This window comes from Poecilia mexicana, unplaced genomic scaffold (assembly GCF_051168715.1).
Source record: "Poecilia mexicana isolate PSO_F unplaced genomic scaffold, ASM5116871v1 scaffold_10, whole genome shotgun sequence".
In the NCBI taxonomy this organism is placed as follows: domain Eukaryota; kingdom Metazoa; phylum Chordata; class Actinopteri; order Cyprinodontiformes; family Poeciliidae; genus Poecilia; species Poecilia mexicana.
The window spans coordinates 16,521,671-16,593,759 of NW_028263379.1; the positions used below are offsets into that span (position 1 = coordinate 16,521,671).

General features: G+C 38.3%; 3 protein-coding genes across 3 annotated transcripts; 2 read left to right on the plus strand and 1 right to left on the minus strand.

The window, feature by feature from the left end:
* Window positions 1-3,819: 3,819 nt before the first annotated feature.
* On the minus strand, window positions 3,820-8,949 carry gm2a (ganglioside GM2 activator). Its single transcript, XM_014983635.2, has 4 exons — window positions 8,721-8,949; window positions 7,177-7,329; window positions 5,540-5,722; window positions 3,820-4,873 (listed from the first exon to the last, which is right to left on the minus strand). The coding sequence occupies exons 1-4, from the start codon at window positions 8,838-8,840 to the stop codon at window positions 4,718-4,720; spliced, it is 612 nt and encodes a 203-aa protein (XP_014839121.2). The 5' UTR covers window positions 8,841-8,949; the 3' UTR covers window positions 3,820-4,717.
* A 651-nt stretch (window positions 8,950-9,600) lies between these two features.
* Window positions 9,601-37,432, plus strand: shtn3 (shootin 3). The gene is made up of 16 exons (XM_014983639.2): window positions 9,601-9,841; window positions 14,995-15,055; window positions 24,951-25,045; window positions 25,305-25,476; window positions 25,958-26,055; window positions 26,162-26,243; window positions 26,559-26,653; window positions 27,047-27,193; window positions 27,779-27,932; window positions 28,507-28,675; window positions 28,869-28,933; window positions 29,189-29,292; window positions 30,492-30,551; window positions 30,746-30,893; window positions 31,708-31,984; window positions 32,792-37,432. The coding sequence occupies exons 1-16, from the start codon at window positions 9,767-9,769 to the stop codon at window positions 32,895-32,897; spliced, it is 1,908 nt and encodes a 635-aa protein (XP_014839125.2). The 5' UTR covers window positions 9,601-9,766; the 3' UTR covers window positions 32,898-37,432.
* A 980-nt stretch (window positions 37,433-38,412) lies between these two features.
* thoc3 (THO complex 3) lies at window positions 38,413-42,667 on the plus strand. The gene is made up of 6 exons (XM_014983643.2): window positions 38,413-38,631; window positions 39,396-39,552; window positions 39,642-39,846; window positions 40,596-40,757; window positions 40,852-40,952; window positions 41,692-42,667. Exons 1-6 carry the CDS (start codon window positions 38,428-38,430, stop codon window positions 41,853-41,855), a joined length of 993 nt encoding a protein of 330 aa, XP_014839129.1. The 5' UTR covers window positions 38,413-38,427; the 3' UTR covers window positions 41,856-42,667.
* The last annotated feature ends 29,422 nt before the right edge of the window (window positions 42,668-72,089 follow it).

A 72,089-nucleotide genomic window follows, 5' to 3' on the forward strand; every position in this document is an offset into this window, starting at 1 on the left:
CACACAAAGCAAATACCATAGACTAGGGTGAGGTCAAACTGAATGTCTGGATGAATATTTTAGTCTAATCTAATTTTCAGATGAAGACAGAAGCTATTTCTCTCCTCTGAAATCAATTAAGTAAAAAAAAAAAGTGGTTTTAAATATTTTCAGCATTTTCTTCTCTGTTGAGACAGATCCAAAGGCAGTCGAATGTAATTATTCTGTAAAACTCTAGTTCTTTTCTATCTTCCTTCTGTTTTTGGAGTTATCCTGCAACTTTTCTGAATTTCACAAGTCACCTTGAAAAACTGCAACCTGCTTTAAAAATAGGAAAATTGAGCATCTGTTCCATAGTACTTCACAAGTTTATTCAGATTTTTTTTTTAATTATGTGGGAAAAATCCAAAACATGCAGAGCTGTTTTGTGGCTTGAGGACCAAACACTGCTCTACTGCCCTTACATTTAAAACTTTTAATTCAGCTATTTGTTCGTTTTAGAGATGGTAGTTTTAATTTAATTTTCTCTTGTATGTTTTTTTTATGAAGGCCTCTCTCTGTTTTCACCCTTTGAAAAGCACTTTGTTCATTTATTTGCATGAAAAGTGGCCTGACAATAAAGTTTATTGCTTTCTTCAGATCTTGTCTTTCACTATGATTTGCATTACTGATTAACATCGCTGGACTTCTCATCAGAGTAACTTTTATTTAAAAAAAAATAGTTCTGTGCAGACGCTGAGAGGCTCTGGTGGTTTAGTGTGCACGCTGTCTGCAGAGATTAGTCTTTGAAGAGGTTGTCCCGAGTTTGATTCTGAGTCTTGGCCCGTTTGCCCAGACTGGGCAAATGGCCCAGTCCCTATTTAATCTCTATTTATTGTTCAATAAACGCAACTATACCTTTTGAATTTTAAAAGAAATCTGACCAGTGTAAATTTGATAGTGATGAAACTGTTTATAAAAATGATTCTTACATATTTCATACTGGAGTCAGTGGGACACCAGAAAGTCACTTACCAGAACTCGGTGCTCCTCTGGTGTGTAGAATCTTGTCTAGTGCACTTAGGACACTGACTGTTGATAACTACTCTTAAAACCCAGCAGCAACAATGGAAACAATCCCCATGGGCCCAAAATGTTGATGGCCTCCAAACATTTTTCATTGAAACATGAAGCAGACCACTTTTCTCCCTCCTTCATTTAGTTTTCATAGCCAATGGCCTTCTTCACTAAGCTACCTTTACCTTTTCCAAACAGTAAATATGTAAGTTTAACACAAAATTAACTAAATTAGTGTTACTTGTATTTAAAATAAATGATCATGCTTAGATAATTATCACTGGAAAACTAGTGATAACAAATGCAGCATGCCTTATCATCACTGCCCTATGGCATCAGGATGTCTGCAACCTTTTCATATATCATCTTCTGATTGGTTATTTCACACGTCAACAGATAATGCAACACGCTTGTTAACACTCAGAGACCAAGCCAAACCCATTCACCTCCACTTCTATTGTTCTGCTAATTTGTTTGTTGAACTTTAAACTCCTACCTCTCTTCTTTTTCTAATCCTCTACTGGTCCTTTTTTAATTTTTATGGAGACTTTCCTCCGCCTCTTCTTTACATTCACCCAGCGCAAGCTTCCTGTCTCAGGAAGAGGTTGATGATGGAGGTCAGAGACAGGAAGTCCAGCAAAGGAGATTAGACATCAGCAGGATAAGTTGTATACTTCATTGCCGCAACTCAGACATCAATATTTAGCACCAGAAACAGGAAGTTCTTTGGTTGTTTTGTCCATTTTTGTACCTGCCAGTTGGAGTTTCGCCAAAACTGTTGGGTTGAACCCGGTTGGTGGTTTACTCCTTCACGTCCATCTGTTTATATGTGTCCAGTTGGTCTTGCCAAATACATTTTAAATGTATTTTTTTTTATTGGAAAAAAGCAACAAAATCCCAGTTCAGTGTGGAAGTAGTCCCAACAATACAGTCAAGCTGAAGGATGCTATTACAGCAACCTGGCTTTCTTTATACCTTAGCATGGCTACAGCATAAAATTATGCAAAAGGAGACTCAACCAAGTAATGTATGGATATATTTTTCAGTTGGACACTTCAGGGAGAATCTGTTTTCAGTTTTTCTAATGTTGCAGTTTTCAGAAAAACTAAATTTGTGTTTTTCATGAGCTTTAACCCACAATTATCACAATTAACAGAAATAAATCCTTGAAATATATCAATGAAGCTACATTTTACATTTTGAATTAAAGTTCTGACATGAAAATATTTTAATGGTGTAAATTTATTGAGATGGAAAAAAGTTGTAAATATTACTTTGTTACTTTTTTATTGTCACCACTGGTTATTATTAAGCAGAAATTGCACATAGAGCTTCAAATTTGGTCATTCTCTATTGATGTCTTCAACACATTCCTCTCATTTCTGCACATCTAGCCAGCTGGAAATGGGAACAGAACGAAGACTAATTTAATTTACATATAAGCTACTTGAATGTGTTAATTAAACGGGGAATTTCTCAGTTCAGAACCTTTTTGTTCTCTACTGAATGTGTTCTTTTGAGTTTTTTTCTTGCTAAATGATTTAAACAGGAATGGAAACAAAGTTATATCAGGAATGAAAGTAAATTTGATCGAATCTGATATACTTTTGTGCTAAATGCTTTGTGAATATTATCTCTTTCAATTTGTGACAGTTTCCATCAAAGATCAAGGAAAACAGCTTGCAAACAGTTTAGAGGAGGTATTTTTTGAAGGTCCCAACTGGCTGTGTTAAAGGCATCTGCAGACCACTTGTTTCTGAGACAGGAAGCAGGAAGCACACTGAATCGACTGCAGCCACAGCATTTTAACAAGGGAGATTGTGATAATGTGGCCTCACTTAGAGCCCAACCACAGCATGTGTACAGCAGATATACCGCCGACATATTAACAGTAACTGCATAGTGTTTTATTGAAGTTGAAAACTGTGTCAACGTAAATCTCAGCATTGAAAAGTGCAACAAATGTTTAATATTCTCTGGTTTTGCTGTTCTTACAACATGCGACTGCACTCCTCAGCTGCCGCAGATGGACTTAAGGCCAGGAAAATTGAGCAGTCATTCTATTCATCTGTGAACCAAAAGAAAATAACATCCTGTCAGTCCAGCAGACCTTATCTGCTACTACTGTGCACTTTGTCACTTTCCTCCTTTTGTTTTCTGCATTGTTTGTCGCTTCCCTATAATATCCAATCTTGCTGTAGTTTTAAAACTAATTTTTATGCTAAAATGTTATCAAAACAACAAACTTCCATGAAACTGAAGCCATGATGATCAAGTTGTGTTGTTTGGCCATCTTCTGAGGACATTACAACACAAAAATTTGGAGAAAAAATATTTATTTTGTGTAATTCTTTGTTGGGAGGCTGTGAAATACTCCCACCGTGTGGTGAAAAACGTAACTGCATCTTTTAAGACTCAAACGCCACAGGAGCTTTAGTGTTGGTTACTTTATATAAGAAAATGTTATTAAAAAACTATAGACTGTGCGCATGTGCAAAGATGACAGTATGTTCATTTATATAATGAAAAACAAACTTTATATTTTCTTAAATTATAAAAAGGCAGAATTGTCTTGGAGTTTGTTCTATAAAAAAAAAAAAAAAAAAAGAGGCACTTGGCTAAAACTACCAGCTGCAATTAAAATCTATTTACTATATGGTGGCCACTTATAGATTTGTTAAAATCATTTCCTCAAAGAAATTAGACATTCTCACCTAGGCAGGAAAACATAAAATCATTTTCATTTTGCCTTTTTGATGCTACAGAAATGAGAGTAAAACACAATTATACTGTGCAAAAAACACATTTATTGAAACATAGTATTTTAATGAACATGGCAATTTTTCAAGCTTTTGTTTAGTGTTGGAATGATTTTGCTTTAAAATTATAAGGCGAATATTTAAAACATTGTACAATGTTTATATGACCACAAAATAAGGTGTTTTGTTCTTTAAATTGAGTCTTGATTAAGAAAAAAATGACCTCATCGATTTCCTGAGATGATGCAAAGTAAACAAGAAATGTAATGTTGCCTCAAACACTGGGATTTTTGCCTGCAACAGTTTGACCAATGTTTAAGTTTATTATACTACTATTTTTACAGATTTAGTCAAATAGTCCACAGAATCCCACTTAAGTTTTCATTATTTTCATTCATCTAAAAACTTGAAGAAAGAAAAAAATCTTAACATTTTAGCAAACTGGCCAAATGTTCCACAGAATGAATTAAACTGCACAACTTGGTGTTTGTTAACTGCTAAAAATAATCACAGTTTTCTAAGCTTAAAGAAAACTTGTGCCACTGAATAGAAAATAAAGACAATGTTCAAATAAAAGTAGCTTGTAACAAAAGACAACATTAAAAATAGATTAAAAGGCTCATGTGCAGAATGTCAATGTTCTTCTCTGGTTACTGTAGCTTTTTACATATACAGTAAAAGCATAGAATGAAAAAAAAAAAAAGAAAAATCTAGCAAAACCTTGATCCTGTTTAAATCAAACGCCATCAGTAGTACCTAATCTGCTTATATGTGTTGGTTTTCCCCTGATGTGGAGAGACGACAGCTGCTGAAACACGAATCAAACATAAAATTAAAAGTTGACGCAACTTTCTAAAGCCTGGAGTTTACGTCATTTTTCTGTGCAGATAAACAGAAATGCGAAGCTGCTGTGAATCATCTCCTCAGCTGGAGTGAACGGACAGAGACAGCTTGAGGCAGCCCAGCTCTTTGCCTCCACCACCCAGGACTCCCTGAACCCTGTAGTTCCCATTGGTGAGCCAGTAAGGCAGGTCCATGTAGGGAAGGTAGAACTGAGTCTGAGGCAGCGAGTAAGAGCCCTGAGGAGACACAGAGAATATAAAAATCAGAGCAAACTTGGCAACACTGGAGTTCAGTGTTACCTGACCTTTAACTGGTGGATCAGATTTCAGTGTAAAGTGAGTATTTCCAGTGCTGAGTCTTCCTTTCTTTCTAACTTCAGTAAATCTCTCCATTATGCTGGATATCACCTTTGAGACAAAGTCCTGACTGTTGGTGATCCATTTTCGTTTTACTAGCGTTTGGAGTTTCTCACAGCGTTTGTTATCATTCCTCAACCTGCTCTTTCAGAACTGATCACATTGCTGTCACTACGGTTAAGACCAGAGGAGTTTCCTCTTTTCACAGTTGCAAACTGTTACTGTTCTCATTTTTGACTGGCGACATAATTTTTACTACGTGACAATCCTCTCCATCTAGGTGCAAAACAAGCAGACCTTCAACAGATTGTTCCTGTATTGCTGGGAGGAATTGTTGGCATCAGGATGCTTCCTCGTTACCGCTAAGTAGAACAAGTGGACCGTTTTCAACCATTTGTGAGACGCACTAATAATGTTTGCTGTCAGGAGCAATATTTGTTTTAAACCTCTTGGTCACTGAAACCTTTTTTTTTTTATTTGCGGCATTAAACAACGATGCCAAAACTTAACCCAGGTTCAGTTTCTGTCGGTGAAAAGAAAACTCACCGCTTTGAAGGGGCAGTGACAGGGTAGGCCGTAGGTGTGCAGCGGTTCGGGACAGTCCTGTCCCGGTGGGATCAGCTGGTTCAGAACCTCGCAAGCGTCATTATAGTGACAACTGCCAAGATCCTCGAGGCAGGGGACCTTCACCCAGAAACCCGCCACCTCCTTCTCCAGGGTCACGTTCAACTGCAAAAAAAAGAAAAAAAGGAGGTCAGAGTGAGATGCAAAAAGATTGACTTTAGTTTCAAACCTGCACCTGTTGTTTATGGTCCCAAGAATGGCACCATAAACAACACAATAACTGACTGGCATGAGTAATAAAGGTGTGGAGCTGAGCTGTTAAAGGAGCAATATTATGTATTTTCCAGGCACATAGCACTATCAAGTAACTATGTAACCTGCAGGTGTTATAAAAACTGAAGGTTACAGTTTCAGCTTTCAGGTTACACTGAAGGTGTTCTTCAGGTAAAAGAGCTGAAGAACACCTTCAGTTCTTTAAATTTGACTTCACAATTTGATGCCTTGTAATTGGGGCTGTCTTTTTTAAAAGCTCCCACTCTTTCTGACACGTCATCACAACAACACTCCTCTATTTTCTCGTATTTAGGAGAGTTGTACTGAGAAGTAGTTCACATGATCAGCTCAGCAGACATGCAGTTCCACCAGGTGTTTGCTAAGTGCTGCTGCCGCTAGTCTGGAGGAGCTGAGTGGGGAAAGTGTGGAGGAAAGGTGATCGGTGAGGCGGAAGCTCAACTGGTGAAAGCAGTAATAAATGCAGAATCTTAATAAGTAGACTAAAAGCCATTTAAAACAAGGGACAAAATACAATATCGGTTTTACCATACTTTCCATTCACAGCATGGGGAATAGATTTGTTTATTCTGTAAATAATAGGATAATCTTTTCTTGTCCCTTTGTACAAACAGGTTCTTTAATACTTTGACTTGTTTCATGTTTTTGTGTGCAACCCTACAAAATTAAGAGATTAACAGAAAAAAAATAATCCACAAATTGATAAAAGAAAAGAGAAGTTGTACGTAGAAACACTAGTTTATATATTTAAATGTTTTAAAATGTTTGAGTTGCTGTTTGCAGGTCAGGGCGCTCTAAAAAAAAGACGCCAAACCTCTAATCAGTAAGCTCACATGATGATTGGACAGCAAATCCAGAGGCATCTGCTGAGACAAACAAAAATTTTCAAGCTGCAGACAAACAGATCTGCTGCTGCTGAGTAACTCAGTGTCTGAGGCGTTCTCACACAAACATGTAGTTAATGCTAAAACTGATAAACGCTGTTTTGTGGTTTATTATCAGAGAAATGATGAAGTGCTAGTGGTGCAGGAGTTGACTGCTTCTCCCTTTAGTTTACTGCTGTTGCAAAACTGATAATGTGTTCTCTTATTTTATTAAAAAACAGTCTAACAGTCAGTGTCTAATCTGATCAGTGTGTAATCATTGCAAATCGAGAACCAAATACCTGCAGTGTTAGCATTGTCGGTGTGTTTTGCTGAGTCTCAGCTGGTTTTCCCATGATGTAACCAAACCAAACTGTGCTGAATGTCCCAATAACAAACATCTTGAAACATATGAACGATTTTCAGTTGATTGTTTCAGGTTTGTGTTGCAAGACGTCAACTCACAGACAGAGGGGAGGCGAGCTTGATCGACGTGGATCCGGACGCAGCGGCCGTCAGTGATCCCGGAATGTTGATGGGATCTGGAGACACAGTCAGGGTCTTTAGCACAGCCGGAGCGTCGGGCTGTCCGCAGTTTTTCCAGTCGAAACCCAAAACCTGCAGAGTGATCAAACATTCACTTCTCCGTTTGACTCTCTGCCAGAAAGATCCAGCTTTATGCTTTACACTAACGTAGTAAAACTGAAATGTGACAGAAATCAAATTTTTCTCCTTCTGAAGTTGCCTATAACAGTTTATTCATTTAGGTGTCATTAATCTTCTTTTCCAACAATGGCACCAGGATTCTTAAGCAGCTTTAAAAAAAAAGATATGAGCATCTCATTTCAGATGTCAAATACAACAATAAACTTTAATTTCTTAGTACGGGGCATAAAAGATTTGTAAAGAAAATATTGGTTATTTACATTAACTTCCATGCTAGACCAAAAAAAATGGCCAAACTGGAATATTATTTAGGGATCCTACACATTACTTAAGGTTTAAAATTTATTTTTTTCCAACTAAAAGCCATTTAAGTCTGGCTCTGGAAAAATATTTCCAGAGTTTTCAGTCTTTAACAGAATGTATTGCACATATTTCTACAAATACCTGAAAGTAAAAAAGGAAATCCAACCAGTTTCTATTGTTAGTGCATCACGTTAAATAACTATTTTTAATCCTTCAATGAACGATTTTACAATTTCTGGTCTCACTGGTGCATTTCTCAGAACAGAACAGACATTCTCAAAACTACTTGTTCAATCTTCAAATCAACATGTCACTTGTGCACATCAAAAAGCACTTTTGAGCAAGGTGCAAATGCTTTTGAACATCTTACAAGTGGTTATGTACAATTCTATGCTTCTTCTTACATTTTCAATTGCTCTTGTCACGTTGGTCAAAATGTATTAAACAAGTCTCTGTTGAGTTGTCTCGACTTCCCCAAAATGTAAGCACAATTTCATTGCATAAGTCTTAACATGGGAAATGCTTGAACAAGTTCTCATAATATAGCAATCATTTCTCAGCATGGAAATGGAAAGTAAAGGAAGACTCCAATGTAACCCCTAAGAACTGCATGTACAGTTTTCTTTAAGGAGATTATTCTGTTCCATTTTGTTGCTGCTTTTTGCTCTCTGCACTCCTGTCTGTTCTTTTCTGTATCACATTGGGACAGCCTCTCAACAGATGACAGCAAAAGTACAAATTTGACTGTTTTATTCAATCACAGTGAAACAAGACATAACATTCTGGAGCACTGATGTGTTCATTGACACATATTTCATTTTGAGAGACGAACTAAGTATTTTGAGGAAGAAACTGGATTTTGCAGGGAATCCATGCTGTTTCACTGTTTCTACTAAATGTTTTGGGAAATACATTAACTGTTTTTGAAAACGTCGAAAATGATTCGAGAAATGCACAAAAGCGACTGAGAAAAACTGTAAGAACGCGGGTGTAACCGAACAGAGATTTTTTTTTTTTTTTTGACAAAGCGGAAAACTTACCTTTGCGTTTCTAACTCTCTTCATTCCAAAGGACTCGCAGTTTGCCTGAAATACCACCGCAGCTAAAACCACCATCACGGCTGCAGTCACCTTCAGACAGCCGGCCATCCTGTTCATCATTACGGCGGTAAATCCCGATACTCTGCGCCTTTAAAGCAACCTTCTCCACGGGCATAGAAAGCCAGAATGCTTCCTGAGACCAGCACTTCCGTGTTTACAACCGCCGCCTGAACCAACTATCACGTGATCCACATCAGTCACGTGACGGACAACAGTCTTTCATTGAAATGCTGATACATTCAGTTGGGTATTTATTTGCACAACATAACATTACAAAGCATAACATTTCTGAAATGAAATAAAACTTTTTGTGTATTAAATTTTTTGGAGAAACGAATGTCTTTGGCTGTTATTCAAATAATCAAAATTAAACATCATTGACCTCTTGTAAATACCGTATATATTCAGTCTCTAAAATACATGATTTTGACTTTTTTAACATTAATTAATGGATTAACGAAATTACCTGAATACAAATTATATTCGAAGTTATTGAGTTGAGTATCATAGAACTAAAAAAGTTACTGTAATTCCGTTTCATAGCCTGTAGATGTCATTGCTGTGCAACTGTAATTGCATATGTTTTTTTGTTTGTTGTCGTCGTCGTCCCGACGAGTCGTTTTCCGACTCCTTCTTCAGCAGTTAAACGCAGTCCGAGTCATTTTTTTTAATAATAAAAAGTGGAGGCTAACACGTAGCATAAATAACTAGAATTATTGGGAATGATCTACACATGCGCACAATTGACTTGACTCCACCGCTGGATGGAAGGGGAGGGGCAGATGATGCTGTCAGTGAAAGGAGGAGGGAGAGGATTTGGACCATCAGGACCTAAGAGCTGCGCTCTATCCCATGTGTCTGGAAGAAAGAAAATCAGCCGTACACAACGGGATTATGAGCTCCTTCTAGAGTAATTCCTTTATTAGGGTCACTCTGAAGTTAAACGTGCGCCAGTGGGATTATTTTCAGTCTTTTTTCTGGAAATAATGCTTCCCTGCTCATCATCCGCGCAGGCGGAGGGATGCGAGGAGGAGAGGAGCGAAGCACACATGGAAACAGAGGTAAACCGATAAAACATACTAACAACCCCGCCTTCTTTTCATACAAATCGTTTCTACTGCAGATGAAGCGTACCAGAGTGTTGAAAAACAACACTTATTTTACTCTCCGTCTCCAATGGGACATTTTGCCGGCTGGTTGCATGCGCCGGCCGGCATCTCATGGAGGCAGGAGACATGAAAGAGCCAGACCCCTCCCTGGTTCAGTCGCCCCGCACTCGCCATTTTCACGAAAATGAGGAATTACAAGTTAGATTTACTACACCCTTCATTTATTGATCCTCTCTCTCAAAAAACAGGTGTTGAGTAGAGATCTGTCAGGCATTTTTCCGGGCTGTAATATCTGATTTGTAATTTTAAGGTGAGAAAATAAATGGCCTCTGGTTTGAATTGTTATTTGTGTATTTAAAAATAATAATAATTCATACAGGGTATGTGAGCAAACTAGGGAACTATGTATATAACCCCTTTTTTCATCATTATTATTATTATATAAATGAGACATATAAGGAGCAAAATTACATATTGACCCATCAAAAAAGATACAGTTCTGCGCAAAAGGTTCCTTACACTGAGCTATTAGACATTTTATGTGAAAATAACTAAGTGTATTTTATTTGTATTTTATGTGACAGACCAACCCAAAGCAGTGAATAATTGTGAAGTGGATGGGAGTTTTTATTTTTTATTTTTCCTGGAAACGGCTTGCATTTGTTTTCAGTCTTCCTAAGTTAACACTTTGCTGAACCACCTTTGACTGCAATACACCAAGACTTTTGGGATAAGTATCTGTTTACATTAATCAAACAAACTCACTCTCAGATTGTATGAAGTTTGTTTTTGAGCTTTGACTGGGCCGTTCCAGGGTAGCTCTGCCTGGATGTTTTAGGGTTGTTTTATTCCAATATTCCAAGTTTTATGTTTACTACTGCCCTGTGTTTAGCTCCGTTTATCCTCCTATCAGTTCTGACCAACATCGTTGTTCCTATACAAGAAAGGCATTCCCACACCATGACTCTTTAACCACCATATGACACCCTGGTGAGTTCAAGGTGATGTGCCGTGTTAGTAACATAAAAACTTCAATTTTAATCTCCCGTGACCAGAACTCCTTCTTCCACATGTTTGTTGTCCTCTACACAACATGACACATAGATCTTAAAACAGGTCCACTGATGGTTTTCATTCAACAATGGTTGTTTATTTGCGACTTCTCCCTAAAGACCAGATATGTGGAGTGCATGACTAATAGTTACCCTGTCTGCAGATTATCTATTGTGGAGCCTAAATATCTTGCATCTCTTCCAGTATTGCAAACAAAATTTAAAATAATATATCATTTGTCTTCCTTCTCACAGTTGTACACTTTTTGATGTACAGTATTTATTTATGTGTATACACCTGGCAACCATATCAGATTTTAAGATTGAGGTTGCTTATTCTATTATTATTATATTTAGTACCCTGATCTTTCAAGACAAAATTTAGATTTCAAGCTACAGTTAAAACTTGTAATTTATTCAATCTTGAACTTAAATTTCAACTTATGAGTACAAATGGACAACGTCAGAACAAAAAATTAAAATGATCAGAAATTCAAATATAAACGCTAATTTAGTTAACTTTTTTCTTTCTTCTAAATACAAAAACCTTTTATTGGTTTTAAATTTAAAACTACATAAATTTTTCTGTTGTGAATATTTTGTTGTAAAATGCCAAAGGGTCTAGTGATACTACATTTATTGCCAAATGTTGACCTCTCACATATAAATCTTCAGAGTCATACTGCGTTATAGCTTTGCTACAAAAATATGTGTTTATGGTTAATGTTACAAATGTAATGTAGAGGGTGTGTAATGGGTATTTCTTGCTAATTTAAAGTACCACCAATGTGTGTGGCCTTTATTACCTTTAGCAACATTTCATGTTTTTTCTGTCTGATAAATCAGCTCACATGTGCACATACTGGTCCCTCCATGATCGAGTTTCCCCTCTGTGATTTATTTAGGTCATATGATCACCCACCTGAGCCACCCTATGGAGGCTGAGGAGACACAATAAAATGAGTCTGAAGGGTCTAAAATGGCTTTGTTTTGGTTTGTAATGTCATTTATGTAGCAGGTAGAAACAACAATTTATATGTAATTGATTGTTTTCTTCCTGCATACAACACCAGTATTGTATCTTGATTAAATAAGTGATTATTTCAATCAAGAACTGGTAGTATTAGTTTTTACCCAATAATAAGATCTCAACCTTGTCTAAAATGTTGTTAAATGTCATTTTGGGTTGAGAGAAGATGAAAGCTTGAAGACTGAGTAGCTGATTAGAGTCACGAGCCTCCCTGATTTGGTCCATTGTATTAATGAATAAAGAGTAGTTTTCTTTGGGGTGCTTATATTCTGTTGGTTACCTTGACAGCATCAGTGTCTTTCTGTGTTTCAGTGAACCTGATGGGCTTCTTAGAGAAATCTAAGATGACAGTTTGCGAGAAAGCAGGTAGAACTGGGACAAATCTGGGCCAAGAGCTTCCTGCAGCTGGAGCAGAGAAAAGGAGCAGGATGAAGATTATTTTTGAAATTATTTAGGGAGATCAGCCTGGTTTTGTTGCAGTTTTGAACACAGACTGAAATGTGAACAATTTGTAAGCTATGTTTTTTCCCCAAATTAGCTTAAAAGCATTTTATTTGACAAATAATCTCAGTGGGGGTGTGTGGGCTTCTGTATCTTTTGTATGTTAGTTGTGTTAAAACTCACTTGCAAACAGTGATAATATTTAGTCAGATTAACACTCTAAAAACTATGTGCTGCATATTATTTAGTAGATGTTAATCATGGTTCCAAAACAGCATATGTTGGCCAGGAATAACTATTTTTTGTAAAATCATTGAATCATTGAAAAAGTTTGAAGACAACAAAAGTCTTTCATTTTCTATATGTTGACTCCTTTTGACTGTTTTGTCCTGTATAATGTTCATTTTATTCACTTGTCTCCAACAGTGGATGCCCAGATTAACAGTTTATAGATTTATTTATTTATTTATTTATTTTAAGCTTATGATCTAAACTTGAACACTGGTTAGGATTTTAGATGGTGAGGTTGACCCCTGTGTAGCCTGATTTCTGGAAACCATCTTGCTTTTTTTTCTCTTCTCCTCTTTGGTTCCTTTTAAAAGATTGTAGATATTCAGTGATGTCTGGAGGTCTTTTGAACCCACAGGGACAGTTTTCTTTGTCTGCACTGTTGTTGTTTTTGCTGCACGAGAGGTCACTGAATTCTTTACGAGTTCCAATTACCATTTCAAATGAAGCGTGTGGATGTCAGCGCAGCACTGCGGAAACTCCTCCTTCGACTGTGGTCAGTAAAAGTTCTGCTGCATCTGTCCGACAGAGAAAAAGAGACATTTATATGAACTCTGGGGAAGCACAAGAAGATGACACTCAGTTTTTTTTAGATGAGATTGGTGTGAGCAATGGCAGCCATGATTTTTAGTACTGATGGCTGCCTTACTTAAGACATGTAGTAAATGAAAACTCATTTATTTAGAAGAATTTAAAACAGATTTTTTTACAGACTGGATTTATCCAACGCCGTCCGTGAATGAATAACAACATCACTTCCACCATCTGACACGAGGGTAATATAAATATAAGCTGAACTTTAAGAAGGAAAAAAATGCAAAATATTTTTAGTTGAGAGTTTAAAGTATAATTCATATATATTCTACACTCCTGAAAATGCACCATTTTGTCCACTCAAATTTCATATTCCTGACCTCCAGACATCTCCACAGCCGTCCACTCTAAATATGGAACAGGAAACAATGCAAACCTCAGATACTCGAGGATGTGAGAACAAGCAGCTAATGCCTCTCTTTGATGTGTCTTTGGAGGGCAGCTGTTCACATTATTTTCTGTCACTTTCTTGCTGCTTGTTCAGCATCACTAGAAATACTTTGCAGTTAACCAAAGTACTGTTTACTGTATAATTACTTGACCTCCATGTGGCACTGCAGGCTCAGCAGATAGAGAACAACATCAGAACAATTAAGCTTGTGCACAAAAACAGGTCTCACTTTAACACAATCTGTGCACGCTTGAGTGAAGTTGCACAAATGTAGCACAGTTACACTTTGACGCAATATTAAAAATGTTTTTTTTAGATGTACCAGCACGGAGGGGTTTATGATAGATTCAGTAACTGGAAGGCAGCAATTCAAGCCCGTATCATTAGGCTGCCACTGCCGTGCTTTACAGTTGATATGGAATGAGTTTATACGACCGTCTCTCACCTTGTTGTGGAAGGAACTATTGTTTGCAATGCTGCTTCAGATTATTGAAGTTTGCTGATATTTGCTTCTACTTATCTCTTTTAAGGCCTACGCATAGTTTCTACTACAGCCCTTCTGATAGTTGTTGAGTCTCCTGCTGACCATTTTGTCATTAGCTTCAACATTAACCATGCTAGTTATCCTGAACAAGTTAAAATGCAGTTCTTTTTTGTGAGAGTTTCAAATCTGATGTTTGCTTAGATGTCCGCACTTTGGAAGGTTAGAATCTGTGTGACACATTTTTCACAATTAAACTGGTTTATGTTTGACTCAATGCTTGTAAGGGGCTCAAATTCTGTAGCTGGAAAAAGCCCAAATTGTGGGTTTTCTGCCGTCAGGCTGTACATTTGATAGGAGGTGTTTGTGCTGATATGCTGCATTCCCTCCAAACATAGTGCTGTACATTATGGTCAAACATCTCCCCTTTGTTTTTGTGTTCTTTTTAAAGGCATTAGAAGAAGTCCTCATTGATTGTGCTTCAGGTATTTATTTTTAGAGATGAAAAATGAATACCCGAAGCACCTTGCAAGCTATCTGTTGAAATCTGCTGTATGTTTTTTTTTTTTCCCTGCTTCTTCTTCTCAGTTTTTTCAGAAAAAAAATTTGTGCCGTTGTTGAGCTGAATATAATTTGATAACCCGGCGATTGCTGAAAAATATTCAGAATATTGCATATTGAGGTTTTTTCCATGATGACCATTATGTGTGAAGAGCTTAAATTGCTTAGTGTGTCTGTGTAACTCTATCTGGCAGTAGTGGTGACCTGTGTGCTCTGTGCTTTTGTGAAACGCAATCTAACGGTCTGACCTGCTGTCTGCTCCCGCAGTGCAACAGGCTGACTGAGGAGAGGGACGAGGCGCAGAGGCAGCTCAAACATATCAAACGAGGTGAGTCTTACTTCCTTCCACCTCCTCCAACAGCTCCATCATCACAGAGACACAACCAAAGCAAGCTGAGATTTGAAATAAGTAGTTCATGAAAAAAAGAGTTGGCTCATTTCAACTTATTAGAATTTTTATCTCTCTCTTTTATTAGATACTGGTAGATTTGATTTATTTTACCACATTCTGTGATGCTTAAATATTTCTCTGTGAAGTCAAAGGTTGCATGTTAGGAGAAGAAACAAGCTGGATTCATCACAAGGGTTCTGAATGTAATTGCTTTTTGGTTGTGTTGATAGAGACTTATAATTAGAGCTAAAATGGGGAACTACTGCGGATTATGTTTTGTCTTTTTGTGAATGTGAATGGTTTTGCATGGTGCCACTGGAGATAACCACCAAAGAATACCTTTTATATTCCAGGAGTATAAAATGTAATTTCTAGGATATAAAACTTGTAGTTCTTTTAAGGATTCAAAAACAACTTGAGGTTCTATAAAGAATCCAGAAAATTCCCTTTTAAGTTCTGGCATCTCATAGATGTAAGTTTCAGTAAAGCTGTAAAATCTGAAAGCTTTTCTAAATTGTACACTGAAAGGTCAGTGAATGTACCATAGCAGGTCCAGAAATCATCCTGGATGTTCCAGTAAAGTAACTTATAGGTTCAGGGAAAATAACTTTCAATTTCCAGAAACATAGCGAGCACGTTCTTGGAAAGCAACTCTCAACCTATGGGGAAATAACTTGGAAATTCTGGAACCTCACTTTTCAGATACTAAAGAGAATCTAAACTCCTATAATTCTTTTAAATGTTGAAGGCTGCTAACCTTTTAATGCATCCATTTAAAAAAAAAAAAAAAAACATGCAGATTCACCATCCTACTCATCTTTCTCCTCTCTACCATACCCTTCACACATTTCCGCCTCTGTTGACATGACATCACTGACACCTTGTTCTCTTAATGGGTGTGTTTAAGGGGGGAAGAAAGGGCAGGACTTCTCCGTTTCTATGGTAACTGAGAGGTAACTTAGCCAACAGCAGCGGCGCATTGAAGTTCGCAGGAGTTTAACCTTTAAATCCAGACAGTCAAGAGCTGAAACACGGTGCTGCGCTCCATCAGATATGACTATTTACAGAGGTAAGAGAGATTTTGATATTATCTCCTCTTAGCAAACTAAAAAAAAAAATCTTAATTGGGCTGCATTCATTGCAGAAGATAAAACAAGCTGATAGCTGGTGATAAAGATGTGAACAGAATATTAAATTATGGAGACCAAAATTCAGGTTTTTAAAATTGGCTACAAAAATGCAAAGAGAAATCTTTAAATTTCTGCTAATTTGCATTTTCATGGCTCAATTCTCTCATATTAAAATGATAGGGGTCAGTAGTCCATTCACCCGGCTGCGACTGAGTGAGACGTTACCTTTGAAAAGGTAACTGGAGAACCCAGCGGTCTCCATCTGGAGGTGCAGCTCAGTGTTTGGTTTCATCTGCTTTTATGAAACATCTCCTCTTAAACCGATCAGACGATTGGGTTACCCACTAAACCTGCCATATTTTCCTTCTATCATAAGAGCATTTTTGTTCTATAATGACTTTAATGCAATTTGGAGAAGCTGCTCGATAATCAGACTGAGAGAAGCATGCATAGAAATGTATTGTCTGTCTATTAGATCTCACTTTAGTGGATTTATATTTCTTAATTAAAGCAAATTTAAAACAAAAATAAACACTGTCAAAGTTATGTTCCACCACCGTAGAAGTGCTTTAGAGATTCCTTTGCTTAACTCTAATGCGTTTTCACAGTTAAATTATTTTAAATAAGAAATTAACTGAATAATAAATGTTTTTTTGTATATTAACAAGAAAAATGTCCTTTAAGGTTGAGGTAATTTCTGCAGCTAACCAAATAGCCAGATACTTTGGCTGAACAGAAACATTTTCAGGTGCAGGTTACATGAATTTTCCTGATTGTCTAGTACTGTCTTACATTGCTGGTAGGAGGTCAACTCTGCTTATTTTCTGTCTTGTTGGAAGCCTTAATTTGTAGGATAACAAATACATGTATGAATTCAAAAGAAATATAGGCAGTGCATGCAAATATGACCAGATGACACTATTCTTCAGGAAAGAATTTGATGAAAAGGTTCTGTGAAATTTAGTTTCTTAACTTCTTGCTGTGAGAGTAAAATGATTATTGAGTATTTAAAGTCACTATAGGACATGTAAAAGGGACCAGAGTAGCTTTGTTCACTGGGGATGGTGTAGAGTTACAAACATACTAAGGATGCATCACTTATTACTCTTTTTGACTGAATGCATGTGACCGTGAAAACCTGGAGAGGAGGGAAAAGTCTTGAAGTGTGACTGAAACTCTCATTCCTCAATGTCAAAACTTCGTCAGCAGCTGCAGAACTGGGTCTAATATTCTCAGTGTAGTCAGCAGAATCGCTGATCCCCGTCTTCATTGCGAGTCTCGTCACTCTATGCGCTCAGTCTCTCATTCATTCACTCATTTATTCATTCACTGCCCTGCCCCCAGAGGGAACAGCGCTTGCTCTTGTCATGTTATTCTCATGAATTATTGAAACCTTCTGACATGAATTATTGAGCAGCAGGAGATGTAGAAGGATTAGTGCTAGTTTGGGAGGGTGTTGCCACTCCTCCCCGACCTCTCTACCTGATACTTTAACTCTGATGGCCTTTTTAAATAGTTTTAATAAGAATTGGCCACCAGTCAGCTACTTCAGCTCAGGCTTGTTTGAAACTTAAATGTGAGACTGGATGAGTTTAACACTGATTATGTAGCTAATAAACTAAAAAAACATGTCATGCTGAACAGGAAGCTTCTTGTCAGCAGTGACCATCTTCCCTGTCTCTGCTGGCGAAAAGCATCCCACAGCATGATTCTGCATGGTTCAGCTTGGATCCTTCCACGTACATTCACTCCAAAAGTTGCACTATCTCACTTTAAAAAAAAAATTTAAAAAAAAATTGAAGCATTTTTTTATATAAACCTTGTTTAGAATATCCAAGTTTGTAAATTGGATGTATTGTAAAGGGAAACCATCTCTTTTGTTCATCAAACTTTAAAATATTTCTTAATGAAGCTTAATATCAGAATCAGCTTTATTAGCCAAATTTGTGTGGATAAACAAAGAAATTGACTTCGGTTTTACATTACAGTGTGCAAACAAAAGTCTAAACAGATAAACTTCATGGGAAATAAAATAAAAGGATGAAAGGAATAACATGTTTGCATATGTACAGACAGTTTTATACAGAGAAGGAAAAAAGACAGGCAGTTTGTGGTAGTGCTGCTTTATTATCTAGTTTTCACAGCAGAGTAGCCGTCTACTCATGCGGTAATGTGCTTCTTGTGTTCATTAGAGAGACATCCTGGGGGAAGAAACATGTCTCTGTGGTGGCTGTTTCTTGCAAACGGTGCTCTGTAAAGGTAAAAGTTTAAATAGTGTCCAGGATGTGCGGGGTTAACAGAGACGTTAGCTGCCCCTTTCTTAATCTTATAACTATGCAAGTCCCGGGTGGAGGGAAGGTCAGCCTTAATAATAATATTTTCCTGTTGTTAAGTCAAAATGAAATGGTGTAGTTTTAAGTTGAGGAGGATTTTTTGTTTGTTTTTCTGGGCTGACTCCTTAGATAAGCTTTTGAATCAACATGTGCTTAAATTTTCACATTATGCTTAAAATGCATTTCATTTTAGGCTTGATCAAATACCCCTCCGAATTATTTATTTTAGTTTTGACTGAGGCTTATGGCCAAACATAAACAGGTAATTTTGTGACTCTTTCAACAATGCTTTATATTTTCTTGCGACTTTCCAGTAAAGGTCAGATTTGAATGTTGCTCTTTTGCATCTGAGCTGAAGAGCAGCTGTGGACGATGAACAAGGCAATAAAAGTTTCTTCACACTTGTAGGAACTTGTCTATCATTACAAACAAATAAATTGTTTTTTATTCTAAAAAGAAATGTGAAAAGTTAATTTAATTGTTGTTTTAACCTTCATATTGTTTCCTATTAAGCAGAGGTGAGAACAAAAATTGCACTCAAACAAGAGTAGCACTACTTCACAATATTTTCTCAATTAAAACTAAAATGTAGCTATCCAAGAAATAAGTTAATAGTAAAACAAACAAAAAAAAAAAAAAAAAAAAAATATATATATATATATATATATATTGATTAAAGCATACCTTAGTACTGAGTTATAACTACTGATGTAATATTTAAAAATAATGTAATCTGACAAAAATATGAAGTTATGAGGAAAATTCAGGTACTTTAAAGGCTAATCTAATACAAATAAATAACATAATGACCAAAAACTGGTTCAAGCAGGAGAATCATGTTTTCAAACATGTTATCAATAAAAAAAAACTTGTGAAATTCTTGTGCAAACTTATAGCAGGCAATGTTTAAACAGGGTAAAGTGCAGTAAAGTAAAGTAAATGTAACTACTACCCACCTCTTCTTACAGCCTACTGTACGTTTTGTGGAAATTGACTGTTGTCCTAAGTGGAAGATTCTCTCCATCTCTGCCTTTCTGTGACGTGTTCAACCCACACGCCTAAAGCAGAGTGGTATTACAGTGCGTCTGAACGAATATGAACAAATATGCCGAGGGTTTAAATAAGTCCAGCCCCAGCTAGATCCACCCTGAAGCATTAAACTTTGAATGAAGCATTAAAGACTGACCCAATAGCCTTGCCTGATCTCATTCCCTCCCTTGCTGTCCTTAGAAGAACTCTGGCTCAGACATTTCCTTTAATATTATTAAAACTTAATGTGTGTGGCTTATAATCTCTTTCCTTGTTGTTTTTTTTGGTTGGGGGAGGGGAGGCTCGGTTCTAATTGTTCTGATTCTTTTACTTGTCCAGTGAATTCTACAAATAGAGAAGTTAAACTTTAATCCATCTTCTAAAGCAACATTATGTCTCTGAGATCCGAGCAACCAATGTTTTAAAATAAAAGGGGCTGATGTGAGCCCTACCTAATTTCTGTGCAGCTTGAAATGAAAGCATCTGTCTGTGCTTTGGATATCGGATCAATATAAAGCCGGCCGCCGCTGCTGTGCGTCCGCAGCTGCAGAGTGGTATCCTACAGAGAGCCTGCTCCATAAAATCATCTCACTGCTTGCAATCACATTAAAACCAGCGGTCCCTCTCCTGTATGTTCATCTTGCTCCCAGGCTACATCATCTGGTGGAAAAGCATTAGTCATGTTCACCTGAGTAGCATGTGCAATCCAGTCAGAGGGAAGCATAATGGACTCGTGCCTCGGGCCTTCACTGACACAGATCCAGGTTTATTGTGGCTTTAGTCCCATTGGCTTTTTTTATTACTGCTCAGCATGAGAGCAAACCAGGAGGTCCAAGCAGTGAAATCCCATAACTGGCATGTCCTGATGCTGAGGCTGATGCTGCTGCGTCTTTATTCTCTGAAACGAAATAAATCCTGGGTTTTTAAATATGACAGACTGATGTTGCTCTTCGTGAGCTCTAGCTCTGGATTTTTCCAAACGCATTACAGAGGGACTTTATTTAAGAATAGAAACATTTCTGACATTTCTTCAAGACTTTTTTGCCTTTTATACCCTCAAGCACTGAAAAGGCAACATCACCTTTCATGTAAACAAAGTGAGTTTGTGGTTGAAAAGTTAAAGGTTAAAAGAAGTCCACAAAATGGCATCTACTGTGCTGTAAATGTGATTAAAAGTGTTGGATTTTCTTTTTCTTTGCTCAGGCTATATTTGAACCTTTGGTCAAAAGCGTCACATTTTCTTTGGGTGAATAAAGACAAAGACTGGTCTAGTCTTTCACCCACTGAGATTCCTAAAAACCTCCAAATTGAGACATTCAGCTGAATTATTGATCAGATACCTGAATAATCACAAATGACTTGCTGTGGCGAAGCAAAAGCTAAGAATTCAGATCTTGTTCTCTCAGTCGTTATTCATATCTCATGGTCATAGGTAAACCCTGAAATGTAGATGGATGAGTAAATCTCCTGCTTCACCACAACAGAGAAGAGCAACACCCTCATTACTGAAAAGTGTTAAATATATCCACCTCCAGCTCTATCCAGACGTCACACAGGAACAAGACACCAAAATGCTTTATCTCCTTTGTCTGAGGCAGAGATTTATCCCCGACCCGAAGGAAACATACAACCTTTTTGCAGTGAACAAAAGGAGCTGGCTCTCAAACCTGAGCAGAAGTGGTCGCCAACGCTCATTGTTTAATAGAAGCCAGGATTCTTGGTAAAAAAACAAAACTTTTCACCAAAAGACCCCCGCCTCCGACACTACCCTTTAATTTCTGCCTTGATGAGAAAAAATAGTCAGAAATCGGTTACTATTTGGAAAAGAATCCTTAATTTATGGACTAGTTTTGATACCATGTTTTTCTCAGTTACATATCTGTGCACAGAGGAGCTGTGATACTGATCTGTACATAAAAGCCCAGTTTCTACAATAACATGACAGTGTATAATAACAGACTCTTTGAGGGTGGACTGATCATAGTATTTCAGGCGGAAGATCATTTTGTTGTCTGTTTGAAACCTGACGGTGTGTTCAGTAGGCAGGAGGGCTTCACTTACAGCCTGCTAACAACCAGTGAGGAAGACGGAGGACAGGCAGCCGGTCATTACTGGCTGAGCTGATGTCAGTGACGCTCAGAGCCGATGATCACTAGTGTTACTCACGGCTTAATCATGGTGAATGCTGAAATTCAGTTTAAAGGTTAAAAACACAGGTCAGTTTTTCTTTACTAATGGTGACTAGCCTTCAGATCTTACAGAGTAAGAAAGTGGGATGAATCATTGTGTCACATTTTGAGTCAATTATTAGAAGACTAAACTTAGACAAACTATGCAATTCCTGTCAGATAAATGTTACAACCCAGAAACGACATGGTATGTCATCACATCAGATTAATTTGTTCTTCATTTTGTTTTCCAATTTTATCTATTTTATCTCCATAAAGTCAATTTATGTACATTTTAACAGCTGATCCCTTCTTTTATTCTTATTAACATCTCTTAAAGTATACTTAAAACTTATTTTACCATGTTTGTTTTCTTATCTTCACAGTTTTTAGTTTATTACAAACACATACAAAATCACAACAAAGAGTTTGGCACATATGGACATTTTGCAGCTGACTTTAACCAATACATACAGGATCCATTTGTCATGTTCATTTATACAATTTTCAAGTGATTTTTCTATACTCTGCTCTACAAGAAAATATTGTTTTGCAATTCCGTACATGATACCTTCCAGTAGGGAGTTGCTCACTGTTCTTTGGGTCGGATCGGGGGAATACAATGCAATACGTTGCAGAAGTAGACACAAACTCACAGGAATAAGGAACACTTTCAATCAAATCATAGGTAACTGTGAACATATTTGTGATATTTGAGTATTTTATTATTAATAATGATTATAGTTCATAACTATACCTAACTAGCAAGAAAAACAAACAGCTAAGCTATGGTTAGGTTCAGACTTGACCATAAAATATAGAGGGGCAGACCTGTAAGAAATGTTGGTGTGATATGGTGAACTGATCTGGAGTTTTGGGGAAATTGTGCTGTGACCTATTATTTCCCAAAAAGCAATGGGAATAAGCTTGGAAAATTTCTTGCGTATGCAGTAACAGAGTTTAAGGAAATCCAGTCCTATGTCAAACTTCACACCTCAGATCAATTTTACAGTAGAAACATCCTCAAAGTTTTTAAAGGACTGAATTGGCATTTTGAGACCTTTTACATCACCCCTTATATAACTTTTATGACCATAGACTCTTTTGACCTGGAGAAATATTCAGATTCTACAACTTTAGCTTTATTTGTAGAATTTAGAAATATAAACGTTGCCTTTTAGTCTACTTTTATGCCTTTATGTCTCCCTCTACTAAACGGCGTACATTTTATGTCAACCCCACCAAAGCTACACCAAAACACAAATTCACTCACATAATATTTAAATCAAGACTGTCTTTAACCTGTAATACCTCCTCAACGAAACACTGTGGAAAAATATACGTGTGCTGATTGTGCAAACATGGTGTTTCTGCTTTTCACAGCTGAAGGATCGTTTGTTGTTCATTCAGTCAGTGCGTTTTCCTGCAGCTGATCCTTTTAAAAGATTTTCATCCCATCAAATGAAACTGGTTTCATTTCCTCAAAGTCTTGTCCTTCTCTTTTGCTGCTCCCATTTCCTGCTTCTAGTTGATTCATACAGCACTTAACTCTCAACTAAAAGATTTTCACGACTAAAAGACTAATTCAACAATTGATCTTGATTACATTAAGATTTATAATTGGATTATAAACACATTATAAACACATTTGATCTCCAGTCTCTGCCTGTTTGAATCAACATAAAGCTAAAGGCAAACTGATTTTCCAAGTGGGAAAAACTACAATTTATCAGAAGTGACAGCCTTTCCTTTTATCTTATCAAACACTTTTGCTCTTTGTGTGCTTTCACAACCATTGTCACCATGAATAATGTGACTGAAACATTCTGGGGGAGGCAGATAACAAGTCATGGATGACAAAGATCTAGATGATCCACAGATTCCAGTGGGTGGGTCACAGGACTTCAGCGACTCTGAAAGTGTGCCGACCAAAAAAGGTTTCTAATCCAGAAACTCCCCATCAGTCAGTCAGGAGTGAAGAACTTTCTCAAACCCACTGGAGAGCTAAGAAAAAAGAAATCCACATGCTTTCTGTTTGAAGACTCATCAGTTAGTGATGGATCCCAACGCCATGGTCATAAAGGAAGATAAAGGTACGGTGATGCAAAGCTCAGGATTTTAGAAAGATTTTGATTAAAACAGCCTCTTTACTAACTGGAATAGTTATTCAGTGACTGCTGTAGTTTTAACCTGGATTTCCTCCATATTTAGGTCATTCTAAAATAACTGAGGAGTAGTGAATCTCTTAAGATGAACTGGTTTTCAGTACCAAGTTGAAAACCAGTCTTCTATTCACATTAGATTCTTCTGTCTATAATGATCCTTTTTTTGTTTTAGATCAATTTTTTGCTTCTCAAATGGAGCCTACAGAACTGTGTGCAATAATTACTTCCTTTCAAACTCAAACACTCACTATTCATTGGACCTACTTGCTTCTTGCTGCTGTATTTGCAATGGGGTTTTCATTATTAATCGTTGTTCTTTTCATTTTGCTCGACTTTCTTAATCTGTAACGGCTTTGGGAAATTTAAAAAGTTGATTTGTTCATGAGTATGAGAACATAAGAAGCAACAGACAACATGGCAATGTGTGACTGTCTTATTGTGATGGTCTAAAGAGGTTTCAGTAGAAAGCTTTCTTAACGACCCTATTGAGGAAATTTATTCTCATGGATCTTTGATAACCTGATGTTAAAACCTGTTTGAACCGCAAGAAAGGCATATGAATACAGATCTGTGAAACTGAAACCATCAAATTAAATCTGTTTATTTTTATCAATAGCCTTTTAAGTCTTCTACAGATCAGAATGGGAATTCTGGGAATCACCTTTTTCACAATGAAACTCAACTTTTAGCTAAAGTAAAGAGGTGGGAACAAATCTTTCATGTCAGTTTGCAGGTAACAAAGTTTCTAACGTCGAATTCAAAACAAGTTCATTAAGTTTTCAGTTATGTTTAGACATCAGGCTTCTTTATGCCGGAACAAACATGGGTCAGAGCAAGGAGGCTTAACAAATCATAAAGATCCTGTGAAAATTGACAGAACTAGACTGAAATTTATGTAAAAGCACCAAACCTCCCAATAATTCTTTGAATGATATCGTGGGTTGCTTCGTGCTGCGGCAGTGGGCACCTACATTACAGAGTGTCTGTCTCTGTGTGTTTCTCACTAGTTTCTCAGATGGTGATTGAGGAGGTGGGCGTTCTGCAGACTCAGCTCGAGATTGAGAAGTCTTGTCGAGAGAATGCAGAGGCCCTGGCCACGAAGGTTTGTCTCACACCTTAACACTCAGTAATCGATGCAAGATAATCAGCAGTGTCAGGTGGCGCAGGCCAGAGAATGGGGGCAAACAGATGAGTCAGGATGACTCTGCAGAGCCGTTCTCATTATATCATCTTTGTGTTAATGTGAAAGCAACTGGATTTATTGAAGTGACGTAAAGAGTAAATGGTTGAACCAGGATGCACCTGAATTTAGTTGCAGAACAGGCCTCTTACTGTTAATCCCTGTTATCTTTGATGCGCAGCTAAATTGTGAGAACAGAAAATTGAAGTACCTGAGCCTCTCGTCTCGGCCTTGTTTGGATGAGCTGCTGCCAAGCATCTCTGACTGCATTGCGCTCGAAGCTGACGGAGACTCTGCGGATTCAGTGGGAAACAGTCCTGACACCTTCTCTCAGTGCCAGCAACAGGTTAAAGGTAACACCAAACACCAAACTGCATATTTTTAGCCAAAATGCCCTGACATTGTGTGTCTCACCAAAGCCTCTCGTTCTTGATATGTTCATTTTCATAATGTCACATTTTCCAGACTCCTTTATCTTTCTGTTTGTCTTTAGTTTAATTCACCTTATGAAGTGACGATTTCATTTATTATGAGGAAAAGCCTATCTAAATGAACTTGGGTCTATTTGAAAAAGTAATCACTCCAAGAGCACATCATTCACTCATCCAGAAAATCATATAAAGTAACCCAGAAAAACATCAAAGACTCTGTAGACTTTAATAATAAAGAAAGAGTCTCAAATGGCTGAATTAAAACAATCCTGCAAAGAGACCGAATCAAAATATCTCCACAGTGACAGAAAAACTCACTGTCACTCATTGCTAGTTTAGGGGGGTAATTTTGCTTAATAAATAAATAACACATTTTACAAACTGCAAAACGTTGTTCCACCAGAGTTGAGAGAGACGGTAAACGGTTTACTGGAGGAGAAGAAAGGTTTTGTCTGTCAGATTCACGAACAGCAGAGGCAGATCGAAGAGTTGACCACACAGGTGAGAATGGATCTACACACACGCCCTCCTCTTATGAAATGTTTTGACTCCTTACTTCTTCTTTAAGTGATGCTGAGTTCGTGGCATTTTGTTTTTCTCTCACCAGTCCGAGAAAAGTCAAGAGGAGATGAAACAGCTTCGTGAAACAGTCGAGCAACAAAGCAAAACAATCAAGAGATTTAACAGAGGTAAGTCACAGCCGAAGGAACTTATGAGTTTACAACCAACTTAATTAGATAATAGATCATGAATAACCTAAATACACCGTAAGCAGACAAGTTTTAAGGCATCTACACACTTTTCAGCACTTATGTCTTGAGACAGATCACAAATTTACAACACAAAACCTCAATGTAAAAAAAAAAACAATTTCGCATATTTTTGAGAACATTCATGGTGAAGAGTGAAGACAGTATGAGCAGTTAGTAAGTTAGTAACATGTTAAATTTGACATTAATGCTATGTTTGTGGCTTAACCTCATATACTCTGTATGTTCCTACAGTCTCTATGATGGCAGCTCAGGAGTATGAAGGAATGAAGGAGCAGCTTGATTTGGAGCAGGACCTCAGAGTCAAAGCTGAGACGTACGCACACGAGGTAAAGAAGGAGGTTATAGAAACACTGGATTAAAACTGTAGGAAATAATATTCAAACTGTTTTAGACATTTATTAGACGTGGTGGAAACACAGGAGCTGCAGCTATTCCCTCAGTCTACTGTAATTCATAATTTTTGAGACCAACCTAATAACTTGCTTATATAATCTGAGTGATGAGTTGCCAAATGTTGCAGCTGCGATCCGCATTGCCATGTTGGAATTTGATGTGTGATAATAACCTGAGAAAGGTCCTATGTCTGGTGTTTCATACAAACTTTGAACATAGTTGATAAATGAAGATGATGGCAAGAGGGCTAATGCACGTTTCCTCTTTTCTTTCTAGTAATCGCCTTTTTTCTCTGTCTCTGCCTCCTGTTTTTTTTTTTTTTTCAGATGCTTGTTAAGCAGAAGGAGGCCAATAGGCAGAGCATGCTGCTGCTGCAGAGTGCTGAGCCCAGCGTTCAGCTGCTGAAAGCTCTGGAAGACGTCGCTGCTATCACTAAAACCCTGGAGGAGGAGCGTCTGCAGCATCAGCAGAAGGTAAATCCAGAAGCCTCTTTATTTCCTGCAGCCTTGCTCTTAATCTCAGGAGAGGCTAGGATTTGTTGATCTTTATGACGCTTTTGCCGGTGCAATGAGTGCAAACCGAAAAGCTCTCAATGAATCAGGCAGATATTCACATTTCAAAAATTTTCCTGCAGCAAAAGGAGTTGTAGAAGGGCAATAATAAGCCTTTTTCTTAAATCAGAAACACTATGTGCAACAGGTCACACAATGCAAGGTTGTTACTTGAACAACGCCAACAGAACCACAGGCTGATGCCACGCTGCATATAGGTATAATAATTCATGCGATATTTTAAGTTGTGGAGATGCACCTGAATCCATTTGACCTTTTATTTGTGCTCTGTTGAGAATTTGATTGATTCATTAAAAACTAGATGAAAAGAAATAGTTTGCTACATACAGTTGGTTTGATCTATGCAATGAAATCAGCATTAGCTTTAGGACTAGCACCAATCTAAATAATCAGTGTTGCATGATGCTGAAAGCCTAAAGGCTAATAGCAGACCTCTTTTAACCCTGCTCTGCATCTGTCTGACTTGTCTACTTGTGGGGGGCGTAGGTGCAGAGTCTGGAGGCCCAGCTTCAGGAAAGCGGTGTGAAGAAACAGCTGCAAGACCTTCAGAGACAGCTGGAGCTGCTAGAGGTGGAGAAGAAGGAGGTGGAGGGACGTCTGGAGCAGACAGAGAGGAAGAATGAGGAGCTGGAGAAAAGAGGTGGGTGGAAGTGGAGATAAGGCCGTTTGTGGGCTAAAAAAGAGCAGACAGAATAGTACTGTAATTAAAATCTGCATAGCAACATAAAATACTGTTTCCTGATTAGCTGGAAAATAACTAAAAATTTCCATCCATCCAAAATTGTTTTTTCTAAAAAAGAAAATAATAAGAATTTACATGAAAGTTAAAGCTGTAATTTAAAATAAAATGATCAGCTGTAAGGTCATGAATCTGTTGATGGAAGGCGAAATAAAGCGATGCAGTTGTGCATTTATGTAACAGTTGTTGATTTCACTGATGCCGACCCAAATTTTTGACCCCTGAGCTGCATGAGAAGCAGTTCAGTGAGGTCACACAGGGCCTAAACCACAAGCTGACTTTAGCTTGAATATTATATAATAAATCAAAAGTTCAACCTTCTTTTTATGGGTTGCATGGCTTCCAGTGTTAATGTGTTCATTAACATTCTGCAGAAATTATCTCTAACCGTCTCCTTGCTGTATCTGTGGTACTTATTAGCCGTCTGACAGTGATAGTGACTGAGGTTGTGGTTTGATCTGTCGTCTCTTCACAGTCCATGAGCTCCAGGAGGCCCAGAAAAAGACGACAGACAACACCAGCCTCCCTCCCCCAGAACCTGGGGTGGCGCCGCCTCCCGCACCTCCTCCACAGCCGCCCCCACCCCCTCCACCTCCGCCACCCCCTCCGCCACCTCCACCCCCCTCCAGATGCAACCCCCTCAGGTGAGACTTCTCAACAAACAGCGGATACTTGGAAGTATCACAGTGGGTGGGGGGGAGGTTGCGATGCAGCAGCACATCTTATTTCCTGCTTTTAAACTTTAAACATAAAAAAAAAACTGACAGAAAATATTCACAAGCAGCTCAGATAACGAGTGAGCAGTTCTTACTTCTAATGAGATTTTCTGTTTCTTAGTTCTCTGATTGCCATCATGAGGAAGTCATCCAAAGGCTCCAAAGCAAAAGTGGAGCCAACTCCAGGTGAGAATCGATTTATAGTTTCCATTCAACAGCCAGTCAGCCAGCACCTTATTCCTTTGCTTCATGATCCAGTCTAGTGACAGATCACTTATTTAATCAGCTTTTATTTTGGAATTGCTACTGTTTCTGTAGTGACATGTAATCGGCCCTATGGGTTTTCAATTTGCACATTTGGGTATTCCCTCTGTGTTCCCTAATTACCCCTGTCTGGTTGTCATATAAATAAGTCATAATCTTCTCTTTCGGTGTCGGCAGCTGCTGAAGGCGTGGACGATGTCAAGGTGAAGGCGGTGAATGAGATGATGGAGCGAATCAAACACGGGGTCGTCCTGCGACCCGTCAAAAGTCAGGAGACTAAGGTGAGAACAGCATCTTAAAACTGGTCTTATATTTGATATAAGGTCAAATAACTGAGGTCAGGACTCGGTGATGGCCCCTCCAGACACTGATTTTATTGCCATTAAGCCAGTAAAAATAAAATCATCTGATGACTTGATGCAGCTCCTCTCCACACTTTCATTGCACACATTGTGCTACAAAGTCAATAAGCATGTGGCGCTCTGAGCTTGTATTGTAATGTAAGTGACAGAGGGCATTTTACAGCACAGTTACCGCAGCAGGAGGCCGACAATCAGCTCAGAAATAATCACACTGCAGAGAAAACTCAACCATACTGCATCCTGCGATCTATTGTGACAATTCAACTCAAGCTATGCTTTTAGATGAAGATAATTTGAGCAAGTTTCTAAAAATGTTTGACAAAAAAAAAATCTTTAGAAGAAATCATGAGCTATTGCTTTGAAATTGCCCAGCTGCTGTCTGTAGACGGCATTGTGACACCCAGATATCGCTCCTGGCTGAGGAGGGTCGCAGCAGGTCAGTGGGTGGTCCTTCAAAACGGATTACATCACTAAACTAAAGCAGATACCACCTCCCAGGGTGGTCTGGGATAAGAAACGTCTCCAATGCTGCCAGGACACGATCAGGGGATGAATGTTAGCACCAGGTGTGAATGGACTCTTTGTCTTCTCTCAGTATGCCACTGTTGTCTCCTACTGTGTATTTTTTTTTTTTTCTGGCTGTTACTTGTATTTTCCTGCTGTCGGAGCTTTAATTATGCTAATAATGTCACAAATCTCAAGCAGGGAAACCCAGATTGCTGTTTCTTTCCTCTTCTGTCCTGGTTCTTATCTTGTTATAAAGACCAGGATGTCTAATGATTCTCTTAGGACTCTGATTGTTCTCTGTCTCTTCTCTTTCCCTTCTGCTTTCATTTCTTTTTGTGCTGCAAAAGAGAATAGCAGTGAAAGTGAGTATATGGATGGTTGCATCAATCAGGACAGTCAGATCATTCCTACCTGCAGTCGCTCTAAACCCGGCAACCTAACTCTGCTTATATTACATTAAAATGGAAACATTTTGCGGCATGTCAAAGCTTTTTAATCATTAAAACGCACAAAAAGTATTTTCTCAGACCTTATCTTAAAATTATACTCTAATAATGTGAAAAGTAGGAAATCACAAGCTTTTTTCTTTTTTTTTTTTTTTTCCCCTGCAGCCTCCACCCTGTGAGGAGAAGCAGCAGGAAAGCGCCATGGACGAACTAAAATGCATCCTGGTAAAATACATATTATACCAAGTGTTGAGGATTTGGTTTCAGATTTGAATATTTTTATTTCTTTTTTTAGTTTCTGTAGAGTTTAAGTTCACTTTAGTCTGACCAACGAGTTAGAGAGACATAAATGATAGATGTACTTTCATCCGAGTGAATACGCTGTCCGTTAATGCTGTGACATTTCCGTTCTGCTCAAGGAGACGGTGAAGAGGAGTCCCAGCCGAGGCTCCCAAGAGTCTGGACCGTCTGGACCGTCTGGACCATCACCACCGGCGAAGAAGGACAGCGAGCTGGAGGTCATCCTGAGGCGCCGGCGCAACAAGGCTGGAGAGGCCGGATCAGGAGGTGAACCCATCCATCCAGCCAGAAGCCCAGCCTCATGCTTCATAAGGACACAGCAGGACATTATTAATCAGTGTCATAATTAATAATGTGGTCATTCACACTACTACTTAAATCCAACATCAGTCGAGCTTCTGTGAACATTTTACGTCACGAAAGCGACTCACATGTACAGAAAAAGAACATAGACTTCACACTGCAATGCATTGTTTACAGAAATAATAATGTAGATTATTACTTCCGCCGTCTTTGGATCAATTTAAAGTGGGAGCCGACAGTATTGTCGCAATAACAAAACAAGATGAAGAAAACTAATAAAAAGAAAGCACGACTACTAGCGGAGGCCTTTTATGGAGCATTGACTGGATGTGGGATTGTGATGTGATGCACTTCAGCGACACAGACTTCTTTCATAGGTTCGTAATTTTTGTAATTATAATTTTCAGCCATCGTATCTGGCTTTTTCTGGTGCAGAATTATGACGCAAGTTACATCAAAGTTGGATAAAAAGTGACATGGCAATTCAGACATCCAACGCTTTAAAAATGACCGGATTCTTAACCGATTTAGTAAAATAAATTTAGTAAAGTAAAAGTGGCACAGATCAGATTCACTATTATTACTATGTTGTTGTTTTTTGTATGTGTGTGAAAGGATCAGAAGTCAGGAGTTCAGACTGCTGTGATAAAGTTGCTGTGTGAATGTAACCTTAGATACCCGTCACCTCCTGTTCAGCAGTGAATATCAACAACCCCCTAGTTTCTGTCCTTTAGGGCAGAAATCCATCTGTGTTTTTGTTTCTCCTTTCCACCTCCAGATGAACGTGAGGGCCAGATGAGCCACGTCTCTTCTTTTGACAGCTTGAATGGCAGACGCACCAGCAGCGATTCAGGCAAAGATTCAGAGGGAGCGAGCGGCCAGAGCGCCCCCTCTGAGGCGGCAGGAATCGTCCGGGTCAGTCCAGACAGAAGGGGCTCCGGGCCGGGCCCCGTGGTGGCCCCAAGGAAGCGCTCTGACCTGGAAAGGAGGTCCTGCAGCTCTCTGTCTGAAAAGGAAATGTCAGAGTCTCCGGTCAGCAATGGCTGCATCAGCAGGTGAAGCATCTCAGCGTCTGTAATATGAGGAACAAATGATCAGTTAGTTTTAAATATGTGGAGCCTTGAGTTGTCGCATGCTAACCAATCAGTTTTATTCAGCCACCAGCGTCGGTACTGGAACCAGTGAACTGTTGTTGGGGTTCATCTGTAGCAACGATGCACATCTGTGCTGTGTTGTTTTTTTCTATTATTCTTGACACAGTCATTTAAGATCAGTCAGATTGGAGGATTAGCATCTGCAAACATCAATTTCTAATTCTTTCCACCAATTCTTAGTCTGATTTAGGTCTTGATTTGATTAGACCATTCAAAATAATAAGCTTTAAGATTTAAATTAATGCACACTTAAGCCTTAGATGTATGTTTTTGACTCCCAGTTGTATCTTTGACAGCATTTAGCTTGTTCCATCCTCCCTTCATTTCTGAGCAGCTTTCCTGTCCCTGCTAGAGATAAGCAGAACCCACAAGCATGATAGTTCCTCTACCATGTTTAAAACTGCAAATTGGTCTTCCTGTGTTTTTCTTTTTACCAATGGCTTTCTTCTCACAATAAGGACAAGGATGCTAGAGTGTTGTCTCATCAAAAGCTTATTCAGGAGAGCTGTAGATTGCTGCAGTTCTCCCATTGTTATCTCTTCTCTGACCTATTTACTAATTAAGTGGCTTCTAAAGGTATACTAATGTTGTTTTAGGGGTGCAAGAATAAGGTGGACTGCGCCTTTATCTCAAGGGATATGAGTACTTTTGAGAGTGGTTTTGAACACTAAATCACATATTGGCGGCTCTTCTGTCTCTGCTCCACAGCACTGATGAGGAAAATCAGATGAAGTCGAACGGAGTTGACCACGAGGAGCCTGGCAACGGCGACCACGACGAGCACGTAAACATTAGCGCTGACGCCGACTGCTGAGATGAACTCTAGCGGGTTTCATTCTGCGATGTGAACAGAGAGAAGTCAGAGCGATGAAACACATTTGCCTTTTTACAATTATGGTATCAAATGCGCATTGAAAATGTTTGTTATTTTTATTTTTTGTCATATTTACACTAACCACATACAAAAAATAGGCAACTAACCGCAGTAATAAAAACAAGCCACAGCTGGTCCATTCAGGTGTTTTAGCTACAAGATACTTCCAGAGTTTTCATAAATTGTTCTGAAATAGACATTCATAACAGAGTCCAGGTTAAAATGCTCAAGAAAGAAACCTAACTAACAAAGATTAACTCTTGATTTACCTGGAGTCGGTAAAGAGCAGAGGAATACTTGTTCAGCTGCTCATGCAGTCAGTGAGCCTGACTGATTTGAGCCAGAGGAAGCTGCAGCCTTATGAACCAAAGTCATCTTCTACTATCTGCAAAAATCTCAATTGTAGCTTCTATTTTATCTCATTTTGACGAGCAAAAGATGCTCTCGGTTAAACTTTATGTCATCAGAAAGAATGCACCACGTTGTTAGATTTTTCTCACCTTGTGGGCAGCATGGTGCAGTTTAGCCACGTTCTGCAGCTCTGGTAGACGTGACACCTGTAGTACTGGATTTCAGTGGATTAAAGCGTCAATTAATCCTATTAATAATTTTATTTTTGCTTTTCCTGCCGCTACATATTTGTTTAGGGTTTAGCTACTTTTATACAATAAAAGTGTTTAATTCTTACTGTGGTTTAGGAACTTACTGGAGTAAAATGTTTAGGATGCTTAATATCAGCTTTATGTTCATATCCAACATACAGATAGATAAATTCCTACAAAGGCTGACTGATATAGATGCTGATAAAGATATACATCCCTTCACAACTATTGGCACCCCTGACAAAGATATGTGAAAAGCCTTAAAATATATTCAGCTTTCATTTCAGGAGCATTATCTCATACAAAAAAGTAAAGAAATTAAAATCTACTACATAATTTGAGTAAAATTATTCAGGGTGTAGAAAAAATATCAGGTGTATAAAAGAAACTTTTTTGGTGAAATCAGCAGTTCCACATTTACTATGTAAAACGAGTATAACTCATGTTTTTTTTTTTTATAGTTTACTTTTTATATGATCTGGTTTTCCTAAAAAAGTTCATAAGTAATCCAGACACTTCCGTTTTCTGAGATTGAAATATTTCCCTTGGCTACCTGTCAAGATGAAAAAGACAATAAAAACATAGCATTAAGTCTTCATATGTTGGAAAATTCTAAGAATAAAATACTGAAGCTCCTATCTAAGCTGGCCTTTACCATCTTTAAGAGCAATAATTAAGAAGGATAATCAGGGTTAGAGAACTGCAACAAAAAGCAAGAATAATCATTAAGTGCTGTTAAGTAGTTGTGAATGATGCCTTGGTAAAAAAAAAAAAAAAAGTTTTCAGAATGATTTTTTGGGCACAAACACACCAGATGGAGTTGGTGTGGAACAAGGATGAACATGGGGAAAATCACCTCACACTGTTAAGTAAGCTTGAGAATCACAGGGTCTGTGATTCTGCGAGCCTGTTTCTCTTCTAACGTTCCTGCCAACATTGCACAGCATCATTGGGTCTGTCCACATAATCTAAAGTTTATGGCCAAATCAGCACATAAATGGTTTGGCTGACACATGACCAAACTTTTTTCATGGTTATCTCAACCCCCAGAGTTAAAGCCTATGGGTGATTCTATAATTGGAGATACATTTGGCACTTCAAGAAATGACAAAAAAAAACTTTTCATTTCTTAAAAATTTTCTTAGGTAGTCTATTGAAAAGGCATTAAACTTTAAAAAAATCTGTAATTGCCAAACATTAGCTACATATTTTATAATCTTTTCTCAGAAAAAACGTATATTTTGCGGTATGTTATGTCAACTCTGTTACGGACAATATAGACAGTGAGTGAAAAAAACAATAAATTCTAGCAGACTAAAATATTTTTATTCCATTACACCAAGTGTCCTACTACCCAAATACTTTAAATGGAGATGTTTTACTTAAAAATACATTTTAAACAATCAAAAGATACTCAACTTTTCACAGAGTTGTTCGCATAGGGTCAAACGTTTTTCATTAAAACTCATTGAAAACCATCATTCTTTTAGAAATAAAATTGGTCAGTAATACTAAATCACAGCAGAAGTCAACCAACAATGTATATGGTGCTCTAGACAACAGTTTTCCTTTTTTTTTTGGTGAAAGTATGTCATAAACATGTCAACTCTGTTACCTAACAGAGTTGGTGTTAGTAACAGAATTGACAGGACCATAATAATTTAGAACTGAAAACTCTGTTATTGTCAACTCTGTTACCCTATTTGGTAACAGAGTTGACAGTAACAGAATTGACAATTTCAAACATTTTTATTAAAAACTCCACTTGTGAGTAGAAATTGTGAAAAAACATGACACCACTGAGATAATGGTTTAAAAACCATTAAAAAAACTTGTCTCTGATCAAAAATCTGTTGTATTTTTCTCATGATTCTTTGGTAACAAGATTGACGTTGAAAACGATAACACCTGGTGATTGTGATTTTTAAACTAAAATATTTCCCAGAGAATGGCACATAGACCTCTGTGTGTTTCAGGTCTTATCAGTAAAAGTAAATGACTTAATTTTATGCAGTTTATATAGCCGTAGAAGGCAATTTCCCAGATTTACAGGGACAAAACCATATGGTAACAGAGTTGACAAAAAATTCTCGGACACATATTTTTTCAAAAATAAGGGTATTTTGAGTTAATTTAATGTGATGTTGTTATTAAATTGACCTTTTAGGCAGTTTAAAAAAAGACAGAAAAAACAAATTCACCAAAGAAAAATAATAAAACATAGGTTTTTGCATCATTTTTCAGGTTAATAAAAAAGACAGTACCCAACTCGGACGACAAGAAATCTTGGTTTTTCAGCTATATAAAACAATTTTAAATGTATTTACTTAAATGTTTTTACTTGTTAAATATTATGATCCATTAAAATGAGTAATAAATTACGAAAACATTTAAAAATTGAAATATTTTAATATACCAGACCAAAAATAATGACTCTGGACATCAAATGTATCTGCAATTATAGAATGACCCCTATGAATCTGAGAGAGATCAAAGAAAGGGAAACCTTAGAGAGAACCCAAGACAATCTGGAGAACTTGTCTCTGGACCATTGAATGGTCAAAGATCACTCTCTCTTTATGCTCCAAACTTTAGAAGATTCTTTGTTTTGCAAATATCAGAAGGGAATTGTACAACATATTAACAGGAGTGCCAATAATTGTGCTACTGGTGATTAATATATATATATTTCTTAATGGGGTTTTTTTTTCTGTACTGGCTAAAAGGTTTGTAGAGTTCTGTTTTATTTTAAGCAAGCGTCAGCTTCTGACAGAAGCTTTGTAACACATAAGCCGAGATATTTGAGTAAATGTACATTTTTAGTCAAGCTGCCTTCAGTTGTGTGACCCTTTAAGTGTGCACCCCCGACTGTTGTATCGATCCTGAAGTTCTTTTGTTAATCCAAACCTGTTCCTGAGAGCAAACACCCAGGAATATGTTTTCACAACCAGGGTTCCTCTCTTCCACTTTTGCTGCTTCAGTTTCAGCTCCAGCGTGTCGACTATCAGCCTGACAGGTGAGAGAAGTTTGTAAAGTGGAGACATAAAATTGAATTTGATTGACATACATCAGTAGGAGTAGATGTAGCACATTGAACAGGAACGTTCTCAGGATCCAAAGGACAGATCTTCACCAGGTCTGGGGAGTCGACATTGAGGAAAACCAATGGAAAGCCATGTTTTCTGGTTAAATGTGGAGTAGAAGTGCTTTGGAGGAATGAGGTGCTTTTGTATTTTTCTCTACCTCTCCACTGACACCTGCCTCTACACTGAAACATTCTAGAAACATCCGTTTGTAGCATGAAAACTCGTAAGATGCTGTCGTAGTTCCTGGACTGGAGATCAGACGTCTTCCTGCTCTAAATCAGCACTGAGCCCTGTAATGCACATATTGTTATGCTTATTGTGCATTCCTTGACTTTTCTTTTCTACTGTACATTTACAGTTTTTTCTGAACACCTTTATGCAAACTACGTGAGGCACCTTTGTATGACGTATCACACACCTTGTCGTTCTTTCTTAACTCACAAACTCACATTTTAAAGTGCATCTTGTTCTGTTCGTTTGGTGTATTTTACTCATACAGAGGACCAGAACTGTATGGTTCTGCTGCATATACAGAGTTGGGTTTTCTGCGCAGTGAGGCCTTGCACAAAACCTCCGCATAGCAGAAAAATACAACCTGCAGCTGGGTAACATTTTGCATCCTCTGAATGACTGCATTTAATAATAATGTGGCTACCTTAAGAGATTTCCTGTATGCCGTTGAGTAGGTATTGTGTGCTATTGGAAATATAAACGGAGTGTTGAAGGTTTTTTAACTTCATGGATTTTCATTTTAGAATCACTTGAAATAAAATGCAATTTAAAGAAATGAGCTGTTTGTCTTTTTTTTTTTTTTTAAGAAATTGGCACCAGTCACAGATAATTTTGGGAATTCCATCTTTTGGTCACTAGAGGACACTGTAGAGTCACAGTGAATTCATCAGAAAGAACGTTTTACTTCAGCTAATTAACAATAAGATGATTAAAAGTCAGCTAATTGAACACTTACTTTTTTGAACATACAAAATTAAAGGTAATACAATTTTCACATTGTAACTTAAATTCTCCATGTACAACTCTGGAAAAAATGAAGAGCCCACTGCAATGAACCCCATTGCAAACTTCATGGTTGTTTCACCAAATATTGATTTCTGAACTCTTCGTGAGTTGAAACATTAGTATTGTTGTTTCTAAATAAACATAAACTTGTTTTCTTTGTATTATTTGAGGTCTGAAAGCATTGCATCTTTTTTGTTATTTTGACAATTTCTCATTTTCTGCAAATAAATGCAACATTTTTGCTCGAAGTTTTGAAGCATGTTGTCAGTAGCTCATGGAACAAAAGAACAATGTTCAATTTACTCAAACATAGACCTATAAAAAGGTAAAATCAGATAAACTGATCCATTTAATTGGCCTTTTTGAGAGCTGTATTTTATTGCCGTTTTATCTTATATATTGACATGAAAGGTTGATAAGGGGATTTTAAAGCTTCCCGATACCTGATCTAAACTCATAGGCTGAGGAAGGAAAGCAGAGAAAGCAACCAGGAATGCTCATGGTAACTCTGGAGGAGCTGCATAAATCAAAAGCTCAAGTGGACTATTTGTTTAAAGGGCCAGTCTCATTTATGTTAATCTTAAAACTGATTTTTATTGGATGAGAGGCATTCAGAATAACACTGTTTGGAAATTAAAGCAAAACCTTGAAAGGTTGATGTTGAAATCTTTCATAAAATGACAAAATGTGGAAAGGTAATGAAGAAATATGACTGCAAAACCTAATCAAGCCACAGGAGGGCGACACCTTCCCTCAAAGCATCCCATGAAGAAGATAAAGAGCGGCAAGATGGCGTCGCAGTATTACCAAGAAATGCAGGAGAGCTTCAGAAATAACAACAAAAGTCGGGAATTCCCGGCTCATACAGCCAAAGTACACTCCGTGGCGTGGAGCTGCGATGGAAGGAGGCTCGCCTCCGGCTCGTTTGATAAAACTGCCAGCGTTTTTATCCTGGAAAAGGACCGCTTGGTAAGTGAATCCGTGCAGTACAATGCATGCTTAACCTGTCCGTTTTCTTTATTATTATTGTGCTTGCATACGATGTTCTTTTATTATAGCCGAATTGTCAACAAAGCTTCCCCCACCTATACATAGTTCTTCTTCTGATCTGTTGGACAGATCAGAAGAAGAACTCATTCTGATCTTCTTGAGATCTGTTAATTAAGATTGGGTTTACAACACTTATGTGGGTTTGGCACTTTTAAAACATCTGGACTTTATTTTCACATGAGCTAGTATGTGAGCTGTCGTTCGGCTTTACTTACATAGCACATGATTGTAGAATAAAGGCATAAGTAACAGAGTGAAGGTGATTGTTCACACAGATGCGCAACTCCTATCAGAACCAGTCTGAGTTTTGGCAACTATCTGCTTTGACTGATGGGGCTCCGTGAGGGCAGGAAAGGGACACAGAAACACACCTTGCTATTAAGTTCAGAATTTTTATTTATTTATTTTTTTCCCTGAGGGAAACTAAATTTTATTGCTCAAAGTGCTGCGGTGGATAGTAATGAGCTGAAAGGATCTCCAATAGCGGTTAGAGAGACTTTGGAGTTAGGGATATTATCCTTGCCCATTTTAATCGATTAAAGAGATGATTTGAACTTCCTCCTTTTGTCTCTGCTCGTTGGTCCTGCTTTGTTTCCATGAAACAGCCTTTTCAGCTCTTATAGGATTCGTGATTGGGGGTCAGGTTTTATTTGGACGTGGCTCTAATTTGTACCTTTCTCTAGGTGAAGGAGAACAACTACAGAGGACATAGTGACAGTGTGGATCAGTTGTGCTGGCATCCAACCAACCCGGATCTGTTCGTCACTGCGTCTGGAGACAAAACCATTCGCATATGGGACGTGCGCACCACCAAATGTGTCGCCACAGTCAACACAAAGGGTACAATCATACTTGTGATTCCTTGAATCTGGCCTTAGTAAAACTTTAAAGTCCTCAAATCATTTTCTTTCCTTTTTTTTTTTATTAAGGTGAGAACATTAATATCTGCTGGAGTCCCGACGGTCAGACAATCGCAGTCGGGAACAAAGACGATGTTGTGACCTTTATCGATGCCAAGACGCACCGCTCCAGGGCTGAGGAGCAGTTCAAGTTCGAAGTGAACGAGATCTCCTGGAACAACGACAACGACATGTTCTTCCTCACCAACGGGAATGGCTGCATCAATATTCTCAGGTAGAAACCAAATTGATCTGTGAACCTGAAGTTCCTCCAGGGTGTTGATGAATGTGTCCTGTTTTCTCATTAAAAACAGTCAGTATTATTGTCTTGCTTTCTAAAAATGAACTGTTAATGGTTCTAATTTTTAAAAATAAACAAGCACATAGATTCTTGACATTGATTTTACTGTGACTTTTAGAGCCAAATTCCAGAAATCATGCATGACTTCCATAATGTATCATTTCAAATTATTCAACAACTGTCCTGAATTTAAAGACAGAATATTCATTTTTGCAAATGGGGCGAGCCAGAAAACATCTATGGTTGAATTTATGTCAAATCCTCCAATGTCTCTAGGGCATATCTGTGTTCCTCTTGTTTGCGAGTAAATAATTAGTACTCTGTCTGGCAATTCTTGTCCAGATGTCCAAATTATTAAATTTAAATCCACTTTTAATTATTAAATGTAGATGCACTTTTATGTATCAGCAGTATTTTACTCTTGAATAACTTCTCACATCTATTTGTCCTCATTTGATAATTGTGTAGCAGGATTGCCTTTGCTTCGGTGTCTCCATTTAAATTTGAAAAAGTAAAAGTATTTGGAAATTTTTTTAGTTATACACCTAGGCTTTATGTTTTCTTTATGATATTTTAAAAAAAAATACTTTTTTTGCATCTAATGGATGAGCTATTGAGATCTTGCATGAGAAGTTTTTTTTTTCTGCTTCAGATCTGAAATGATCAGAGTGTTTTGTGTTCAGTTATCCGGATCTGAAGCCCATCCAGTCCATCAACGCTCACCCGTCCAACTGCATATGCATCAAGTTCGACCCCACGGGGAAATACTTTGCCACAGGAAGCGCTGACGCTCTCGTTAGTCTGTGGGACGTGGAGGAGCTGGTGTGTGTCCGCTGCTTCTCCAGGTCAGTCCGTGTTCCTCTTTCTCCAAACCATTTGCCCTCAGAGAAACGTCTGGATGAATGTGGGCTCTTTATTTTCTTGCTGCTCATGCTGCAGACTGGACTGGCCAGTGAGGACGCTGAGCTTCAGCAATGACGGGAAGATGTTGGCCTCCGCGTCTGAGGATCATTTCATTGACATCGCAGAGGTGGAAACAGGTCAGTAACCATGACAGCAGACATCCAGCAGCAGGGTTTGACATGTGGAAATATCTTTAGGCTTTCCTTAGCAGGCCTCTGTTTTTCGGCACACTTTGCGCCACATTAAGCTGAGCAGATGGTGGCGCAGAGGTGAAAGCAAAGCAGAATGAACAAGTTTGAATTGATAATATGCCTTTAATGTGCCTCAGACCCGCTGCGTTTAACACTTAAGTGATTATTAATTTAGTGTATCATATTTGAAATATTCAAAGTTACCAATGCTTGGGTGTTAATATTCATTTTAAATGACTCAAGTCTGTCGAATAGCCTCTGTGAAATCTGCAGCACATGAGTTCGTCGTCCTGCGTGTTCCTGAGACACTCCTTCAAATGTTCAAACACACTCAAGCATGCCCACATGTTTTCACAAACACGGTTACGTTTTATGGATTTCTTTTCACGCTTCTGTTTAGACATGTTGAGTTCTTGTCATTTTTTGAATATTGTTTCAAATGTTCTCAACACATAAAAAAAAGGAAAATTTATGAAGCTTGAGCTCCTGTGTCTCTGCACATTGCAGATAAAGTTAACATATAACATGTCAGAACCTCAGAGTTATCAGATCTCATCCTTCTGGACAAAAATAGGAATTTATTAAATTATGTCAGGATGTTGTAGGAAAGGAATAAAATTAGGTTTAGTTTTTGAGGTGACAATATTTAGAAGTAAACCAGTGGGATTTTTTTTACATGTTACAGGTGAGAAGCTCTGGGAGGTTCAGTGCGATTCCCCAACATTCACGGTCGCCTGGCACCCAAAGAGACCCCTGCTGGCATACGCCTGCGACGACAAGGAGGGCAAATATGACAACAACCGAGAGGCAGGCACAGTTAAACTGTTTGGCCTTCCCAACGACTCCTGAGGAGCTTCAGCTCGTCTGTTGGCAGGAGTGAAATGTTAAAAAGAGGAACTGCAGTAATCTTCTTTCACCAGCAGGTGGTGCAACTTTCCTTACTTTGGTCTGAATCGGCTGATGTCATTCCTTGGTTGTTTTTATACAGTAAAAACTCATAGCTGTAAAATATTTTCATGTAAGATAAAGTGTGTGTGTGTGTGTTGTTTTTTTTTAAATAATAAAAATTGTTTCTTATTGAAATATCGAATTTAAGGTTTTCCATTACCAGCTTAGAAAGGGTTTTAAACATACTTCTAAAAATATTAACAGGGATCCACAGTGATTTCACAAGTTGTGACTTGGGAACTATTTTTGTAATGTGAAGGGGGAAAAAAATCTGCAATCTTTTGAAGATTCTGATCACAGAGATATGGCTGTGTGAAAATGGATCTGAAAATTAATTTTCCAGTGGCAGAAGTCATAGTTGTTGTTTTTATTGCTACAAATTTAAGATCACACAAAAGGTAGTACATCCCACTGTTTGTTGGGTTTTATCTATTAACCAGTCTGTAAACAAAACTTACACAGGTGTTGCTTTTATTGTATTTTGTATTGGAGAAGACGTCAGACATGCACAGCGATCCAGTGGTCAGGAGTTAATTTTTAAACTTATTGAAGTCCTCCATTCTACAGAGATGATTTACAAGTGGAAAACATTGAAGGCAGCCATCAGTCTTCCCAGGAGTGAGCATCCTACCAAATTCACCCCCAATGAATGCTGGGTGAATTGTTTTCCACTTGGGATTTATGTTTATTTAATAAATGGTGATTGAACCGTTTTCTTTTTTTCTTTATTTGAGGTCAGATTTAAAAAAAATTCACAATCAAGTAAAGACCAAACCATTTTTCTTCTATTCTAATGTATAAAAGACTAATTTCTTTTTACCGTGATCATTACGAAGGGTTAGTCTTGTTGTAGGGCAACTTTTAATGGCCTGAAGCCAGGACTTGAAAACCGGTTCTGGATAGGGCGACAATCTGGGTAAATATCTTTGTTCTACTGTTTCTGGTTAAAATCTGGCTCTTAGTTTGCCGGAGTGCATTGATGTGGTTCAAAACGATGTACTGAGTTTGGATTGTATTTGTCTTTCTGTAGCAGATGACTAGTACTCTGGTAGTCATCTTTTTTTTTATCAAATATGACACTCTAATGCAAAAATCCAAGAGCTAGTTTCTGTAAAACTAGTCAGGACTTGGATACCAACACTAATGTTTAATGACCCGGTCTAAAACGGTCAGATTAAGTTTATTTCCTATAATCAGTAAAAATACTAGTTTTTTCCACTTTGATGAGGGAGATTAAAACATATTGATTTTATAGGCTCAAAGTAAAAGGAAGTATAAGGTGTAAATGTAAATCAGGCCATCAACAGTCAAATCAGAAAGACAACCAGAGACCCTGCTGGCTGCTACATTTGATTCATCGCCCATCATCGTTGCCCGTGATGGGCGCTGGCAATCACACCCATGAATATTGACCGACCTCCTTTCTCCGTCTCAGCTACAGTGAACAACAGCTGGGATCAAGGGAGACTGATGTGATGACACACTCAAGGGCCATCCACCAGCTCTGGGCCACAAAGCTAAATTCAGTTCCAGGTGCTTGGCGCGTCTCATTTACACATCGGCTTTGAAATGAAAATACGTTGCAGCATTTAATTTTTCATGGCTTTTCAAACTGAGATTATTCACTCTTCAGTGCTTAAAGATGAATGTCATTTCTGGCTGCACACAATATGTTTCCCATGTATTTTTACTGACAGGCAGTCAGTTGAAATATGCTCTGAAGTTGAAATGTTCCTTCTAACTTAATTGCGCTGGTCGAAAGTTAAAGCACCCTGCTTATCTATTGGCATCCCCTGCTTTAAATATATATTGGTCTGTCTGAGCTATTTAGCACCACAGTATGCCCCATATCAGCTCCTTCCAGCTTTCTTTTACTTTGAAGACAATAAATAACTCTAATATTTCATCCTCACAGGCCTGAATGTTTTAGGCTCACCACCAGTGAGCCTAAAACAGACGTCTAGTGTCTGACAGTCTTCTGTCGTGACCACTTTATCTTCCTCCACCCTGACATACGCGCACAGCGTGGGCCCAGATTTAAGGCCTCCGGTCCAGGCCAGTGGCAGCTGGTTGCTTCTTTTTCTCTGAGTCGGAGACCAGCAAGCCTGTAGGATGTTTATCGCCTCGCAGCTTCCTGTCATCTTCGCACGGATGTTGCTGAGCTCCCCCACTGTTCTCCTTTCATTTATTTTGATTTTGTTCGGCCAGGGGAACTGTGGCATCCAAGAACACGAAAAGGCCCAAAGTCCTCTTATTATCCATGTCTGACCACTGGTACACCAGAGCTTTGGACATTGTTTTAGAAAGGCTGTACCACCAGATGTGCTAAGATTCTGAAGCATGATGATGTCACCTCTAAATGTTGACATTAGTTCAAATATAAAACAATTCTGTAAGAGTCAAGATACTTTCTACCCACGTTTTCATAAAGTAAAGCAATAAAATAGGAGCATGAGAAACAAACTGGGCCGGTTTCAAACTGAACTATTTTTGAATTTTCTCACACAAATTGGTAAAATCAATAGTACAAACTCTTACAAAACCAATATTATCATCCCTTCATTAATGTCATTGTTAAACTAAATTGTTTGATAATAAAACAATATCTGGTGCTTCTTCACAGTGAAAGATGCTTTTGACGTCCATTACATAATCTCTGATAAGTGGAAGATAATACCTGGATGGGCATAGATGAAGTTAAACAGAAGAAACGGAAAAGTAGTTACTAAAGAGAGCTTCTTAATTTATATTTCGCCTGGAAACGAGCCCCAATAAGGCACTTTGGGATTTATTTCTTTTTCACAGTTATGTATAAAACAGATGCAACAATGTTAGAGGAGCTCAGAGCATCAATCAGGTTTCACTCTGATCAATATTCCCTTTCATTGATCAGCAGCTCTGTTTAATCACAGACTCAGCTGTGCTCCAGCATGACTATCAATCCTATCACATCCTAATGGATGCAGACAGGGCGTGCTCAAGTGTGTTTGTACATTTGCATGTGTGCAAGCGTGTTAGTGATCGGTTACACCTTCGCGCGCGCATGTGTGTGTGTGTGTGTGTGTGGGGGTGTGTGTGCGTGTGTGTGTGTGTGTGCGTGTGTGTGTGCGTGTGCGTGTGTGTGTGTGGGTTGAGGAAGGGCAGCTGCGTGCAGACAGATAATCAGACCCACCCGTCCATTTGTTTCAGTCAAAACTAATTAGACTCCAGATCGGTTAAAGGGCACTTCCGCTGTTGTGGATAATTGCTGACCGGAGGCCTCTTGATTGATCTTAAAGTTTGGTGCAACATGAACTTGTGATATCAGTTATTCTTCCAAACGTGTGTTTAATTTCAAGTGTTTAAAGGAAGTACTTTATATTTTATGATAAGTCAATTGACATGTAAACTGTGATTTAATTCCTGCCTGTTCAAAACTTTGGGTCGTTTACTTAAGCTGCTCTCAAGGAAGATAAAAGTTTTTCAGCCTCAGTGCAGCTGAAGTAGAGTCTAATTGCATATCGGAGGAGTTGCAGCATTAAAATAAATGAACTACTTTCACAATTTCTTTGTGGTTACGGTTCATTGTGTTCCCAATCTAATCTAGCGGCTGCCTTAATAATTGTTGCTCTCATCCATTAATGGCGAAAGACGAACCTGAAATCTAATCTTGCTTCACAAAACTTCAGAGGTGCTCAGTGCTTGAAAATTAGATTTTTGAGATTCGATGAGGTGAGGAAAAAAGACCCAACTGGTGTTTGAAGTTAAAGGTTTAGGATATTTACCTTTTGTCTTTTAGTTATTGTTATTGTTAAAGTAAGTCAAAAATTTTAGTAAAACATTCATTGAACAATCCTTCTGGATAAATATTTGCAAGTTTTTTTTTGTTGTTTGTTTTTAAATACAGATTTGTTTTTGTGTGCATAATTATCCACCACTGACACCCCTCCACAGATACTGGTAAAAATATGAAAAGTCTTTGAATATATTTATTCAGTAGGGGGGGATTTTAACTTTAAGAGTTTTATATTATTTTTACAAAAGTATTAGTACTCAGATAAAGAACAGTACCATGTTCTTTATCTGAAGCACACAGATAAAGAACATAAGGCTCATCTTCTGTACTATCAGTTCACCTCACAAGTTTTCTATTGGATCTGCGTCTGGGGCCTCAGATGACACTAAACTAAGTTTTTTTTTTTTTTGTCTTTTTGGATTTGCTCCCCAAATTTCCTTGTAAAGCATTCCGGTATTTGAATCAGTTCATCATGCCATACATTTCAAAAAGATTCCCTGAGTCTTTTGAAGAGAAACAAGCCCAGAGCACCACACACCTTCCACCATACTTAACATTAGGTGTCAGGAGCTTCTGACAGAATCCATTCTTTGTTTCACAAAAGACTCCCGTGATGCGCTTGTTTCTGAAAAGCTTATGTCTTGGTCTTATCTGCCTAAAGCACACATTTATAAGTCCCAGCAGAGTTTCACAAACTCCCCATGTTAATGTTTGAGATGCCGTCTGATGGTTGTTATGGAGACTTAGCAACCCAATAATATCCCTTATTGTTGCGGTTCTGACACTGACGTTTGGAGAGTTTTTCCATCCATATTCATCCTCATCACTGTGTGTGTTGTTAAGATAAGCTTGAGTCCCTCTTCATCTTTGTTTATCACACTTCCAGTTGAATTAAATTTAGAACTTCTCCTTTTATTGCGATTTATGAAGAGGATGATTCAGTCTGAAATGGTGGTTATTAATACTTTTTAATGGAGGGCAATACCCTGCACGTTTAAATGGTTGCCATTGGTTGCATTCCCTCCTCCCTACATCGGAGCTCTTCTGTTATCCCTTTCTTTTGAGAAGCTGTCTTTAATAAGCTGTGTTGAGCCAATGAAATGTGTAAACGACGCTGGACTCTGACCTCCTGGGGAAAGGAACTATACCCTACTAACGAAAACCTTTCCAACCATTTTAAGTAAACGCCGGTTTTGTATTAACTTAGACTTCATCCCATTCGTATGGCATGTTTATAAAGGATGTCATGATCTCCTCAGTCTCATGATGCAGACTGTACTCTAGCTGTACCCTAATGTGAATTTATCATTTCTCAAAGTTTCCCTGCTTTCAGGGAACATATCTGACGGTGTCAATTAAATGCATGTAGGTAGAAATTAGGCTGTGGATAAATGGTAAAAAAAAAAAAAAAAAAACAGTGGGTCTCTTCAACAAACCCTGCACGGATGATTAAAGCTGTAGGCCCAGAGTTTATCTCAGACAACAACAAGGTCTATTCTGGTTTCCAATTTGTGGTCTTGACCTTGAGGGAATAAGCAGCAGGATACAGATTACTGCTTTAACTGGAAGTGCAGAAGTCAGGCTTTCCTCTGAGGAGACGCAGCGAACTGCTGACAGCAGCTACACTCAGCTTGCCCCGCCAAATGCTCCGGATAAAGACAAGAAGCTCCGAGCTGCACAAGCGTTAACTCCCAGGAGGAGGCGAGTGGCGGCAGAGTGGGCACAAAGTTACAGATCAACATGTTACAGACTGAAATTTTAGACTTTTACTCTCTCTCTTCCTGATTCTCCTTGTTGTGAGGCTGTGTTGTGTGTAAAGAAGGCGGTCAATAAACGTGGCTCGGCTACACCAGTTTCCAAGACAGTATTTTACTAGATATTGAGAAAATGTGTGTAAGCTTGTCAGTTTGAAAAATCTGAAGCAAAAAATGAACTAATTCTTGGTCATTTTGTGCCAGTTTTTGGGAAAAGAAATATCTAGATCAAAATTTCTTATAAAAACAGTGGTGAATGTTTTTTTGCCAACTATAATATGAGGCCAAAATAAATTTTTGTCAAAAAAATGTTAGATAAAGGTGTATTCGAAGATGGTGATATAGTAGCTCCTTCAAACAGCATGTATACAAATGCAAAATGAAATTTGTTCAATAGCAAGAAACCAAGCCTCGAAGTTTAAAGCAGATATCAAAAACAGAGGCTACTTCCCAGTTTCTGAGCATTGAATTTAGTCATGTTCAAGAATTTCCAGGGTCCATGAGAAACCTGTCTTATTAATAACCTGATATTGTACCGGGGTTGTTTGCTGCAGCCGCTGCCCTTCCACTTTCTCCCTTTGGGCTGCTGTAATGAGAGTCATGTTGTTGCTATTAATCTCATGTTTTCTCCTCCAATCTGCTTCTAACTACTGAGGTGACTAACAACAGTGATGGATCGTTTTCAGGGGCAGGAGCGATGGCTCATTCACTGATGATAAACTATACTCCTTTCTGTGACTAATGGACTAATCAGGGCTGTACGCCTCGACGGTACAAAAAAGGGAGGAGGAAACCGATCTAAAAGAATGGAAGCAAATATAGAAACTGTGTCAGTGAGGGATAGTTAAGTTGATAATAGGTTTTCAGTTCAGATGCAACCTTTACTTTTTTCTGAAACTCTCTAATAATTTGCTTAAGTGTTTATTTCTGCCTCCCAACTTTATTATCAGAAGACAAGCGAGAAAAGCTGTGAGTGATTTTCACAAATCTAGAATCAAGAAATGCAAATTGACCAAAACTGCAATCAATCGAGTGGACTAAGATCTCATCTGAGTAGTGCGCAGATTTTTTTAAACAGCCAATTTATGCTTTTACAGATAGGGGGGCGGGGGGTGAAAAAGATGAGAGAAACGAGATTAAAAAAAAAAACTTATAAGAAACTTTAGCAGAGAAGGGAAACGAGAAAGTAGAACTGAGCACATAGGCATGCTGTTAGAAAGGAGCCTAGAGGCAACTGTTACAGAAGATAAGGGAGAAATAGAAGAGTAAACTGCAACTTTGCAAAGATGGAAAAGAAAAGTAAGCGTTATTGGGCTGCTCAGCTAGAATAATCCATAAAGTTTGGTAAGGAGATGAGTTTGCACGGCTTCTAATTAATAAAACTGACCTATAAAAATAGACAGCATACTGTAACAATGAGCAGCAATTAGTAAACACCTGGTGGAAGTGTATGTCTGCTGAGCTTATTAAACAAACTTCTTATCAGTCCAACGCTCGTCAGAATGCTGTGAAGGGCTTCATGGAGAAACATTGTTGTGATGACGTGCTGAAGGCGGCGTGTCGGAAAGACCAAGAGCTTCTTAAAGAGACAAAGACCCAATTTCAAGGAGTTAAATTGGAAAGTCAAATTTATTTTAAATCATGTTCGATATATACAGCAACTGAAGGTAACAAAAATACATTTCATGCTTTAAAATCATCAGGGGTTTAAAATGAAAAGGCAGCTACTTCTAAGACTTCAACATTTGTGAGTTCCATAAAAATAATTATGGAACAGAGTCACCTTTGAGCAGAAGTAGAGAAATGTATCCAGTGAATACCCAGCATGAAGATCCTTTTGTGAAACAGTTAAAGGGGCTGTATTATGTATTTTCCAGCCACATAGTGCTGTTTTACAGCACAATCAATGTATTTTTTTGTTGTTGCCGTCAACAGCAGAACAGACTAAGCAGACAATACACACAGGATTTTATTCCCCTCTCCCCCACCCCATGAATGAATTATTCGGCAAGATTGAACTTCACAAGTTTCTTAAGTGACATCTGCCCAACGAGTAAACAGCTTGTGCTCTGTGAGAGTAATTTTATTCATAGAAAACAGTGGCAGCAATTAAATTTGTGGGCTTTTTTTCCTCTCTAAGGTTTTCAATCCAGCAGGCAACTGAAAAGCTGTGTTTACAGCAATACAAATTACAGTCCCTTGTAAAGACATTCACACCCCTTGAACTTTTTCCACAGTTTTTTTCATGTTACAACCATAAACGTCTATGCATTTTTTAGTAGAGTTTAATTAACACTTTTCTGTGAAGGCGTTAGAAGTTTTTTTTTTTTTTTTTTTTTTTTTAGAGAACATCAGTGAATAAACAGCTTCATTAAGACCAATAACACATGAGACAGTCATGCATGTTGTCTGGACACCAACAGACCCAAAGTACATTAATTTGTATCTTTTCTCTGGCAGGACATTGCTATTTAAAGCTGGTTAATGCAGTTACATCCTCACATCTGTTTATTCTTGTGTTGACTGGTGGCTCATGCTTCAAACTTACATTGGTAGGTTCACTGCTGATGTCTGTTTTTCCTCCAAGATTCACCAACTAGTTCTCAAATCCAGGCCCTGAGAATCAGTGTCGTGAAAAGTTTACTGATTAAACTTTGAAATATTTTGTGAATATTTGTCCTTCTGCTCTAATCACAGCTGTAAGCCTTCTGGATACATCACAGCCAGCTTTGCACATCTACAGAGTTAAATGTGTTCCCGTTCTTAATTACAAAATAACTAGCATGGATATGGAGCATCTGAACAGTTTTTCTGCAGGCTGTCAATAAGATTCAGGTGTGGAATTTGACTAGGCCATTCTAAAGGATGAATATGCTCTAAATTAAACAAACCAATTCTAGCTCTGTCAGTACGTTTAGAGATTTTGGGCATTTGGAAAACCTCGTGTTCAGCTCCATCTATCTCCCCAACATTGTGGCCACAGCATGACGCTGCCACCACCATGTTTAATCATACAAACTTTGCCTCACACGCAACATTTTTATGTTGGTCAGAAGTGAAATTTTGGTCGTATGTGGACAGAATATGTTCTTCCACGTGGTTGATATGTCATCTACGTGGCTTCTGGCAAACAGCAATCCACAAACACAACTTCTAAAGACTTTCATCCACCGACAGATCCTCCAACATCGACTGAATGTCTCCAGCTCCTTCAGAGCTAACTGTGTCTCTGAATAATGCACTCTTTTTCTTGTCTGTCAGTTTAGGTAAACAGTCATGTCCTGATTTGCAGTTGTGCCATGCTCTTTCCATTTTGAGATCCTGGGTTGAACAGAGCTCTGTGACATATTTACAGCTTGTGAATAATCAAAAATTACATAGGATGAGTCACTTTAATTTGGTTAGCCAGAAAGATTTGACTCATACATTACTTCATATGAAACCATCTACTTGCTCCCTTGACATCATACCTACTAGTTTGTTCTTAAAGGTCTTAGATGTTCTTGCTCCGGATCTGCTACAAATAATTAATAAGTCTCTCTCTTCTGGAGTCTTCCCTCAGGCTATAAAGACTACAGTAGTTAAACCACTTCTAAAAAAACATAATATGGATTCATCGGACTTAAGCAATTATCGACCAATATCGAACTTACCATTTTTAGCCAAAATATTGGAAAAAATTGTATTTCAACAGATTAATGGGTTTCTTGCCCTGAACAACTGTTTTGATGTCTACCAATCTGGTTTTCGTCAACATCACAGCACTGAAACTGCTCTTGTGAAGATATTTAATGACCTCCGTCTAAATACAGACCGTAATAAAATCACAGTACTAGTCTTACTTGACTTGAGTGCTGCGTTCGATACAGTTGACCATGATATTTTACTATCCCGATTAGAACACTGGGTTGGCATTTCAGGTACAGCGCTCAGTTGGCTTAAATCTTACCTGTCCAACAGAACTTTTCATGTGTCCATAGGCAATTTTAAATCTAAGCTTATTGACATTATTTGTGGAGTTCCCCAAGGTTCCATCTTGGGGCCACTTCTCTTTAATATTTACATGACTCCACTACTTCAAATTATACAACAAAATAATATAGATTACCATAATTATGCAGATGACACACAGTTATATATTAGTCTATCGCCAGGGGACTACAGTCAGGTACATATACTTATTAAATGCATCGAGCAGATTAATGTCTGGATGTGCCAAAATTTCCTCCAATTAAATATAAACAAAACTGAAGTGCTAGTGTTTGGACCAAAAGAGCATAGATTACAAATGATCACCCACCTTCAATCGATTGGCTTAAAATGTTCTGATAAAGCCAAAAATTTGGGAGTGATGATGGATCCAGATTTAAACTTTGACAGCCACATCAAATCTATCATAAAAACTGCATATTATCATTTAAAAAATATTTCCAAAATTAGACGACTGATGTCCCTACAAGATTCTGAAAAACTAATTCATGCCTTTGTCTTTAGCAGGCTCGATTACTGTAATGCCATTTTTACTGGATTATCAAAAAAAGCAATAAAACAGCTGCAGCTTCTTCAGAATGCAGCTGCAAGAGTCCTGACTAAAACAAAAAGAGATCAACATATCAGTCCAGTTTTGAGATCGTTGCACTGGCTCCCAGTTGCTAAAAGAATAGAATTTAAAATCTCTTTATTGGTGTATAAAACTCTACACAACAAAACCCCAGATTATATTACGGATCTTCTCCAGCCCTACATACCTCCCAGACCTTTAAGATCAACTGAGTCAAACCTATTAGTCATTCCGAGAGTTAGAACAAAATACGGGGAAGCAGCTTTTAGTTTTTATGCTCCAGCCCTCTGGAATAAGCTTCCGGCTCACTGCAAGTCTGCCCCAACTTTGAGTTTATTTAAAACAAGGTTAAAAACATTTCTATTTGAAGTTGCCTATTCTTGAATTTTTTTTTTTTTTTTTTTTTTTTTTTTTGTGTTTCTTGTCTGATTGGTATTGTTTCTCTGTAAAAGCACTTTGAATTGTCTTTGACTGAAAGGTGCTATATAAATAAAATTGCCTTGCCTTGCCTTGCCTTGCCTTGTGATATCATTTTATAACCCAACCTTGCTTTTAACTCCTCCACACCTTTCTTCCTGATCTGTCTGCCATGTTGCTTGGGGTATGAAACAGAAAGCTGTAAGTCCAATAAATCCAAGTTAAACCATTGATGTTTGTGTTTATAATGCAACAAAATGTGCAGAAAGTTCAAGCATATGGACCCAGCTCTTTTCAGGAAACATTGACTGTGGAGAATGGGATTTGTCACAGCATCATGTCACCTCTAATGGCCGTATCTGATGGATTTCATGCCGTCTGTGATCATCTCTAAAACCTTAAAATGAATCTAGAGCCTGACTGTCAGTCAAGTTATATCTCAACCTTCACACTTTTCAAACAATTAACTCAATGGGGTTTTTTTCTGTGTCTTAGTTGTCAGATCATGGGTTTACCTGCAAACCATGCTCTGGGGTTGTTTTTCATTCAGCCTTGTTGGTAGAGTGATGTGCAGTGCACAGCACCTGTCCTGTCTGTTTGCTTAGCGTTTGTGCACGCCCCCTGTGTGTTTGTCTGATGATAAATGAGGCTGGTAATGACACTTTAACAATGAGTGCATTAGTGTTCCTGCAGGCTTTACGTCAGCAGCCTCCAGCGGCGCTCTGAAAGCTGTTGACACCTGAATGCAGCGGCGGCACAACTTTTTATTTATGAAGCAGTAAAGCGCCGTCTGCTCCCCGAGCATCTGCTCTCCCTCAACTTCTGGCTCATGTTCTGCTGCTTTTATTGAATTATAAACTCAGTAGAGCTGTAGATGTACATCTTCTTCTTCTATAGCTACTTTCATTTCCAATAACTCTAGTGGCCATCAGGCTTTGACACTCCAGTAATGACTCAGGAGATGTTTTATGGCCAACAAACGACTTTCTAACATAGAAGTTAGTGAAGCGGGTTCCTCCAAACAACAGCACGGCTTGTAAAACCCGTAATAAACCAGTAGTAAACTTCAATGTGTTTTATAGCTAACATCTGTGAGCATTTCAGCTTCTTCTCATAGGCACTTTGGAGCATCGTTTAGCAAACCCATAACAGACACCCTCTGTTATACAGTCATGACTTTTATTGAAAAAAAAAATACTTTTTATAAAAGTTGGATTTAACACAATGAGCTAATGATCAAAAATTGTAGTAGTTGTACTAGTAAGGTTACATAAAAAATAAAGATTATTCAAATTATTGTGGTGGACATTATGAGTCATGTATATCTCCATTGTCTATCTCTGTCTCCAGCGGTCATTGGGCGAGTAGAGAGGTTACAGAATATATTTACTAAGAAAAACTTTGAGGTCCTCAATTCTTATTTTACACATTATATGTTTAGTGCATCATATGTTTTAAGTTTCACCACTCTGAGTATTTCAGGTTTAGAACTAAAGATCAAATATGAAGTTTGATAGATATTCTGTAAAAACTGTTACTTTTAATTTTGTGCTGAGTCTAAATCAGCTGTAATAAATTATTCCAGCATAGTTTTTTTCACAAAATGGATACTAATACTTGTAGAAGAAACATGCGAATAAGAGATACTAGATGACTGATGCCTTCTTTATTGTTGTGACGCCCCTTTAACACATGTCGCCCTGGGTGGTGAATAACATAACTAATTATAACCACTACAGAGTTTTTAAATTGAATCACTGAAAAACATGAACTTTTTGATTATATTATTGTGCGTTGAGCTGCACCTGCATGTACACAACAAAAATGTTTTCTCATTCAGACCGAGCTGCCATATGCTCTCTCTCCCGTCTTGGAGGAGCTGAGAGGAGGCTGTGAGGTAATAGTGCGCAGGAGGGGGTGTTGGTGGTGGCGGTGGTAGAGAGAGAGACGGGATATAGGACGGGCATCACACGGAGGTTTGGCTGCAGACTCGCCGGGATCCCTTTCGCCGCCTCGCCCTCTCCAGACGCATCAGGTCAGTAAAACCAAACGCGCCGTGCGCAGAGAAAATATCCTGGGAGGGGCTGCGGGGAGGGTCGCTTGGTGTTTTGCTTCTTTCTCTGATGAGCTGCTCCTCTGTTGCAGCTCGTATGGTTTTAAGGAGGTGAGGTTTTTATCTAAATTATTATTGCCACTGTTGTCGGTGTGTGACGGTGCAGATAAGCGTATTCAGGCGGCTTTGGCGAGCTGCAAAATCCAGGAAACAGCGCGCTCTCCGAAACCGCGGGGTTTGTGTTAGTTCTGCACAAACTGCGGATGATTATACTCCCTCCTCCGTCACCCACCTGCGTCTTCTCCCTCCGTCCAGGTGAAGGCGGAACCTGCCGCCATAGCGCCTGGATGAGAGAGAGTACGTGATGAGACAGGGAGGAGGTGGCGGTTTTTCCACTAAAAAAACATTGATGGGGAGGAGGCAGGAGGCCGGCTCGGGTCCTCCGCAGTGCCTTCACCAGCAGCCAGCATCTCGGCTGCTGATGGATGATGGAGAGTCTGAATTATTTATAGCAGCCACAGCATTGATTAGCTTTATGTAATTCGCCCCGGAGCTGAGAGGGGGCTGCCACACTGGTCGGTGTTGTTTGGTGCTTCACGGAAATACGATTTGCAATCAATGGGTGCGTGTGCGTGCCACTGTGCACGCGCATATACAACAAATCCTGTTTGATGGGAGGTGTGTGGAAATGGGTGAGAAACAGCCAATCACATGGAGAGACCTGAGCCATAGTAACTCACTGCAGCACTGAGGAAATATAAATAACACAAAAACCAGACATTTATTTACTTTAATTACTTACATCTGCCTCATCTTTTTTTTTCCGCTTAGCTAAATAAATCAACTTTTTTTATTTCTTTTTTATTTCTCTGTCTAGACAGCAATAAATTCAATTTCACCACACAACAGCTGTTATGAAATTTAAAGAATAGAGCACTGTTAATTTTAAGATCTTGATTTAATCAAAATATTAGATTTTTCTTTCAACCCAGTTTGTTTGTTTTTTTCGTTTGTTTTTTTTTGTCTCTATTCTTGTCATCTTTGTTTCTGTACAATTGTCTCTGGCTCTCCGATCTGCTGCTTGAACCAGATGTGACCAGATGAGATTATTAAATAAAGTCTAAAATGAATCAGGGGTAAGACTGACTGTTTTGTGTACGCATGGAAACAACTAAAATGAATTGAAAAGAGCTCAAACGAACAGAAAAACTGAACCTGAATTGGTTTTCTCCCATACTTGGATTAAAGAGACGGATTTTGTTTCGCTCTTCATTTCTCGGGTTTGGTTATCAAGAACATTTCCTCAAGTCCTTAAAACTCCTTGTTATAGTTTAGAAAACAAATTATCACCACAGAAGCATAACTTTTATGAATCCATAAATGAGCCACTCTGACTGTTGTAAGAAAGCACAATAAATATTTACTGAGAAATAACGTATTGATCTGAACTGAATGTTTCTACATACATTTCTATAAAACATCCTCTACAGCTGGCTTAAATACCTTGGCTCTTGATTTATTTCGACTCTTTGTAACACTGACTGTGCTCAAGGCTTGTTAAGCAGATGCTTCCCTTGCCCGCTGTTATGTTTTGGTAACACCTTCGATAAACTGTTAAAACCCTCAAGAGGTTTCTCAGAGCAGGAAAGAATGTGACTGAAAAACACGCCAACGTGTTTTTACAGTCAGCTGAAATCTGTATCTCTCTCCGGCAGCAAGTAGAGTTTTTTTATTTGTTTTCATTTTAGAGGAAATAAAAGCACCACATTAGCATTGCACATTTTCTTTATGTGGATTTAGTCCTAGCTGGGCTGGAGACTGTTTATCATTTGTAAAAAGCCATTACTGAAGTTGTTCTAACAAATGTTAACCGCAATATTTAGTAATACATTTCTATTGTCTATATTTTTTGTTCTCAATGATTACTTATGTATTATGCGATCTTTTGTATAGATGTGGTTTAGTGGATTTTTTTAGATAAACTCCTCACTGCAGGTTTGCTGGGTTAAAGCAGAGAGTTTCAATTTGCCAATTTATTTCTCTTTGGCCATTCTGCATCAGGAAATACAAAACCTTTTGGCTCAGATAAACTAGACCAGCAATATAACATGACACTCTGCCAGCAGTTCCCTTGTTTTTCTGTCTGCAAACCCTGGCAAGAACTAAGATGAGTGTTTCTCCAAAGGATTGTGTTTTTATTTCAATTAAACAATGCACATTTTACTGATCCATTCTTGTTGATTCGTAATTTTGGCTCAATGTTGGATTTGATCTGGCAATTCGAGCTAATCCTGAAACCTGAGATCTTTTGTACTCAACCAGTGCATCGAGTCTCTGTACTCTTCTAAAGAAAACACACTTTACAGAATTGTTTGAATTTGCAACATCTGACTTTTCTATTTTATTTTATTTTTTTGTCTTTTTTAACAATTAGTTAGACTCTGGTTTAAATGACAACTCAGCAGTGAAGCATGCATCTTTTTAATCTAATCGCTGAAATAACGTGAATCGGCAACCAAACTATTGTATGCTTCCATCTCTGAGCTGTCTGCTATGTTTTGAGGAGAATATGCTTTCATTATCGGCGTCACTGTGCTGTTCTCATGACAAAAAAAAAATGCTGGCAGAGCTGAGCAAATGAATAAAGCTGCAGCTTCGATGGCTTTGTTCTTCTTAGCAGTGAGAGTTTTGAGTGACAGCGGCGGACAAAGGTTTGCCCAGTGTGTTGGCTTCCGTGCTCCCATCTGATGCAAACACGGACCTCCGCATATGTGAGCCGTCTCGGTTCTGATCCGCCATCAGCCCGCATTTAACATCCTGCTCTTTCACTGTTTCTGAGAGGAAACCCTACAACTTCCAGATTGAGACTGCATGATGACATATGAGAACATCTTACTAAATTAAAATATCATCAAAAAACAAAACTCATAGACATAGGGAGCCTCATTACAATTTACTGCAATAATAGACTCAATATGGAAAACACCTAAGTGAAAAAAGTTAGTCCCTTTATACAACATACAGTGCTCTCTAACTCCAGCTGGGGGCTTGGAGAAAATCTACGCATTTCACGAGGAACCATTTGATAAAAAGTCATTTCTAAGAACGGAGTGGGCGATTAATTTTCCCAAAAGCTCACTGGAGTAACTGCATTTTTTATTTAGGGCCAGATCAGTAGCTGGACTCAATCTTTCCAGTAACATATTTCATAATGAACTCTGAATACTTTTTGAGTCGATTTCTGGCAATAGCAGTCATTGGAACTGAACAATAGAAATTAAAACCAAAATGAAAAATGTCCAATTTACGACATGATTAGGTAAGGCTTGTCAAATATTGCAAGTTTTGTGAAGAGATGCCAAATGTTTAGGGAAATAACTTTTAATTTCTGTTGATTTTATACTATGTAACACTCTGTGATCTTCATTAGATGGGGCGCTGTCGTATGTGTCAGTGAGACTCCATACAGGCTGAGTTATTGGAAACAAAAATAAATGTTTCAGTCTATTATAATATTAGATTGTAGAAAGGTTTAAATGGTGTTATATTATCCAGCCTTTACTTAAAAATAATTTTATCATCCTAGTCTGGTTTAAATGCATAGATTCTTTGCTCTCACATTGTAATGTTCTAAAATATTCAAAATCCTCAGACCTAACTCTTACCTTAAACACAAGCTACACTCACAAGATGCGAAATTAGATATTTCTTGTCATCCTGTGTGCAATTGTGAACTGGAAGAGAGTTTAGAGAGGTTTTTCTTTATGTATGATCTTTTAAAACAAAAGTAGAGCACAGTGGAGCCTGCACCTTTGAGTTGTCAAAAGTTGACATTTCTGAATTTTTAACAGTTGTACGCTCTGACACAAACTGGTGTAGCCAATAGACAGAGGATATCCCTAACTGTGGAGAAGAGAGTATCTGGTGTCTGAAAAATTGTCTCCTTCTCAAGAGCCACAATGCAAGATCAGAATGTGATCACAATTTTCTCTCCTTTGTCGTTGCTCTTTTTCTCGGTGTCAATAGCAGGTGTAGCTCTAGTCGCTTTTACCACGAGACAAATACACATCACGGCTCACAGCATGACAGCTTTGCACACATTATTTTCTGCCTCTTTTGCTGTGAATGAATGTGTTTCAGAGGGTGCTGTTTTCAGTGTGAAAGCCTCAATACAAGCTGCTCCGGTGAGGCTGCATGTGTGTCAACGCATGTCGCTTTTGGTGATACCGCCCTTCTAGAGTGGCCTTGAGAGCCTGCATTTATGGGTTATTGGGCTTTAGTGCACACACAATGGTCCTGACATGGGTGGACAGACAAAGAAATATATTTTTTTATTATTACTTTGTTTAACCTTTATTTTACCAGGATATCAGGGGGATTTGGCCAAGAGGCAGCAACAGATACATCAACAGTAATCTTGAAAATAAGAGCATTTTTTTATATATATATATACAGTGAAATATTAATTATTATCCAAAATTAATATCTCATGCACTTTTAATTTTGTATTTCTACTGATCACCATGAGCCAGTTCAGGTTGGACCAGGACGTCTGAGGGTGCACTTCATTTAAGAGACGACCTTTTTCTTTTTCTCTGAACTGGACAATTGCTTTTCCTGTTGGCCATTTTATTTGTCTTCCCTTGTGATGAAGGGACTATGACTCAAAACATGCAAAGTTTTTCTTTTGTGTTCAAAATTAGTCGATTTACCCACCCGCCCTTCCTTTATTGACATCTCTGAGCGTGAAAACCATAACTCTGCCAGCGCTCTCTTGATCTCATTCTCGTAGATATCTCAGGCTTTCTGTTAGGTATGTCTGTGTCTCTGCACATCTTTGTTCCTCTGTTTGTCTCGCCGTCCACCTGTCAGTCTCCTCCCAGCTGCTCAGGTTCCCTCACCAGCTCATAAAACGTCTCGACTCCAAATCGATGAGTCATTCTGAAAAACTGAGTCACTGACGCTCCTCTGGCTGATTATGAGTCTCGCACCTGTGTTAGATTTCATCTTTGTTTCCCCATTAGATGACTCACTGTAAAATATTTGACATTTATTGCTTCTTAATGACCACTCAGACAGTTAATGGGCTTTTGGTGGGCCGCGGCTCGCAATTGCGCGACATGATTTTGACCTCTTCAATTTTCCGCTGGAATGACTGAACTCCCTCATAATTTTGCTCATATACTGGTCTGCATGTCCGGTGAGGAACCTGGGAGCCTGGCATCTCTGTTACTTCAAGAGCCACATTTCAACAAAACATTTGCACTTTTTTTTGAGACTTATGTTCAAACTGTAATAATAAAGAAATATTTTTAGACTTTTGGGGGATTCACAGGCTTAGATGCAGCCCTGGTGTAAACATCACATGTTCTCCCAGTAACTCCTTGTTGTGTGATTGCATCAGTTCATTTTCTCCTGCTCAACTCAGCAGTGTGCAAGTTCTTCTTCTTTCCACCTGTCTCTCCATCGCTGATGCAAAGAGCCTCCGTTGCCTCGGTAATGACCCTTTGGCACCTGTTGCTGTGGATCTCCGAGTTGGCGTCACTCAGACAGCAAAGGTGTAGTTGACTTAGGAGGAGACAGAGCAGCCTGTGAGGCAGAGACAGGCTGCTCTCCTGCTTTTACTTCTCTGCTGATTTTATTTCCTGTCTGTAAGTCCTGCTTGAAGGAGAAAAATCTTCCCCTTTTTGTTTGATTGCACAAACACAAACAAAAAGGGAAGCCAGGTTCTGCTGAGAAGATTGTTCTAAGAAGAAAGCACCTGAAAGACATGTTGTAGCAATTATAGAATATTTGTTAATGGATAAAAATGATTTCAAGGTAGTGTTCTTACAAGAATAAGTCATTGTGAGGCTTTTTTTTTTGTTGCTTGCTGCATTTACGATCTTGATAAAACTAGTGATTAAAAGTAAAGCCCGGCCAACTTGTAAATTTGATTTTGATCGGTTTCTCTGGTTTTATTTCACACAGGTTTATTTTATTCTTGACTTTTGTCTATTATCTACCATTACTGTCCCTTTCTTATTATAATTTCTGTAGTTATGATATACTTGTGAGGGACATAAAAGAGCATTTTATGTTATGAGATCCTTTTTTCCCCCCCAACAATAATTTTCCATGAGACTCTTGTCCACAGGTGTCCTCTGACAAAGCTCCACCCCCACATTTCAACCAGAGCTCAGCATGTTGTGTCACCCCTCAGAAAACACACAAGGTTTATTGTTCAGTCAGGCGTTTAATGAATCTCTTCATCCAGAAAACCCTGTTAATTACCTGCACAGCAGTCTTCAAAGCCTAGTTAAAGAGGTTGAGGTCGGTTCACCTGGAAGCCACCTTGAAGAGCCTTTTCATGTCCCGCGTGAAGTGGTGAGGTTAGGGATTTCCTTTGAGTCGCCTGTTCAACACGGCGCTGTCACTGCGTTTATCACAGAGCTCCTCACACTGACGGCCAGTGACAGGAAATGAGACAGTTCGTTTCCCCATCTACAGTGTTCGACATCATGTAGAATATATATATATATATATATATATATATATATATATATATATATATATATATATATATGCATGGAGGGTTCCACCCCAAATCCAGCACCCTGAGACTGTACACAAGCCGTAAGGAAGGAGGCAGAGGACTAGTGAGTGTGAGAGCCACTATCCAGGATGAAACATCCAAGATCCATAAATACATCAAGGACAAAGCCTCAATGGACGATGTGCTCAGCGAATGTCTCAGACAATGGGGAACAGAGGACGAGGTGCTGGAGGAACCATCATGGGAAGACAAGCCCCTACATGGGATGTACCACCGACAAATAACTGAAGTGGCTGATATCAGGAAATCCTACCAATGGCTGGAGAAAGCTGGACTCAAGGACAGCACAGAGGCCCTCATCCTGGCCGCCCAGGAACAGGCACTAAACACCAGAGCAATAGAGGCTCAGATCTACCACACCAGACAAGACCCAAGGTGTAGGTTGTGCAAGGAGGCCTCTGAGACAGTCCAGCACATAACAGCAGGGTGCAAGATGCTGGCAGGGAAAGCGTACATGGAACGACATAACCAAGTGGCGGGCATAGTGTACAGGAACATCTGTGCCGAATATGGACTGGAAGCCCCGAGGTCAAAGTGGGGAACACCCCCAAAGGTGGTGGAGAATGACCGAGCTAAGATCCTGTGGGACTTCCAGATCCAAACAGACAAGATGGTAATGGCGAACCAACCGGACATTGTGGTGGTGGATAAAGAACAGAGGAAAGCCGTTGTGGTGGATGTAGCAATACCAAGTGACCACAACATCAGGAAAAAGGAGCATGAGAAACTGGAGAAATACCAGGGCCTCAGAGAGGAACTGGAGAAGGCCTGGAAGGTGAAGACCACAGTGGTGCCTGTGGTCATAGGGGCCCTCGGGGCAGTCACCCCCAAACTGGAGCAGTGGCTACAACAGATCCCAGGAACAACATCAGACATCTCAGTCCAGAAATGTGCAGTTCTAGGCACAGCCAAGATACTGCGCAGAACCCTCAAGCTCCCAGGCCTCTGGTAGAGGACCCGAGCTCAGAGGATGAAAGAGACCACCCACGGAGGGTGAGAAGGGAATTTTTTTATATATATATATATACATATATATATATATATATATATATATATATATATATATATATATATATATATATATATATATATATATATATATATATGTATACATATGTATATTTTTACAACATATCAACACAGGGTGCAGCAATGGTCAAAAGAGCAATGCTTTTAGCAAGCCAGTCAAGCAAGTGGAGAGCTGGGTTTGGCTTTAGTCAATAATAGTCTGATAAGAAGTTTTCTTTTCCGATCAAGTTGGCTCAGCCGCAGTCACAGTTTTTCCCATCCTGTCACGATGTGCATTGGGATCAATGGTGTGAAATTTATTGTTCTGCTGCATTTGGAGTTACTTTTGCCATGAAGTCAACTTCTTATATTCTTTTTTTTTTCATTTTTAAGCATTAACTGACCGTCTGGTAATGACATTTTGATCTTCTGAAGTTGACCAAACATCATAAGCTAAATTAATCACAAAGCTGTGAGTTTCACTTTCAACTCCAAACATCCAGAACATGAATGCATATTATTAGATCAATGGTGCCGTATGATTTGAGGTATGACATGAAAAATCTGTGCCAACATGGCTTACCTGGTGATCAAATTGTGTTTGCTGCTCTGGGAAATGTATTATAGTGATTTCATTGGTGTTATTTACCTGTGTCATATTTGAAGGGAGTTTTCTGACCCACATTCAGAATCAATCTTGGACTTAAAACTGTGAAAATGAAGACATAACAAAGTAACTAACGGGCGCAGGAGGATCCAAACAGGAACAGTATTTTGGCAGCATCTGAAATGGAAGGAGATTAAATAAGGGAAGACGGATCACAGAATAGAAACGGTGGATTGATATCGAATGTTCTTACAGTTTCGACAGGCTTGTGTTATTGTGGCAAAGATTATTGTCGACCCAGTGATCAGAAAGTGGAAGTGCTTCATAGCAATGGGGCAGATTGCTGGAGAGCAGACAGCCAGGCTGAGGCTGAACGGTGGCAAGGCTGCAGGGAATGACCAGAGTGAGCTAGAGGACCGAGAGCTTTGTTTTCATATTGGAAAGTGAATTCTGGATTGATACAAATCTGAAAAAAAATCAGATCCCAATCCAGACCGTTTATACATGCATAACAAAAAATTAAACCAAAACAAAAAAGTAAACAATTCAAGCTACTTCCTGATAAAGTCATACTACAGCCAAACTATAAGGAAGAAATAGTCTAAATTAAACCCCCCAGGATCGTATCTCTGTGGTTAAGAGGTTAGTATTTGGATTGTGTTACCAAATTAAATAATCATGACATAATTGGAATAATCCCAGGTGACATAAATGCAGAATCCAGTGTTTCCCGCTTTGTTCGTCTGTTTAGCTCTCCATCTCCCAGCAGCATTCATCACTGCACTTGAGCAGTTGGCAGGCGTAACAAACCTCGCCGCCCACACAGCCTCGCCGCCCACCCTCCCAGCATGCCTCTGGCCACTTACCACACTCCTCTTAACCCTGATGGAGTGAAGAGGAGGGGCAGCGAAGTGAGCACTTATCGACAGAAAAGGACAAAAAAACAACGAAGGCGAGAAACAAACGGTGCCAATATTCTTCTCCAATACATCACAATGTCGCCGCTGAATGCCTCACATCATGTCTTGCATTCCCATTCGGGACGCTTTTGAAAAATTTAACTTTATTTCCAACCTCAATCCAGGTCATTTTGGTGTATGTAACATTTTTTACTTACAGTTATATTTTTGAGCTGTTAGATCACAAAAGACTTTGATATTATTCTTGTAGTCGACTTGAATCACAAATTTGTAGTAACTCAAAGGGACTTTTGGCTATTCTTGAAATCCAGATGCTATAATGTGACTGGTTTCATGTTTTACTTTTACTACACACGATAGTTTTCTTTAATTAAATCTCAGTTTGTGTAACTTTACCCGTTGTGTTTGAGCCAAATCTGTCCTGCACATGAGAGCAGACCGTCCAACTGCATGTAAAAGTGTCCAAATTGTTTCTCTTAGGACATCTGTCCCACAAAGACACTACAAGAAAATGTCTATTTTCTTTAACATTTATTTATTCATTTTGTTTTCCAGTCAGTGGTAAACATAGCTTGGTTCTAAGGTCTTTCTTTATATTCTATTGTACTCTACTCTGTGCAGCAATTGCATTTCAACAAGCATGAAGTGCAAATGCTATCTGTGGTAAAACTAAGCAGATCCAATTATCAAACAGCTTGTATTAACCTTTTGCAGCATTATCTCCCAGTAATACTTTCCTGAATGACTTCATCAGTCTCCTATATTGTTCTGGAGGAATTTAGATCCACTTTTCTCACTCCAGTTCATTGAGATTTATCGGTTTATATCCTTTCTCTTTCACATTTATACTACAGCATTTCAGTGAGGTTAATGACTGGGCTATTGGTACACCTTAATTATTTTCTCTTTTTAGCCATTCTGTCCTCGTTCTGCTGAAGTTTTGGTAATCATTGTTCTTTTTGATCTGAGCTTTAGTTGTCAAACACATGGGCTCACATTTAAGACTAGAATATGTTGGTGTGCAAAAGAGCTCATGGTTGACTCGGTGACAGTGAGGGGAGGTCCATCTTGGTGTTGTTTTAACAAATAACTATAATTCAGAGCTGCAAACTGCTAGATGTTTTGCTTTCAATCATTGTGATAGCAATCACTTAAACAAGAGTGTACTTAGTTTTTCGCACAGCTTTTCCAACTGGGCTTTGAAAATATTGGATATTTTTGTGCACTTGAGGCCTGATTTAAGAAACAGAATGTGGTTACAATGAGATAATTTTCAGCAAGAATGAGGTGCACTTTTTTAATGATTATACTTTACAGCTAAAGCATTTAAAAAAATAAAAGCAAGCAGCCTTTCATGACTGAGCGTTTTTCATATTTGCTGGCAAAAATAGGGGCTTTCCAATATGTTTTTGACTATTTTCTCTTTGCTCTAATTGCTCTTTGCTCTGCTTCTGGCAGCTTTATGCTTTAATCTGATTCATTTAGCACTGGAGTGCCTTCGCTGCTTTGCCTTATCATTTTCCTCTCTTACCCTGAGTTTTGTCCCTTAGTCTTCCTGACATTTTCATCCACTCCATGCTTTTTTCTTTCCCATTATCTCGCTTGCATCCTTTGCCCTAATTTCTCTTTTAATTTATCTTTTCTGTCTCTCTTTCTCTCGGTCTTTCTCATTCTTCAGTCACATGACTGCAAGACAAATGAGTGAATGCCTCACTGGTGATGTATATCCTCCTTCCTGCCCCTCCTTCGTCCATCCCCCTGAAGAGAGGAGACAGAGAGGTCTGCAGATACTTGGACTTAATCAAAAGTAGACAAAGAAATGCCTCCATTTCCAAACATCATCATCAAGCCCCAAACCTCATGCTGAGCCATGGGGATTGCTAGTATCGCTTTATGAAATCTGATATGTATGTTTTTATCTTAAATCGTGTGAACTTTAATCAAATTTTTTTGAAGATTGGTCCATTTTATTTTTTTTAACCACAGACATATCTGGCAGCATTTTAGTTTTACAAAACATTTTTTTTTACTTTTCTAAAGTGAGATGCTTGAATTTATAAAAGATATTTAGAAATATTTTTTTTCTAAAATAAGATAACTTAAACAAAATAAAGAACCAATACTTTCCTTTTTAAAATTGAAGTACTTTAGATATTAACTTGAAAATAAAAATTAACACAAGTCACTCATCAAAGATATTCAGAAGGCTATTGGGTTGGAATTTAAATTACACTGTGGCTTTTTATAGACTAAAAATAAACCCTATCTGTCTTCTGGTCCGCTACATTACCAGTCATTAATGAAATGGAGTAGGGTGATGAATTTAATTAATTGCTAAGATAAGAAACAGTGGAAGCAGAAAGCTAAGAGATCAAGAACTTTTATCATTGGCTTTGTGTCCATTATATTTGAAACTCTTACAAGAGAAATATCCCCACCTTTACTTTTAAATTTGAGAGTTTTGCAGGTTAGCAGATTTAAAAAAAAAAACTAAGAAGTGGTGATGGAGTAGCAAATGAGTGACATTTTTGATGAGAGCTGGTGGGGAAATATCAGCAGATGATTAAATGTCAACAAACGAACAGCTTCTGCTTCTGTCAAAGGCGAACGTGTCGGCAGTGTTACATGATCTTTTGTCTTTTCAGGTTCTTTTGTCTTCATGCTGAATGGATTCACTCAGAAAATGTCACCAGCTATTTAGTTCCACTCCATCACCAGTTGGCTTTTCGGTGACTGTCGTTGTTTTGGTTTTTTGTTAGCCTTTTGTAGCTTCTGTGAGTTTCATGCAAATTACAGTTCCAGTTGTAAACCCCTCTGTTTGTGCCACATCGCTTTATTCATTTCTATTCATAAGTAAATTAGTATTTTGCCTATTATCCACTTGAACATGTTTATATGTCTCTGCCCAGTTGTTTGGCCATTTTTTATTGTCTGTTTTGCTCTGTATTTTATTGGCTTTAGATAGTGTTCACAATTCATGCAGTAAAACATAAATAAATTAAATAAACTGACCTAGGTTGGGTGCCAATTTTCCTCTGGTATTAAATCATGTGATAGCTAAGGGCTGATTGAGCTGAAAAGCCATTTTAATCTACTGCTTACACACTTGTTCATGCAGATATTTTATTTTGACTGAACTCATTTTCTCTTAATTGTTTGAAGAAATTCTCAAGTTATCTTTCACTGTCCTACAAAACTGTTAAAACCACATCACATCTCTGCTTTCTATGGGTGATGGTGCTTCAGCTGGTTCAGGCACTGTATGTGAATTTTCTGCGACCAATTTAATTTTTTTTTTTTTTTTTTTTTTTTTACATGGACATACATTTGGGACAGGATGAATGGAAATTATATCCAATTTGGTTTAGATCACATCATTTATGTGAAAATTAAAGACAAGCATATTCTAATGGCATTATGTGGAAATCTGACATACAGCCAGGGACACACCAAAGCATGACACTATCAGACATGATGCTTGTTATCTGTCACTTAAGAGAGTTTTATGATGATTAGGTCAAAAGGGTTTTCAGCATGTGACTACATCTTCTCAAAATAAAGAATGCTTTCATTTCAAGAGGGCAATAAGAGCTGGGAAAATTCGCATGAATTTAGTCACCATCTTTGCATTCGCAGTCGAGGTGTCTTTCTATGTGAACATCCATGGGTCCTTGTCAAGTCTAGCATACAGTTTCATCCACCGCTGCTGCAAAGCGTGGTTACACTGTGAGTGTAATAAAATGAGTGGTTAAAAATGGTAGTTACGAAGAATAAAAGATTCTAAATTTAAGCTGGTTTCCATCCATTACTGTAATGTTCAGGCAGCGTCACATTCCAGGCAGATCAAATAGGCTGCCACCATTAAAAATTCAATCAGATCCTGCACGGAAATAGATTGTGAAGGATCATAGTTCATCTGTGATGCTGTTGTATAAATGCAGAGCCACACAAACGTCTTGTTAGGTTTCATTAAAGTCTGAAATATGTAAGCTAAAATTAGTTTTCTAACTCTGAAAATCCGTCAACATTAACCCAGGCCAAAAAAAAAAAAAAAAATGAAGTCGAAGTCAGTGGAGCAGCCTCTTTTTTTTCCTGCCAGCTTGTGCTGAGGGAATAATTTGTCGGCAGGAAGTCGTATGAATAAATAATGTTTTTGAGTGGTGAGATTGCTCGTTGGCAGATCTGAGAGCGTGGCACATCGTTAGCAGGTCATCATTAATTTATCCACCAGTGTCTGCAACATTCGTCTGCAGCCTTTGGTGACTTTTGCATTGTAAATGAATTATTTTGTAAAACGAACAGAAGTTTTTCATTTCAGAGATACAAATATTTATTGTGTTATCACAGCCTACAGCTTGTGTAAAGGAGGTGATTTTAACCAAGAAGGAATGTTAAAATGCATTCTGAAGAATGTACAAAAGAATCAGGTTGCCACCAGTGCAGAGCTTGCTCAACAGCGGGTGGATGCAAATCCATATAAATGCATAGTGAGGACTTTTGAGCAAGAAGGACAGCAAGAACTGTTCTACAAAACATGTCAGGGACACACTGACGTTTAGCAGGAAGTTCAAAAAGTTAGTTTGTGTGATGAATCCTCTTTTTCATCTACAGGAGAATCCCTCAGATTTATCCCAAAACCACTGCCATGAAAAAAAGATGCAATAAAAATATCCTCCAAGAACAATTTCTTCCAACAATCCAGGATAATATTTTCAGCATGATGAGGCACTGGTTTTTAACAAACTTTGAGAATTTGGTTGGCAAACTCCCCAGAAGAGTGTTAGCTCCCCAGATGCACATCCACTGTGATATGGAGGACTACAGAAGTTATGCAGAAGAAGGATCAATGGTGTAATTTTATGTATTTACTAACAACAGTCAATGCAACAAATACAATCTTTTAAATGGCTGTACAGTATTAAATGAAACAAAAACAGAACACATTTTTGCAACAGCCAAGTTTCTTTCATGATTTTTTTGGCAAAAAAATTTGGAAGCTTCACTTTGTTGGCGTTTGAAAGTTTTTTTCTTTTGTTTTTTTTTTTATTAGATTGGAAAGTAGAATTAACTTTGTCTGCTCCTTCTCTCCTCTTCCCTTCTTGGTCTGGTTGTCAGTTTTGTGTCGACACAGGATGACAGGCTACCTGCCAGGCTTCTATCCCAGGCACTCTACAAATGAGTTTCATTCTTTTCATGTCCCTTAAACTTGAGAGACAGCAGATATTTACTGATAATTGATGTGCAGATGAGTTCTGTTTCGATGTCTGGTGGTTGAAGCTTCACTTCAACCACCAGACCAAACAAATTAAAGGGGGCTCTGTTTACATTTCAACAATGTACGGGCTGCACAGCCAACTGAGACAAAGTGTTAAATAATTTTATCTGGTGGAACGAAATAAAAATCTGTAGGAAAATTATGTGATCCTTCCCTACATATCTGATTCTAAAACCAGCAGAGAAACCATCACTACTATAAGAAATGTGTATATATTTTTGTTTTGTTTTGTTTTGTTTTCCGTCTTTTCTTTTCTTCTCTCATCTCCTCTTGTTCAGCTGTCATGTACATGCGCTGCTAACATATTCATGGTGCCATTCCCATCCCAGTCTTCAGCCGGTAAACTAGGAAACAACTTCCAATTAAATGGGTCGGATCAGTGAGCCACCCTGCCTGGCCCTGATAACATTATCCCACGCCATGCACCGCTGCCAGCTCCTGGATTATAAAATAATGATAAAGAAAATTAAGAAGAAGACCAAAGGGTGATGGAGGGAAATGGTTTTGGAAGATGAGGCGAGGGAGGCTTACCCTCAGGCACTGTCATCACTAATTGTATACTATATATTTGGTTCTCTGTGAATACGCAGGGTTATGTAAGATTTCAAAGCTCTTCCACTATCACCAGAACCAAAAACTTCAATATGCTGTTGAGCTTCCGGTCCAAAGCTATCCGCCTACTGATAAGGCTCTTACATAACGAATTCAGTTCTCCTGAGTCTGAGGAGTCTTCCTGGAGGCAGGTAGAAGCTTTTCCTATGATAACTTCCTATGAATTGTTATGGAGAGCAAATATTATATTGTTTTTTTTATATTGTTGTTTTTTTTCTTCTATTGTGTTTTCTACAACTGAAATGTTGCAGATTTACTAAATCCAAGAATATTTCCCTTAGATTAGTTTTTTTAGATCCGAATAGTCAAAAATGATGGTATGCCAAACATGAGAACTGTGAGTCCTTTCCTTGCCGATGCTGTTGTCCAAGAGCCGCGTCTTTTCCTTTATTCTATTACTGAGTCCTGGAGTCTGTCTCTGCAAAGATAAGAGAACTGCTCTTTTGCCAGACCACAATCACCACACAGACCATGTCGTTAATGCAGAAGATAAAAGCCAGTTTGGAACTGGTGGGAAGGAACAGATGAAAAAATCCATACATCTCTAAATGTAACAAGGGGAAATTATTTCTTTTTATTATTTTATTTGTTTATTTTTGCCGTAATTTCCTACAGGAACATCTGGTATTTATATTATACACGGGACGTTCTGTAACATACGGCTGTAGCCAGATTAAAAGACACATTTCTCTCTTATTTCATTATTACATCAAACTAAAGTTTTCCTTTTGATGCCCAGCTATCAAAGTGATGTGTGAAATGTGTAAGTCAACCCAAGAACAAAACCAACAGACTCTGAGAAGGTGAGAATAACATCAATCAGAGTGAAACAAGTCCTGAACTGACACGAGCTGACCGAGGGCCGCTCACCAAGGAAGGAACTATTAATCCAAGACTAACATCATTTTGTTATGATGTTTAGCTGCAGGAGGGACTGGTGCACCTTAACATGAAGTGGAAATACTGAAGCAGCATCTCAGGAGATCTTGGGCACAAATATGTCATCCAACTGATCAATGACTTAAATCATACAGCCAAATTGGTTACAAAGTGGTTTAAGGACAACAAAGGAAATGTTTTGTGTTGGTCATGTCAAAGCCCTGATATAAGTCCCACAGAAAATCTATTGGAAAAAAAAGCAATACGAAGGAAGACGCATGATCTGGTATCAGCAATGCTAACATTTTCTGTCCAGACAGAAGATCCATGTTCATGCCAATTGAAATCAGGCGCTTGTAGCCCTGGAGAATTAGACACAGTTAAAAATGGATTGTTGTCCCGCTCTGCCACATCTCCCCTGTTACCTCCCAGAATAAGCGGCCCAATCTGCTGTCCCATATCATTTCAACCCTGTTCCATTCAGCGCTGGCAAATATTGGTGTAGCATAATGACAATGGGCAGTCGCCGAAGGGAAAATCAGGGGAGCTCCGATTTAAAATAGAACGCTGTTCTGGTTCACTAAGTGTTATAAAGTTGGAGGATTTCATCCTGGCTGACATTGGTGGAGGAGAGCCAGTATTTAACAGGGCAACATTAAGTGCATATACGGGAACATGTTTTGGTTAATTGCTCAAATGCCATAGTCAAAGGGATTAGAAACCATGTGAAATAATTTTACTAACTGTGCTCAAAAGCAAGCCAATTTCACATTATGGTTTTAACTTGGGATATTATAAAAAAAAAAAGAAACACCTGACCTGTGTACTCTGTAGTCTACTTAAATCTGTGTGTATGTTCAAGAAACCTCGGCGTTCTTTACTGGACAACTGTGTTTAGACAGATAAATTATGTTTTTTTTGAGTATCGGAGTTAAAGGGACTGAATACATATGTGTATTTATTTGTTCCACTTCACAATTATGTGGTACTTTGTTAACATGTCACAAAAATCCCAACAAACTAAGCTTTAAGGAGCATTCATAATTATTCACAGCACTGTATTCTGCAGCTCAAAAAAACAATGTTTTCATTGAACAAAGTAAGCTATCTTCTAAATAGATACAAATCATTTATCTTTTCTACTCAAGTAGTAATATTTCTAGCTCTACATTTTGTTCCTGTTTTTCTTTTGAGACTGCAAGTTTAAATAAGTCATGATTTTTATTCAACTCAAAAATGTGGCTGTTGATTAGCAGGTGTAGAACTTTATTGTCCAGGTTTCATTTTTATTTTATATGTGTGTATATGAGACCTGACTGGATTTGCAATGGGGGGTTTTCTTACAAATTGGGTGGTTCAGATGAATGAAGTAATCATAGCATTAACTTTCCATGAAATATTTATTTTTGGTTTGGCAGAATGTGATGACTGATGTGTTTGGATTCAAGTACAGAAAGAGGCCTCAGTATTGATCCACGCTCTTCCCAGAATGGGATTCCTGCCACAGAGGGAATGAGTGTAATAAAGATCTCATTATCTGTCCACGACTTGTACATTTCCCTCACAGAGGCAAAGACGTCAGTGTTTAAAGCTTATGTAATGTGTGTAAATTGAAGCTATATGACTTCATGATGTTCTTTGATTTTTTTTTCTTCTTGCCTTGCAGAGAGTTGTTTGAC

Excerpts from the sequence above, each read along its gene's own strand:
- thoc3 (XM_014983643.2), top strand. The coding sequence starts at position 38,428 with ATGAAGAAGATAAAGAGCGGCAAGATGGCGTCGCAGTATTACCAAGAA. Across the intron at positions 39,847-40,595 it reads GGCTGCATCAATATTCTCAG|TTATCCGGATCTGAAGCCCA; the intron begins GTAGAAACCAAA and ends TTTTGTGTTCAG. Across the intron at positions 40,758-40,851 it reads TGTGTCCGCTGCTTCTCCAG|ACTGGACTGGCCAGTGAGGA; the intron begins GTCAGTCCGTGT and ends CTCATGCTGCAG.
- shtn3 (XM_014983639.2), top strand. The coding sequence starts at position 9,767 with ATGCTTCCCTGCTCATCATCCGCGCAGGCGGAGGGATGCGAGGAGGAG. Across the intron at positions 29,293-30,491 it reads TCAAAAGTCAGGAGACTAAG|CCTCCACCCTGTGAGGAGAA; the intron begins GTGAGAACAGCA and ends TTTCCCCTGCAG. Across the intron at positions 30,552-30,745 it reads ACGAACTAAAATGCATCCTG|GAGACGGTGAAGAGGAGTCC; the intron begins GTAAAATACATA and ends GTTCTGCTCAAG.
- gm2a (XM_014983635.2), bottom strand. The coding sequence starts at position 8,840 with ATGATGAACAGGATGGCCGGCTGTCTGAAGGTGACTGCAGCCGTGATG. Across the intron at positions 5,723-7,176 it reads AGCTCGCCTCCCCTCTGTCT|TTGAACGTGACCCTGGAGAA; the intron begins GTGAGTTGACGT and ends TTTTTTTTGCAG. Across the intron at positions 4,874-5,539 it reads GTCACTGCCCCTTCAAAGCG|GGCTCTTACTCGCTGCCTCA; the intron begins GTGAGTTTTCTT and ends GTGTCTCCTCAG.